Here is a 56182-nt window from a genome sequence, read left to right on the forward strand (position 1 = left end):
TCAAAGCATTCATAGTTAAACTCTTTGGGACATTTGCTTTCATTATGCAGTCTTTTTTCGATAATCTTGGAACACTGTAACTTGAATGCTAATCATTTTGTTGATGAGAGAAAGCTATTTAAACACATTAAAAATCCTTTTTTGAAGGATTGTAATAAATATAATGATAACATTTTTGGAATCTGAATAAAGGGTATACATGGATTTTTTTGTACTACTTTTGTAACTCTTTTGGAAGTTTCAAATTATCTCTAAATTTATAAAGTCTATTTGATGAAGCTTTAGGAATGTATCAAGAGAATGTAAAAGCTAGACATTATTTTTTCTTATATAGTTTTTTATGTTTAAAAGCTTTTATATGTTTTGTGTCAGAAGTGGTAAAATTTCTGAATCAGAGGTGACCTCTTACAATAAAACACTGAATTATTTTTCTATTTAGTGTTTTTATTGCTATGATGACTTGTCTGGAAATTAATGAAAGTTCTGTAGCATCAAGATCACCCATAAATTCCTCAGTTGGAATTTATAAGTCTGTGCAACAGGAAAAGAACTGATCTGCAAACCAGAAGACCAAGGTTCTATTTTTGGTTCTACCATTAACTAAGGAAATTTCTGTATCCAGGCTCTTAGCCTGTGAACCTGGCCCTTCATACAGTTATGTAAAGTTTAAAAATAAAATAAAATTTAAAAAAAAAAATAAATAAATTTTGGAAGAAAAAAAAATCTATATCAATGGAAGGTGAAGAATTTGGAAGTAAGTAGAAAGATATGAATAGTTAAAATTACATTTAAAAATACACATTAGAGGAAAACTGTTAGGATAAAATACAAAGAAATTTTCTAAACCATTGTAACTTTTCAAATGTTTATTATTTTTTTGTATCGTCATGTGTTTCTTTGTAGTGACAAGTAGTAAAATTCTTAAAACAAAAAAGTGTGCGTTTAAAGAACAGAAGAGTGGAGGCTGTAAAACATAAACCTATTTCAGCATCTGCCCATCAAAGTTGGAGATCAGGAAAGAAAATATGGGTATTTATGTTTAGGGAAATGGAAAGCAATTAGTATAAATCCTTGGAGTCTAGAGAAAGGATGAAATGAATGGGATGGGTATGAATGCAGCTGACAGCATCAAGACAAGGCTAAAGAACGGAGGTGACTACAGTAGATGCCCATTATCCTGGGGTATATGTTCCAAGATCCCCAGTGGGTGCCTGGAACTGCAAACAGTGTCAAACCTGAATCTGGTGGCTCAGAGTGTAAAGAATCTGCCTCCAACACAGAAGGCCCCGGTTTAATCCTTGGGTTGGGAAGATCCCCTGGAGAAGGAAATGACAATCCACTCTAGTGTTCTTGCCTGGGAAATCCTGTGGGCAGAGGGCTGGCAGGCTACAGTCCACGGGGTCACAAAGAGTTGGACACAACTGAGCGACTAACACTTTATATATGTCTTTTCCTATACATGCAAACCTATGATAAAGTTTAACTTATAAACTGGTCACAGTAAGAGATCAACAATAACTAATAATAAAATAGAACAATAATAACAATATGCTGTAACAAACATTATATGAATGTGGTCTCCCTCTCAATCTTAAAATACTTACTGCACCATTTAATGACTTTTCCATCCTAATTAAACACTTATCACACACTATGGTCATAGCTTTTGTAGTTTGAGGTGTGGCAACAAAACTAGTACAAATTTCTTTTTCTTTCTTCACAGATTCTTGGGTATCCAATTCATTATTAGTATTATAGATCACAGCAACCTCAATACAGAACTAATTTTTTTCTTAAGTTGAGAACTTTAACTTTATCACTTACAGGAAACACTTTATGGCTTCACTATGGCTTATCTGTATTGGCAACATCACTTCTCTTGAGCTTTGGGTCCTTACTGAGTAAGAGAAAGGTTTCTTGAACATAAACACTGTATTCCTGGGACAGTGATTCATGTACGTGGCCAGATGGAGCTCGAGATTTCATCACACTACTCAGAAAGGCTGGCTGTTTAAAACTTAGGAATGATCTGTTTCTGGAATTTTTCATTTAATAGTTTCAGACCAAGGGTGACCTGTGGGTGACTGAAACCACAGAACTGAAACCACTGAAAAATGAAACTGCAGATAAGGGTGGAACTACTGTAGTTCGCTCTCGGTAAAGAGAACGTTGAAAAAAACAACCTTGCTATAATGGAAGATACTGAGTTTTTGATGTTTATACGAAAGCAATGAGTGAAAATCCAACCATTATTTACACTATATCCTTTAACACTTGATATATTTAATATTTCAATGCAATTGTTGCTAACCTGGAAACAACTTCCATGTAATTAAGGTTACTTGGTTAATGTCCTCTGGATTTCTAGCCAGAAATGCCTAGTGACTCCGGAATTACTTTTCAGGTGAAATAACAGTATCTCACATTAGAGATTCCTTTACAACAAATTCAGAGCACTGGTAACTGGCATCTCCTGCCATGGGAACCCATTTAATATTTTCTGACAGCTCACTCCACATTCATTGTGATGCTTACAGTTTCTACTTGGAGAACTTATTTTCAATCATTTGATAGACAGGAATTGAAGGCCAGAGAAGGAAGAAAATAATAAATCCATTATGAAAAATACTACTGAAATACAGCTTTATTAATATCATTATTATTATTTGTTTTAGTGCATTATTTATTCTCTGGTTCTTACCAAAAGGACTTAAGGTGGCTTACAAGAAAAGTCATAAACATCTGGTAGGTAAAACATAAAAGGAAACAAACTAAAATCAGCAAAAGAAGAATGAGACTATATTATAAAATTTAACACAGTTTCTATAATAAATTTACCTATTTTTTCCCTTATCGTTAGGGAACCTAGAGATTAGCAGAATCAAAATAAGTTATATATACCTTATTATTTTCAATGGAAAAGCAAGTTTATTGCTACCTGAATTTAAATGAAAATTCTAACCAGCTTGCTTTTTATAACAGACAAATCAATCAATGTTGTTGTTTTAGAAAAACATGTAGTATTACATTTAAATTTGACTCTTTTTGTTTGTCTTACTATCCTTTTGTTTCCTTTTTTCTTTACAAAACTAAAGCTGATTTTTGTAGGGGCTAATGAGACAAGATTCAAGATCACAGCCTTCCAGTCATCTAATAATACAAGAATATCTGGATCCCAAAGGAATGTGTACACAAGGAAAATATTAAAATCAAAACAGACTACACATGAGATAGATCTAACCCTTAAATATTACTCAAGTGAGAGTTTTGGTGTTGAGTGGAAGTAAATTGGAGGTTATACTCTACAGAAAGGATATTGAGTTCTGATACTCTGTATTAAGCTGGGCTTGCTTGAATTTTTTTTCCGTTCTCCTTCCCTTTAGATATATACGGAAATACTTTTAACTGAGATTATGAGAAAGAAAATATGTTTTCTGAACTCTTTTAAAGATTTAACGAGGGAGGAAATGTTTGGGGAAGGATGGTGGTTCTGGCAGGCAATCCAGGCAGCCCAAGAATAAGATTGATGTCAGTAGTTACTCTAGTAATTATATTTCATTATAAACACAGGAAAATATGAAAGCAGACATGGCTTTAAAACTTGGTGAGGTTAAGTGGTAGAACCATTCAGAGCACATTTGATTTCAACACGCTGTGGAAGCTGTGGAAGAGAATTAGTCCTGAGAAATGGAGACTCAAACTTTGTCCAGCAAAGCTTGAGCTTTTCTCAGTTTTTCTTCAGAGTGAAGCATCTCTTGGGAAATGCATTCCTCAGAGCTGATTTAACATCCTGATTTCTCAGGCTGTAGATCAATGGGTTCAGCATGGGGGTTACATGATTATTCAATATCTGGATTATAGCACCAAGCAAGGCACTGGGATTGGGCTGTAGATAGATGATGATGACTGGCCCATAAGCACAGAGAATTGCAGTCATGTGTGCACTGCAGGTGGAGAATGCTCGCTGCCTGCCCTCTGCTGAGAGAATTTTTGATATGGCAATCCCAATGCGGGTGTAGGAAACAAGAATGAGAAAAAAGCAAATGAGAGACAAAAGACCAACATTTGTAAAACCTACCCTCTGGGCTAGAGATGTATCCCCACAGGCTAGAGGTAAGATGGCAGGTATGTCACAGAAGTAATAGCTCACCTTGTTAGAGCCACAGTAGGACAGCTGGAAGGTGAGGGATGTTAGGATAATGGCATGGATACAGCCGCCTATCCAGGTCCCTGTGGCCAAGATGGTGCAGACTCTGTGATTCATTATGACCATGTATCTCAGAGGAAAGCATATGGCAACAAAGCGGTCATAGGCCATCACCGTGTATAGGAAACACTCAGTACATCCCAGGAAGTGGTAGAAGAAGAGCTGGGTAGCACAACCCTGAAAAGAGATACCTTGACTCAGCCCTGAAAGGTATGACAACATCTTGGGAGCAGTTGTTGATGAGAAACCCAGGTCAAACACGGAGAGGTTCGCCAAGAAAAAGTACATGGGTGTATGAAGCCGAGAGGAAGAGATGATAGCCGAAAGGATGAGCACGTTTCCCAAGACAGTGCACAAATATAATGATGAGAACAGGGAAAAAAGCACAGTCTCTAGGCCCTCTGTCTCAGGGATTCCCAGCAGGATGTATTCAGTCACCACTGTGTGATTTCTCATGTTTATGGAAGGATCAAATCTTGGGCGTCTGTCAAAAGAAATCTGTGGTTAAAGTGAATATGTATGTAAATACGTATGTGAATATGTATGTGAATGTGTTTAAGACAATGAAATGAAGAAGGAGCGAATAATCTCACTGTAAACAGACTAGTGCTTCCCTTTAGAATTGCCTTGATTGGCCCGCTTCTTTCCATGCTGGGTCTCTCTTTGCAGTGCAGTTTCTACTTGCAGTCTCACCAAGAAATCCTTACATGACAACTCCTATCTTCCACGCTTCATATACACTGTTAAATTGTATAAATTTTGAATGCTGCTTTGTGATTCTAAAAGGACAAATTTAAAGATGCAAGAAAGTCCTATCCAAGTTTTCTATATTCACCTGAGACAATTAGGTTACTTTAAATGTCCAAAATCATTTATGATCATATAAGTCACATATGGGCTTCCCTGGAGGCTCAGATGTTAAAGAATCTGCCTGTAATGCAGGTTTGATCCCAGGTCAGGAAGATCCTCTGGAGAAGGGAATGGCTACCCATTCCCTGTATTCCTGCCTGGAGAATTTCATGGATGGAGGAGCCTGGTGGTCTACAGTCCATGGGGTCATAAAGAGTCAAACAGGACTGAACAACTAACACTTTCATTTTAGGGGCTTCCCAGGTGACACTAGTAAAGAACCCACCTGCCAGTGCAGGAGACAGAAGAGACCTGGTTTTGATTCCTGGGTTGGGAAGATCTGGAGGAGGACATGTGAACCCACTCCAGTATGCTTTCCTGGAGAATCCTATGGACAGAGGAGCCTGGTGGCTACCGTCCGGAGGGTCTCAAGAGTTGGACACGACTGAGGTGATCAGCATGCACGCATGCAAGCCACACATACAAAAGACAGACTCTTTCCCACATTATCTCCCTGGGTATGAGGGTCAACAATGAGAAACCAGCCAAAAGAGGGGTCTTTAACAGCCCTTAAATAACGGAAAATTACATTAACAGAACGCATATGCTCTGGATTTTAGCACACATCAGTAACCAATAGCCTCCATTTCAGTATCCAAAACCTGTAATAGTCTAACCAGATCCAGGCTAAAAAGCATTCTGCTTTTATGGCAGTAGAAGACACAGGGGTAGGTATAGTAGAGACTCCTTTCCAATTTCCATCTTTTGAACATTTCTCATATTTTTTTCAACTTGTTTTAACTTTCAGCACAGTAAGCTCTTTAAATCATACATTAACCCATGAATTCTACTGCCTAAGACCCTAGCTAGCTCTAGCTCTATCTTTATTATTTTATTTTGATGGTCATGACAGGAGAGTGAGAGCCAAAATTTTTTTAAATGAAGGAGAAATCTGGGCACTTACAAGGCAAACAGAACATAACTGACTGGTGCTATTGAATTGAATGTTACTTTGTTTTCCTTCCCTGGAAGAAGGAAGTAACCCTGTCCTGCGAAATTCCCATCAACTTGCAGTCTGTTGGTAGATCTTCAGAATTCTCTTTTTCAATCACTTTCAAATAGAATGTCAAAATCTGAGTGTGCTTTTCACTTTTATAGTAATTTCTCTCTGATCTAGGAACTGCAATAATTTCCCAAATACGGGAGATAGTAAGTAGCCTTGGTCTTCCTTTGGGTATTAATCCTCCAAGTCAGGGTCCTTATTAAGCAAGGGAGAAATTAACTGCTTGATATAATTAGACCTTACCAATGAAACCTAGAGAGAAAGAGAGAGGAGGAAACTGATTAAAGAGGGAATCTTTTATGGTTTCCTTATAAAATATACTTCAGTGAATAATCATTTAAAACTTCATTTGGCACATATATCACATTTATAGATATATTTACTGCTTTTTCATGTGTATGTGTTGTTTTAATCAATTATTTTACTATTTGTGGTAATAGGATTGATTTATTGCAAGCAACAGTAACTGGGTTAGCTCAGAAAATTAAAGAAAGTGTTGAAAAAACTAGGCTCATGGAAGGCTAGGAATTAGGGCAGCTCCTCAGCAGTAAGAACTTGTGGTGCATCCTCTGGGTCCTGCCAGCAGGTGATTCAGCCTCAGCTGCCCATTACTTCTGGGAGCCTCAGATTCAAATCTGATTTTCTTGGCTGAATCTCATGCCCACCTCTGTGGCCAGGGTACAGGGTACAGTGGAACAGAAATGGGCAGTCCTCCAAAGGTTAGGGAAAATAAAGGCCTAAGCTAGGAGAAAAGGGAGGAAGACACATGCTAAGAGGTGGAAAAGAATTTTGAGCTATAATTTGAAGTATGTGTTTTATTGTTCTTGGCACTTAGGTAGTTACGTTATTCTAAGTAAATCTAGAATTTCTACTTAAAAAGTAAACAATATTTTTATTGCACATCTAACTGATGCTAAAAGGATGTTAAAGTTAATGATTCTACCATGCTATTTATCTCCGATTATCTTTAATACTCTGAAGCATGGTGATTGACTTGAAAAAACTTTACAGACTGTCCAAATAAAAAAGATGGTAACAATGCCTTTGACTAGGAAGTAAACACCATTAAATTGACCTTGATAAGTAACGGTGTATTCAGGGTTAGGATTAAAGTCAAGAGAGGGCTTCCCTAGTGGCTCAGATGGTAAAGAAACTGCCTACAATGCAGGAGACCTGGATTCAATCCCTGGGTCGGGAAGATCTGGAGAAGGGCATGGCTACCCACTCCAGTACTCTTGCCTGGAGAATTCAATGGACAGAGGAGTGTCATGCAGACTAGAGTCATGGGGTTGCAAAGAGCCAGACTTGATTGAGTGACTTTCACTTCACTAGAGTGAGGAAGGCTAGGAAGGAAAAATAAATAAAAAATGGAAAAGGCGTTGAATAACTGGAGGGGAAAAAAATAAGTATAAAAAGGAGGGGTGCTTGGAGGGTTTAAACCAGGAATAAGAGATAATATGGGAACATTCTCATATATCAGAGATGATGAAAGGAAAAAAAGCTGAGGTAACATGTTTTGGTGTGTTTATATAAAAGGTCAAATATATATTTTAAGAATTTCAGCAAAATTGCTATATTGATTATAGCTTCATGATGATTTGAGATGGAATCCTCATCCTATCCACAAAAAAACCTGTAATTTACAGAAATTTACACAACATCCCTAAGACTTGTTTTGCCTCTGTAATGTGATCTAGCATTTTTGTAGATAAACTAGGTAATACTTGTGAAGAAATTGCATTACACGGTGTCTGGTAATGAGTTAGGACACAAATGATAACTCCAGGATGACCCTCTGAAGCCTACGTTATGCTGGATTTCTGACTCTTCTCTGCCTACACCAGACTGAAGTATTCAACAATTTAACAGTGATTTGAGTGGGTTCAAGAGTAGATGAAGTTATAAGAAAAAGGAGTGAACAGAAAACTAAAAAAATCCCAGGGTATGTGAGAATCAGATAAGGAGGCTTCTTTTTATTTATTTTTGAAAAGTTTTTATTTTATATTGGAGTATAGCTGATTAACAGTGTTGTGATAGTTTCAGGTGAACAGCAAAGGGACTCAGCCCTATATATACATGTTTTCATTCTCCCCCAAACTTTTGTCCCGTTCAGGCTACCATGTAACATTGAGCAGAGTTCCCTGTGCTATACAGTAGATTATCCATTTTAAATATAACAATGTGTACATGTCCTTCCCAAAGGAGCTTCATTTTTAAATGGTGGAAAAGCAATATAAAGCATAACATTTACCATCTTAACCATTTTAAGTATACAGTTCAGTAGTATTATATATATTCCTTCCACAGTGCAACCAAACTTCAGAACTTTTTCATCTTGCAAAAGGAAACTATATATATTAAACAACAATCTATCTTCCTCTTCCCCAGCCCCTGGGAATCACCTTCCTACCTTCTTATCTGTCATCTAACTACTCTAAACATCCAGTATAGCTGGAATCCTACAGTATCGGTCTTTTTGTAGCTGCTTATTTCACCTAACATAATCTCCTCAAGCTTCATCCATCTAGTAGCATCCAACTGTGTCATCCCACTTTTTAAAGTGGGAATAATATTCCATGTATGTATATACCACATTTTGACTATTCATTTATCGTTAATGCACATGAATAGCTTTCACCTCCTACCTGTCTATTGTGAGTAATGCTGCTTTGAACATGATATAAATATGAATATTTAGGACCCTTTTGGATCTATACTCAAAAGTATAATTGGTGAATCATAGGGGAATGTTATTTTTAAATTTATATTGAGGAGCCTCCACACTGTTTTCCATAGTGGCTGTACCATTTTATAGTTTCCACCAACAGCAGACAATGGTTCCAATTTCTCCGCTTGTCCATCCCCCACCCCTTTTTTCAGTAAAAGCCATTTTGATGGCTGTGAGTGACATCTTGTGAATCTGATGTACATTTACCTAGTGGGAGTGATATTAAACATCTTTTTATATGCTTGCTGTCTTCTTCACAGAATGTCTTTTAAGTCCTTTACACCCTTGTAAATCAAGTTACTTGTTTTTCTAAATTTATTTGTAATTGAAAGATAATTGCTTTACAGTATTGTGTTGGTTTCTGCCATACATCAACATGAATCAGCCATAGGTATACATATGTTCTTTCCGTCTTGAGCCTCCTTCCTACCTCCCTCCCCATCCTGTCCCTCTAGGTTGTCACAGAGCATCTTTCTGAGATCCCTGAATCATACAGCAAATTCTCACTGTCTATATATTCCACACATGGTAATGTATATGTTTCCATGCTATTCCCTCCATTCGTCCCACCACTCATTCCCCGCCTCTGTGTCAACGAGTCCGTTATCTATGTCTGCATCTCCATTGCTGCCCTGCAAATAGGTTCATCATATCAGCTTTCTAGATTCCATATACATGCATTAATATTAGATATGTGTTTCTCTCTTACTTCACTCTGTATAATAGGTTCTAGGTTCATCCGCCTCATTAGAACTGTCTCAAATGCATTCTTTTTATGGTTAAATAATATTCCGTTGTATATATGTAACACAGCTTCTTTATCCATTCATCTGTTGATGGACATAAAGACTGCTTCCATGTGCTATTGTAAATTGTGCTGCAATGAATATTTCAGAACTTGTGTCTTTTTTTCAATTATGGTTTTCACAGGGAATATGCCCAGTAGTGGAAATGTTGGATCATATGGTAATTTTATTCATAATTTTAAAGGAATCTCCATACTGCCCTATAGAGTGTCTGTATCAGTTTACATTGCCACCAACAGTACAAGAGGGTTCCCTTTACTCCACACTCTTTCAAGCCTTCACTGTTGTAGATCTTTTGATGATGGCCATTCTGACGGGTGTATGATATTTCATTGTAGTTTTGATTTGTATTTCTCAATGAAACTAAGCCATGCCCGTGGGGCAACCCAAGACGGGTGGGTCATGGTGGAGAGATTTGACAGAATGTGGTCCACTGGAGAAGGGAATGGCAAACCACTTCAGTATTCTTGCCTTGAGAACCCCACGAACAGTATGAATAGGCAAAACGATAGGATACTGAAAGAGGAACTCCCCAGGTCAGTAGGTGCCCAATATGCTACTGGAGATCAGTGGAGAAATAACTCCAGAAAGAATGAAGGGATGGAGCCAAAGCAAAAACAATACCCAGTTGTGGATGTGACTGGTGATAAGCAAGGTCCAATGCTGTAAAGAGCAATATTGCATAGGAACCTGGAATGTCAGGTCCATGAATCAAGGCAAATTGGAAGTGGTCAAACAAGAGATGGCAAGAGTGAATGTCGACATTCTAGGAATCAGCGAACTCAAATGGACTGGAATGGGTGAATTTAACTCAGATGACCATTATATCTACTACTTCGGGCAGGAATCCCTCAGAAGAAATGGAGTGGCCATCATAGTCAACAAAAGAGTCCAAAATGCAGTACTCGGATGCAATCTCAAAAACGACAGAATGATCTCTGTTCGTTTCCGAGGCAAACCATTCAATATCACAGTAATCCAAGTCTATGCCCCAACGAGTAACGCTGAAGAAGCTGAAGTTGAACGGTTCTATGAAGACCTACAAGACCTTTTAGAACTAACACCCAAAAAAGATGTCCTTTTCATTACAGGGGACTAGAATGCAAAAGTAGGAAGTCAAGAAACACCTGGAGTAACAGGCAAATTTGGCCTTGGAATACAGAATGAAGCAGGGCAAAGACTAATAGAGTTTTGCCAAGAAAATGCACTGGTCATAACAAATACCCTCTTCCAACAATACAAGAGAAGACTCTACACATGGACATCACCAGATGGTCAACACCAAAATCAGCTTGATTATATTCTTTGCAGCCAAAGAAGGAGAAGCTCTATACAGCCAGAAAAAACAAGACCAGGAGCTGATTGTGGCTCAGACCATGAACTCCTTATTGCCAAATTCAGACTGAAATTGAAGAAAGTAGGGAAAACTACTAGAACATTCAGGTATGACCTAAATCAAATCCCTTATGATTATACAGTGGAAGTGAGAATTAGATTTAAGGGCCTAGATCTGATAGATACAGTGCCTGATGAACTATGGAATGAGGTTCATGACATTGTACAGGAGACAGGGATCAAGACCACCCCCCTGGAAAAGAAATGCAAAGCAGCAAAATGGCTGTCTGGGGAGGACTTACAAATAGCTGTGAAAGAAGAGATGTGAAAATCAAAGGAGAAAAGGAAAGATATAAGCATCTGAATGCAGAGTTCCAAAGAATAGCAAGAAGAGATAAGAAAGCCTTCTTCAGCGATCAATGCAAAGAAATAGAGGAAAACAACAGAATGGGAAAGACTAGGGATCTCTTCAAGAAAATCAGAGATACCAAAGGAACATTTCATGCAAAGATGAGCTCGATAAAGGACAGAAATGGTATGGACGTAACAGAAGCAGAAGATATTAAGAAGAGATGGCAAGAATACACAGAAAAACTGTACAAAAAAGATCTTCAAGACCCAGATAATCACAATGGTGTGATCACTGACCTAGAGCCAGACATCCTGGAATGTGAAGTCTAGTGGGCCTTAGCAAGCATCACTACGAACAAAGCTAGTGGAGGTGATGGAATTCCAGTTGAACTATTCCAAATTCTGAAAGATGATGCTGTGAAAATGCTGCACTCAATATGCCAGCAAATTTGGAAAACTCAGCAGTGGCCATGGGACTGGAGAGGGTCAGTTTTCATTCCAATCCCAAAGAAAGGCAATGCCAAATAATACTCAAACTACCGCACAATTACACTCATCTCACATGCTAGTAAAGTAATGCTCAAAATTCTCCAAGCCAGGCTTCAGCAATATGTGAACCGTGAACTTCCTCATGTTCAGGCTGGTTTTAGAAAAGGCAGAGGAGCCAGAGATCAAATTGCCAACATCCGCTGGATCATGGAAAAAGCAAGAGAGTTCCAGAAAAATATCTATTTCTGCTTTATTGACTGTGCCAAAGCCTTTGACTGTGTGGATCACAATAAACTGGAAAATTCTGAAAGAGATGGGAATACCAGACCACCTGATCCGCCTCTTGAGAAATTTGTATGCAGGTCAGGAAGTAACAGTTAGAACTGGACATGGAACAACAGACTGGTTCCAAATAGGAAAAGGAGTTCGTCAAGGCTGTATATTTTCACCCTGTTTATTTAACTTACATGCAGAGTACATCATGAGAAACGCTGGACTGGAAGAAACACAAGCTGGAATCAAGATTGCTGGGAGAAATATCAATAACCTCAGATATGCAGATGACACCACCCTTATGGCAGAAAGTGAAGAGGAACTCAAAAGCCTCTTTGCCGGGGTCCAGCCCCGGTGGATCCAGGGAATTCGAAGGGGGGACGGCGTCGGCGAGGATCAGGAAACAATTGCTTAATTAAATGTTAATTAAGGGTATAAAGAGTAATAGAATGAGGATAGCTCAGTAAAATTCAGTGAAGAAAAGAGGCTGAAATAAGGATAGCTCAGTGAGGAAATTCAGTGGAGAAAAGAGGCTGAATAATTCAGCCAGAAGGTGAGAGAAAGAACGACATGGTGAGACCAAGTTTCGGTGAACAAGGCCCACACTTTATTTTCCAAAGTAGTTTTTATACCTTAAGTTATGCATAGAGGATAATGGGGGAAGGGGTAGAGTCAGGCAGCAAGCCAGGCTTTCTTCCTGCAAACTTATCATATGCAAAAGCTTAGGTGATTTGCATCATCTTCTGGCCCAGAGGCCTTTTTCTCTAAAGGTGATTATTCTAAAGTCAGGCGCCAGCCTCCAAAAAGCATTAGATAAAGTTGCATTCCTACAGAGCAAAGGTGTGGTGGGCTATAACAAGAAAAAGAATTAACTCAAGGGTCCCAGGTTACAAACATTAAAGCTACTACTTACACCGATTATATTAATCAATACACTGCCAGGGACACAGCAGATAAGGGATATGGAAACTTAGCAGCAAACATTGGCCCAAGAAGTGAAAATCCCTTCACCAATACAATTTCTAATCAATCTTTTAACTACTGAAAAGAATATGTGTTTAGACAGTTTAGAACATCTCCTGCCTCTCACAGTTGGGAGGCTCTGAACAATCACATGTGGCCGGAAAAACCTATTCAGGCAGGCTAGAGGATTTCCAAAGGAGTTTGTAGGTTAAACACTGTCACACCCAGGAATTATTAACTGGAACTGTAAGCTAACTCTTTTTTCAGAGAGAGGTAGTGGGGGACAGCCCCCCGTAAAGTCAGAGGTGTAGGTGAAAGCTCAAAGCAGAAAGTAGGCAGACTCTGGTTTTGGGGGTATATGCTCGAGAATTTCCAGGGGGACTTCTGAAGCTCGATCCCACCTTTGCGTATGCCGAGCCTCCTTCCTCATGACCTTTGTCATGGGCGGAGTTCCTCACACTGGCTACCGGCAGTGATAGAATTCCAGTTGAGCTATTCCAGATCCTGAAAGATGATGCTGTGGAAAGTGCTGCACTCAATATGCAATATACCGGCTCCCGGCACCTCTTGATGAAAGTGAAAGTGGAGAATGAAAAAGTTGGCTTAAAGCTCAACATTCAGAAAATGAAGATCATGGCATCTGGTCCCATCACTTCATGGCAAATAGATGGGGAAACAGTGGAAACAGTGTCAGACTTTATTTTTCTGGGCTCCAAAATCACTGCAGATGGTGACTGCAGCCATGAAATTAAAAGACGCTTACTCCTTGGAAGGAAGGTTATGACCAATCTGGATACCATATTCAAAAGCAGAGACATTACTTTGCCAACAAGGTTCGTCTAGTCAAGGCTATGGTTTTTCCAGTGGTCCTGTATGGATGTGAGAGTTGGACTATGAAGAAGGCTGAGCGCCGAAGAATTGATGCTTTTGAACTGTGGTGTTGGAGAAGACTCTTGAGAGTCCCTTGGACTGCAAGGAGATCCAACCAGTCCATTCTGAAGGAGATCAGCCCTGGGATTTCTTTGGAAGGAATGATGCTAAAGCTGAAACTCCAGTACTTTGGCCACCTCATGCGAAGTGTTGACTCATTGGAAAAGACTCTGATGCTGGGAGGGATTGGGGGCAGGAGGAGAAGGGGACGACAGAGGATGAGATGGCTGGATGGCATCACTGACTCGATGGACGTGAGTCTGGGTGAACTGCGGGAGTTGGTGATGGACAGGGAGGCCTGGCGTGCTGCCATTCATGGAGTCGCAGAGTCGGACATGACTGAGCTACTGATCTGATCTGATCTGAATAATGAGTGTTGTTGAGCCTCTTTTCATGTGTTTATTAGCCACCTGTATGTCTTCTTTGGAAAAATGTCTGTTGAGGTCTTCTGCCCACTTTTTGGAATCAAGTTCTTTGTTTTTGTTGTTGTGTTGTTGATGGAGTGAGATTTTAAGAACTGGTTTTTGCTTGTGTGTGTGATTATGTATGTTTAAATAAAATTTTTTGTTGTGTGCTAGGCTGCAGTCCATGGGGTCGCGAAGAGTCGGACATGACTGAGCAACTTCACTGTCACTTTTCACTTTCCTGCATTGGAGAAGGAAATGGCAACCCACTCCAGTGTTCTTGCCTGGAGAATCCCAGGGACGGGGGAGCCCGGTGGGGTGCCGTCTATGGGGTCGCACAGAGTCAGACATGACTGAAGCAACTTAGCAGCAGCAGCAGCAGCAGCATACTAAAGTATTAGAAAGGAAAGATTTAAAATGATTTAATTGTTTTGCCATGGCAGTCATCACAACACTGATCTGAGAATTGAGAAAAGTGGTTAGAGTTCATTCAGATTTGGTTTTATATTTCCTCAACTTTAAGAGGATATGTATTTAAATCAGTTTATGTGGTTGTTCTGTTTCCCAATTATTGAAATTATGTTTCTGTTTATAGTAAATAAATATTAAATTACATCAAATTTGAAAGGTTAAGTGGTACCCATTCATTCACTTAATAAACTCATGCATAGCACTTACTAGATCACTGAGCCATGTCCTGCGGATACAACAGTGAATAAGACAAATGTGAGGAAGCATTTTCCATGAACTGTTTATTCATTTAAAAGGGAGTGGAGTTTGGAGGAGAATGATACATGTATATGAATGGCAGAGTCCCTTTGCTGTTCACCTGAAATTATCACAACATAGTTGACTGGCTATACTCCAATAAAAAATAAAAAAATTAAAATAAAGCAAACAAAAAAGACGAAATAGATTATCTTATGTGCAAAGAAGAAGTAGAGAAACAGGTGTAGAATAGACCTATGGACACCAATTCGAAAATGGGGGGTGGTGGTGGGATGAATTGGGAAATTGGGACTGACATATAAATACTATTGATATTATGTATAAGATAGATAACTGATAGGAACCTACACTGTAGCACAGGGAACTCTACTCAGTGCCCTGAGGTGACCTAAATGGGAAGGAAATCCAAAAAAGAAGGGATATATGAGTGTGTATAAAGAACCTGCCTGCCAATGGAGGAGATACAGGAGACACGGGTTTGATCCTGGGTTAGGAAAATCCCCTGGAGTAGGAAATGGCAACCCCCTCCAGTATTCTTGCCTGGAGAATCCCATGGACAGAGGAGCCTTGTAGGTTTTAGTCCATGGGGTTGCAAAGAGTCGGACATGACTGATGCAGCTTAGTACATGTGTGGGTGTGGCTGATTAATTTTAAGGTACAGAAGAAATGAGCACAACATTGTAAAAAAGCTATACTACAATAATGTTTTTTAAAAAAGAAGAAATAGGAGAATGGTGTTAAAAGACAATAAATCTAAAATCCTTCACAAAACTCATAATTTAGTCTAGAGCACTAAATACTACATTATAGAATGCCTTTTTTAGTGAGCTTTTCGCCTCTTTCTTCCTTAAAGAATAGATTAATGAGTTCAGCATGGGTGAGACAATATTATTTAATATTTGCACCGTGGCACTGAGAAAAGGGTTGGGTGTGGGCTGTAGATAGATGATGATTACAGGTCCATAGGCACAGAGAATGGCAGTGAGGTGGGCACTGCAGGTAGAGAAAGCTTTCTGCCTGCCCTCTGCCGAACGGATCCTCAAAATGGCAATCCCAATGTGTGTGTAGGAGACACAAACACTCAACCAAAGCATTAAAGCCAGAAAGCCAACATTAGTGGAACCCACTCTCTGGGCCAGGGAGCTATCAGCACAAGCCAGGGGTAAGACAGCAGGAATGTCACAGAAGAAGTGGTCCACCTGACTGGGGCCACAGTAGGGTAGCTGAAAGGTAAAGGATGTCAGGATAGTGGCATGAAGACAACCCACCAACCAGGCTGCCAAGACCAAACCAACACAGACTCCAGGTCTCATGATGAGCATATATCTTAGTGGGTGACAGATGGCAACAAAACGATCATAAGCCATCACAGAATAGAGGCAGCCTTCCGTAGAACCCAGGAAATGATAGAAGAAGAGCTGAACAGCACATCCCTTATAAGATATGGCTCGGCTCTGGCCAGAGAGATAGAATAGCATCTTGGGACAGGTGACAGAGGGGAACAGCATGTCCAAAATCGATAGGAGTCCCAAGAAGAAGTACATGGGAGTGTGAAGGGTCGAGGAGGAGACAATTGCTAGAAGAATGAACAGATTTCCCAGCAGGCTGAAGAGGTAAATAAATGAGAAGATGCCAAGAGCACAGTCTCCAGTCCCTGTGTCTGAGGTATTCCCAGTAGGATGAACTCATTCAGCTCTGTGTGGTTCCTCATGTTCTTGGGAGGAAGGTCTAGGAGAGACAAAAGACAGGGAAGCATGAGATGCAGGCTATGACAGACACAATACCAATACATTCATCATCACTCTGAATCCAAAAAGAAATCAGTCCTCAATATTCACTGGAAGGACTGTTGCTGAAGCTGAAAAATTTTGGCCATCTGATCTGAAGAGTCAACTCATTGGAAAAGACCCTGATGCTGGGAAAGTTTGAAGGAAAAAGAAGAGGGTGGCAGAGAGTGAGATGGTTAGATATCATCAGTGACTCAATAGACTTAAACCTGAACAAATTTTGGGAGATAGTGGAGAGTAGAGGAGCCAGGCATGCTACAGTCTATGGGATGGCATAAGAGTCATACATGACTTAGTGACACTAACAACTATAACCTTTGTTTAACCATCAAGATGATGTTGAAGTTAATTAGAAATTCTACCAAGGACATTGAGGGGCTAGGAAGTACTTTCCTGGTGGCTCAGTGGTATTGAATTCACCTGCAATGCAGGAGAAGCGGGAGACTCGAGTTCTACCCCTGGGTCAGGAAGATTCCCTGGAGAAGGAAATGGCCACCCATTCCAGTATTCCTACTGGGAAAATCCCACACACGCTGAAGCCTAGGAAGCTATGGAGTAACAAAAGGGTCAGATAGGACTTAGTGACTAAACTACAATAACTTTATGGCAGTAGACAGCCCAGGAGTATGCATATTAGAGACTCCTTTCCAACTTTCATTTTTTGAACACATCTCATATCTTTTCCAAATTGCTTTAACTTTTCCAACACAATGAAGTCATTGAATCTTAGATCAATCCATGAATTCTACTGCCTAAAACTCTATCTAGCTCTAGCTCTGTTCTTACTTTATTTTATTTTGATGGGTGAGAGAGGATGAGAGTCAATATTTAAAAAATAAAGCACAAAATTTGGGAACTAACAAGGCAAAGAGGGAACATAACTGGCTGGTGCTATTTGAGTTGAATGTCACTTTTCTCTCCTACTGCAGGAAGAGGAAGCAGTCTTGTCCTGCTGAATTCCCATCCGCTTGCAGTCTGCTGGTAGACCTCCAGAATTCTTCTCTTTTCCCATCACTTTAAAACAGCATGTCAAAAATCTCAATGTGCTTTTCTTTCTTGCAATATAATTTCCTCTTTGACTCTAGGAAGGAACTGCAATAATTCCCAAACAAGCTTTAAGTAACCTTGGTCTTCCTTTGGGTGTTAATCCCCCAAGTCAGAGAGCCTATTAAGCAAGGAAGCAATTAACTGCTTGGTATAATTACACCTTAGCAACAAGACAGAAAGAGAAGGAAACTGATTAAAGATGAAATCTTTTATGATTATCTTTGCAAAATATACTTTAATGGAATAATAATATAATTTAAAAATTCATTTGGCACAGATATCACATATTTATAGGTACATTTATGTATTTACTGCTTTTTCATGTATATATGTTGTTTTAATTAATGAATTATGTGATTTTGGGGCTTCCCTGGTGGGTCATATGGTAAAGAATCCACCTTCAATACAGGAGGCCCCAGGTTTGATTCCTGGGTTGGGATTTCCTCTGGAGAATGGAATGGCAACCCACTCCAGTATTATTGCTTGGAAAATCCAATGGACAGATGATCCTGGTGCCTACAGTCCATGGGGTCACAAAGAGTTGAACACTACTGAGCAACTAACACATACATACAAACATATTATTTTGGTACTTGTGTCAATAGGATTGATTTATTGCAAGAAATAGTAATTGTGGTAGCTTAGAAAAGAAGGCAATGGCACCCCACTCCAGTACTCTTGCCTGGAGAATCCCATGGATGGAGGAGCCTGGTGGGCTGTAGTCCATGGGGTCGCTAAGAGTCGGACGCGACTGAGCGACTTCACTTTCACTTTTCACTTGCATGCATTGGAGAAGGAAATGGCAACCCACTCCAGTGGTCTTGCCTGGAGAATCCCAGGGATGGGGGAACCTCGTGGGCTGCCGTCTATGGGGTCACACAGAGTCAGACATGACTGAAGCGACTTAGCAGCAGTAGCAGCAGAAAACTAAATAAATTGATGAAAAAACTGGGCTCATGGAAGGTTAGGAACTAGGGTAGCTCCTCAGCAGTAAGAACTTGTGGTGCATCCTCAGGGCCCTGCCCATCAGGTGATTCAGACTCAACCACCCATTGCTTTCTGTGGGAAAAAGCGAAGGTATAAAAAAGGAGATTGCTTGCATGGTTCGAAGACAGGAATAAGAGATAATATGAGGTATTGAAAGGAAAAACAAAGTGAAGTAAGATGTTTTGGGGGTGTGTGTGTGTGTTTGTGTGTATGTGTATGTGCTGTGTGTATGTGTACTCAGTCATTCAGTACTGTCTGACTCTTTATGAGCACATGGACTGTAGCCCACCAGACTCCTCTGTCCATGGAATTTCCAAGGCAAGAATACTGGAATGAGTTGCCATTTCCTCTTCCAGTGGATCTTCCTGACCCAGAGCCAAAACCTGCATCTCCTGCACTGCAGGTGGAATCTTTACCACTGAGCTTTAGGGAAGCCTTGGTGTATGTATTTAAATGGCCAAATACTTACTTTCAAAATTTTTGCAAAATTGCTATCTTGAGGATAGCTGCAAGAGGATTTGAGATGGAATTCTAATTCTATTTACAAAACCCCATGAAATTCACAGAAATTTATCCAACATCCCTTAGCCCTGTTTCACCTTAAGTAAAGTGATCTCAGCATTTTTTTAGGTAAACTAGATAATACTTGTAAAGCAATCACATTTCACTCTGTCTGGTAAGGAGTAAGGACACTAATGATAACTCCAAGCATACCCCAGTGGAGCCTACATTAGACTAGATTTTTCTCTGCCCACACCAAACACCAAACTGAGGTATTCAGCAATTTAACAGTCATTTGAGTGGGTTCAAGAGTAGATGAAGTTATAAGAAAAAAGAGAGAACTAGAAAACTCAAAAATCCCAGGATATGTGAGAACCAGATAAGGAGGCTTATTTTTTTTTTTTATGTTTTTAACTTTTTATTTTACATTGGAGTATAGTTGATTAACACTGTTGTGATAGTTTCAGGTGAACAGCAAAAGGACTCAGCCATACATATACATGTATCCATTCTCCCCCAAATTCCCCTTTTGTCCAGGCTGTCACATAACATTGAGGAGACTTCCCTGTGCTATGCAGTAGATTATCCATTTAAAATACAGCAGTGTGTACATGTCTATTCCAAAGGAGCCTCATTTTTAAATAGTGGAAAAGCAGTACAAAGCATTAAATTTATCATCTTAACCATTTAGAGTATACAGTTCAGTAGTGCTATGTACATTCATGCTACAGCACAACCAAACTTCAGGACTTTTTCACCTTGCAGAAGGAAACAATATACATTAAACAACAATCTCTCTTCCCCTGGGTCTTCTCTGGTGGTTCAGACAGTAAAGAAGTCTCTGGCTGTAATGTGGGGGACCCAGGTTCAATCCCTGTGTCTGGAAGATCCTCTGGAGAAGGGAATGGCAACGCACTCTAGTATTCTTGCCTGGAGAATTCCATGGACAGAGGAGCCTGGTGGGCTACAGTCCCTGGTGTTGTAAAGAGCTGGACACTGGGAATGAGTAACAAACATATCTTCTTCTCTCCCAGCCCCTGGCAAACAACTTCCTACCTTCTTATCTGTCATCTAACTACTCTAAACACCCTGTTTAGCTGGAATTCTACAGTATTTGTCTTTTTGTGGCTGCTTATTTCACTTGTCATAATCTCCTTAAGCTTCATCCATCTAGTAGCATCCATTCAGAGTCAATTTCCTTCCTTTATTTTTTAAAATTAATTTATTTTTTATTTAAGGATAATTGCTTTACGGAATTTTGCTATTTTCTGTCAAACCCTCAGCATGAATCAGCCATAGGTATACATATATCCTCTCCCTTTTGAAGTTCCCTCCCATCTTCCTCCCCATCCCATCCCTCTAGGTTTATACAGAGCCCCTGTTTGAGTTTGAGTCATACACCAAATTCCAGTTGGCTATCTATTTTACAAACGATAATGTAAGTTTCCATGTTACTCTTTCCATACATCTCAACCTCTCCTCCCCTCTCCCCATATCTATAAATCTCTTCTCTATGTCTCTTTCTCCATTGTTGCCCTGTAAGTAAATTCTTCAGTACCATTTTTCTAGATTCCAAATATACGTGTTAGAACAGCATATTTATCTTTCTCTTTCTGACTCACTTCACTCTGTATAATAGGTTCTAGGTTCATCCACCTCATTAGAACTGATTCAAATGTGTTTCTTTTTATGGCTGAGTAATATTCCATTGTGTGTATATACCACAGCTTCTTTATCCATTCATCTGCCGATGGACATCTAGGTTGCTTCCACGTTCTAGCTATTGTAAATAGTGTTGCAATGAACAACGGAATACATGTGTCTCTTTCAATTTTGGTTTCCTCAGGGTATATGCCTAGGAGTGGGACTGCTGGGTCATATGGTGATTTTATTACTCGTTTTTAAAGGACTCTCCATACTGACTTCCATAGTGGCTGTATCAGTTTACATTCCCACCAACAGGGCAAGAGTGTTCCCTTTTCTCCACACCCTTTCCAGCATTTATTGCTTGTAGACATTTTGATGATGGTCATTCTGACTAGTGTTAGGTAATATCTCATTGTAGTTTTGACTTGCATTTCTCTAATAATGAGAGATGTTGAGCATCTTTTCATGTGTTTGTTAGTCATCTGTATGTGTTCTTTGGAGGAATATCTGTTTAGGTCTTTACCCATTCTTTGGTTGGGTTGCTTGTTTTTCTGGTATTGAGTTATATGAGCTGCTTGTATATTTTGGAAATTAATCCTTTGTCAGTTGTTTCATTTGCTATTATTTTCTCCCATTCTGAAGGTTTTCTTTTCACCTTGCTTATAGTTTCCTTTGCTGTGCAAATGCTTTTAAGTTTAATCAGGTCCCACTTGTTTATTTTTGTTTTTATTTCCATTACTCTAGGAGGTGTCATAGAGGATCCTACTTTGATTTTTGTAATTGAGTGTTCTGCCTTTGTTTTCCTCTAAAAGTTTTATAGTTTCTGGTCTTACATTTAGGTCTTTAATCCATTTTGAGTTTATCTTTGTGTATCATATTAGGAAGTGTTCTAATTTTATTCTTTTACATGTAGCTGTCCAGTTTTCCAAGAACCATTTACTGAAGAGGCTGTCTTTGCCACCTTGTATATTCTTGCCTCCTTTGTCAAAAATCAGGTACCCATTGGTGCATGGGTTTATTTCTGGGCTTTCTATCTTGTTCCATTGACCTATATTTCTGTTTTTGTGCCAATACCATCCTGTCTTGATGACTGTAGCTTTGTAGTATAATCTGATGTCCTGAAGGTTGATTCCTCCGGTTCCATTCTTCCTTCTCAAGACTGCTTTGGCTATTTGGGGTCTTTTGTGTTTCCATATGAATTTTGAAATTTTTGTTCTAGTTCTGTGAAAAATGCCATCGGTAATGATAGGGATTGTGTTGAATCTGTAGTTTGCATTTGGTAGTATAGTCATTTTCACAATATTGATTCTTCCTACTCAGGATCATGGAATATCTCTCCATCTGTTTATGTCATCTTTGATTTCTTTCATTAGTGTCTTATAATTTTCTGTATACAGTTCTTTCATCTCTTTAGGTAAGTTTATTCCTATATATTTAATACTTTTGTTTTTTTGCAATGGTGAGTGGGATTGATTTCTTAATTGCTCTTTCTGATTTTTCATTGTTAGTATATAGAAATGCGAGTGTTTCTGTATATTGATTTTGTATCCTGCAACTTTGCTAAATTCAGTGATTAGCTCTAGTAATTTTCTGATACTATCTTTAGGGTTTTCTATGTGTAGTATCATGTCAGCTGCAAACAGTGAGAGCTTTACTTCTTTTCTGGTCTGGATTCCTTTTATTTCTTTTTCTGATTGCTGTAGCTAGGACTTCCAGAACTATGTTGAATAATAGTGGTGAAGGTGGACACCTTTGTCTTGTTCTTGATCTTAGGGGGAGTGCTTTCAGTTTTTCACCATTGAGAACAAAGTTTGCTGTAGGTTTATCATATATGGCTTTTATTATGTTGAGATAGGTTCCTTCTATGCCCATTTTTTGAAGAGGTTTAATCATAAATAGGTGCTGAATTTTATCAAAGGCTTTTTCTGCATCTATTGAAATGATCATATGGTTTTTATGTTTCAATTTCTTAATATGGTGTATCACACTGATTGATTTCCATATATTGAAGAATCCTTGTATCCCTAGAATAAACCCAACTTGATCATGGTGAATGAGCTTTTTGATGTGTTGCTGAACTCTGTTTGCTAAAATTTTGTTGAGGATTTTTGCATCTATGGTCATCAGTGATATTGGCCTGTAGTTTTTTTTTGTGTGTGTGTTGTCTTTGGTTTTTGTATCAGGGTGATGGTGGCCTTGTAGAATGAAATTGGAAGTGATCCTTCTGCAATTTTTTGAAAGAGTTTTAGAAGGATAGGCATTAGCTCTTCTCCAAATGTTTGACAGAATTCTCCTGTGAAGCCATATGGTCCTGGGATTTTGTGTTTTTTTTTGGGGGAGAGTTTTGATCACAGCGTCAATTTCAGTGCTTGTAGTTGGATTGTTCATAACTTCTACTTCTCCCTGGTTCAGTTTTGGGAGATTGAACTTTTCTAAGAATCTGTCCATTTCTTCCAGGGTATCTATTTTATTGCCATGTAGTTGTTCATAATAGTCTCTTATAATCCTTTATATTTCTGCCTTGTCTGGTGTAACCTCTCCTTTTTCACTTCTAATTTTTTTGATTTCACTCTTCTCTTTTTTTTTTTTTCCTTGACGAGTCTGCTAAGGGCTTGTCAATTTTTTTACCTTCTCAAAGAACCAACTTTTAGTTTTATTAATCTTTACTATTTTTTTTTTAAATTTCTTTTTCATTTCTTTCTGCTTGGATCTTTATGATTTCTTTCCTTCTACTATTTTTTTTTCTTTTTCCAGTTGTTTTAGGTGTGAAGTTAGGTTGTCTATTCAGTGTTTTTCTTGTTTCTTGAGGTAGGACTGTATTGCTATAAACTTCCCTCTTAGAACTGCTTTTGCTGCATCCCATAGGTTTTGAGTTGTCGTGTTCTCATTGTCATTTGTTTTTAGAAATTTTTTGATTTCCCGTTTGATTTCTTCAGTAACCTGTTAGATATTTAGAAACATGTTGTTTAATCTCCATGTGTTTGTGTTTCTTACAGTTTTTTTTCCTTGTAATTGACATCTAGTCTCATAGCTTTGTGGCCAGAGAAGATGCTTGATATGATTTCAATTTTCTTAAATTTACTGAGGTTTGATTTATAACCCAAGATGTGGTTCTATTCTGGAGAATGTTCCATGTGCACTTGAGAAGAAGGTGTATTCTTCTGCATTTGGAAGATATGCCCTGAAGATATCAATGAGATCCATCTCATCTAATGTGTCATTTAAAACTTGTGCTTCCTTATTAATTTTCAGTTTTGATGATCTGTCCACTGGTGTGAGTGGGGTGTTAAAGTCTCCTACTATTATTGCGTTACTGTCAATTTCTCCTTTTATGTCTGTTAGTGTTTGTCTTATGTATTGAGATGTTCCTATGTTGGGTGCGTAGATATTTACAATTGTTATGTTTTCCTCTTGGATAGATCCCTTGATCATTATATAGCATCTGTTCTTATCTAGTGTAGCCTTCTTTATTTTAAGGTCTATTTTGTCTGATATGTGGATTGCTATTCCAGCTTTCTTTTGCTTCCCATTTGAATGGAATATATTTTTCCATCCTCTCACTTTCAGCCTATATGTGTCTTGAGGTCTGAAGTGGGTTTCTTGTAGACAGCAAATATATGGGTCTTCTTTTTGTATCCATTCAGCCAGTCTGTGTTTTTTGGTTGGAACATTTAATCCATTTACATTTAAAGTAATTATTGATATATATGTTCCTATTGCCATTTTCTAATTGTTTTGGGTTGATATTGTAGATCTTTTTTCTTCTGTTGTATTTCTTGACTATACAAGTCCATTTAACATTTGTTGTAAAGCTGGTTTGGAAGTACTGAATTCTCTTAACTTTTGCTTGTCTGAAAAATTTTTTATTTCCCCATTAATTTTGAATGAGTCCTTGCTGGGTACAGAAATCTTGGTTGTAGATTTTTCCTTTTCAGTATTTTAAATATATCCTGCCATTTCCTTCCAGCCTGCAGAGTTTCTGCTGAAAGTTCAGTGGTTAAGTGTATGGGGTTTCACTTGTATGTTACTTGTTGCTTCTCTCTTGCTGTTTTTAATTATCTTTCTTTGTGTTTAGTCTTTGTTAGTTTGATTAGTATGTGTCTTGGCATGTTTCTCCTTGGGTTTATCATGTATGGGACTCTTTGTGCCTCTTGGACTTGACTGGCTGTTTTCTTCTCCATGTTGGGGAAAATTTCAACCATAATCTCTTCAAAAATGTTCTCACACCCTTTCTTTTTCTGTTCTTATTCTGGGACCCCTATAATTCGAATATTGGTGTGTTTGACATGGTTCCAGAAGTCTCTGAGACTGTCCTGAGCTCTTTTCATTTTTTTTACTTTATTTTGCTCTTCAGAATTTATTTCCACCGTTTTATCTTACAGCTCACTGATTCATTCTTCTGCTTCAGATATTCTGTTATTGATTCTTTTTAGAGTATTTTTAGTTTCAGTAATTGTGTTATTTGTCTTTGTATACTTATTCTTTAATTCTTCTAGATCTTTGTTAATTGATTCTTGCATTTTCTCCATTTTGTTTTCAAGGTTTTTGATCATCTTTACTATCATTATTCTGAATTCTTTCCCAGGTAATTTTTCTATTTCCTCTTCATTTATTTGGACTTCTGTGTTTCTAGTTTGTTCTTTCGTTTGTGCAGTATTTCTCTGCCTTTTCATTAAAAAAAAAAAAAGTTATTGTGTTTGAGGTCTCCTTTTCCCAGGCTTTGAGGAAAGTTGAATTCTTTCCTTGAAGAAGGTTGAATTCTTTCTTCCTTTTGGTTTCTGCCCTCCTAAGGTTGGTCCAGTGGTTTGTGTGAGCTTCATATAGGGTGATATTTGTGCTGAGTTTTTGTTTGTTTGTTTGTTTTTCCTCTGATGGGCAAGGCTGAGTGAGGTGGTACTTCTGTTTGCTAATGAATGGGTTTGTATTTTTGTTTTGTTTGTTGTTTAGATGAGGTGTCCTGCACGGGGTACTACTGGTGGTTGGGTGATGTTGAGTCTTGTATTCAAGTGGTTTCCTTTGTGTGAGTTCTCACTATGTGATACTTCCTAGGGCTAGTTCTCTGGTGGTGTAGGGTCTTAGAGTCAGTGCTCCCACTCCAAAGGCTCAGGGTTTGATCTCTGGTCAGGAATGAAGATTTCACAAGTGGTTTGTTATGGCATTAAGGGAGACTAAAACAAATATCAAAAAATGAGAAACCAAAGATGAACCCAGGACCAATGATAGTTACAAAATCAGGCAAATAATAATTAAAATAATGGAATATACACATATACATATACACCCATGAGCAAAGTGACAACAGTCCCACAAAAATAAAGTACAGTAGATTGATCTACTGAACAAAGAAAATACAAAATTATATTTACCAGCTAAGAACAAAACTAACAAGCAGAAACTGGGAAACAAAACTAAAGAAAGGTGCCAGGTGGGGAATAAAGCAATGAAAAAAACCTAACAAACTTGTTGAAAGGAAAAGAAAGAAAGAAAAGAAAGAAAGAATAGATATGCAAAGTTAAATAGACGTAGATGAAGAAGGTTTATATACATTAAAGATTAACTGCCAGGAGAAAAGAACAGTAGGAAAGGCAAGCCAAGGAATAAATGTAGAAAAATTATATTAGGTTTAAAAAAAATTAAAATTAGAGAAAAGAGAAAAAAACAGAAGAAGAAAGAAAGAAGGAAAAAAAAGGAAAACTCCACACAACTGCAAAAGCCCAATGTAGAGGTAGAGTTTTATAACAATAGAAAGTGTGACTGAATATGCACATATACATATACACCCATAAACAAAGTCAAAACAGTCCAACAAAAATTAAGTACAATAGATTGAACCAGTGAACAAAGGAAACAAAAAATTTTATCTACCAGAACAAAACTAATTAAAATACAAACTGGAAAACATAACTAAAGCAAGGTGCCAATTGGGAAATAAAGCAATGAAGATAAAACTAACAAATATGTTGAGAGGAAAGGAGAGAAAGAAAAGAAAGAAAGAATAGATATGCAAAGTTAAACAGAGGTAGATAAAGAAGATTTACGTATGTTTAAGATTAACTGCAAGGGGTAAAGAATAGTAGGAAAAGCAAACAAATGAATAAATGTAGAAAAATAATAATAGGCTTAAAAATTAAAAATTAAAATTAAAAAAAGAGAAAAAAAATTCCATAGAACTGCAAAAGCCCAATATAGAGGCAGCGGTTTATGACAACAATAAAAAATGTGACTGAAGAAAAAGGAAAAAAAAAAAAGGTTCAAAAGCTTAATTGGATTTCTTAGTGCTAATAAAATCTACAACTACAATGGGAGGGGGGGAGAAAAAAGAAAAAATCCAAAAGAATCTACAGAACAAGCCAAAAAATAAGAATAATAAATATTTTTCTTGAGTTACTGCTGTCAGAGTCCTTTCCTGCGCTGGGAATCACAGTCTACCTTACCTCTCTAGGATGCCTCCAACACTGTACTGATCTCTGTACCTGCTGTGGGGGCTGCTCAGATTCTAACCTGGTCCTACTCCTCTATGTTTTTGCTTCCAATGTCCACAGCTATCAGAGTTAGTGCATTTTTCTTTTGTGGGAGCTCTCACTGACTTTGTGTATATTCCATAGACACAGAATCGACTAGTTGATCGTGTGAGTTTAATCTGCCACTTGTACAGCTGGTTGGAAGGTTTTGGGTCTTCTTCCTTAGTCACACTACCTTTGGGTTTCAACTGTGGTTTTATTTCCACCTCTGCATGTGGGTCGTCCACTGGGGTTTAGCTCCTGAGGCTGCCCTGAAGGGCTTGGCTTTGCCCCTGTGAGGGCCAGGTGTGGAGATGGTGCAGATGCTTGGATGCAGGGGTTCTTGCAGCACCAGGTACTCAGAGGGGTTGGTGGCTAGGGTAGTAGGAAATATGGTGCTGTAGAAGGATATGGCAACCGGTATTGGTCAATATACTCCAGTATTGTTGCCTGGAAAACCCCCTCTCTGACAGAGAAACCTGGCAGGCCACAGTCTACAGGGTGGCAAAGAGTTGAACATGACTGAAGCAACCCTGCGTGCATAAACACAAGACTTTTTTTTTGGCCTGTGGCAGCTCTGCACCAGTGAGAGTTGAGCATGAAGGTGGTGCAGCTGCTTGGCTTGTGGGGACCCTGGTCCAAGTGTGCAGGGACACAGACTGCCTCCATGGCAGGAATTATGGCCCTATCAGAGTCTTTCTTCAAGCCTCTTGTACCTGGTGATCAGAAGGCCTCTTTGGCCAGTCTTTCTCTGTAGCTCCACTTGTTCAGGCACTTAGAGGGCTCCCTTACCTGGGGTCCTTCTCTGCTGTTCTGCTCATCAGGCACATAGAGGCCCCCACCCCATCCCCCCGCCCCGACTGGGGTCCTACTCTGTAGATCGGTCCAACAGGCACTTAAAGGAGCACCCTGAGTGGGGTCCTACTCTTGTAGTTCAGTGCCTCAGACATTGGATGAGCTAGGCTGTCTATTGTTCAGCTGCTGATTCTGGCCTGTAGAGAGAGAGGCTATGGTATGGCTCCACCCCCTACGTGTGACTCAGCAGTATTGCCTTGCTTCCATGGCTGCTGCTTCCACGCTGCAGAATTGGACTCCTGATTCATTTCCCCCACCCACTGAGGGCAGGTCCAGTCCTACTAACACTCCTGTTTTCCCCCCAGTTTCTTTGTCCTACCGAGTTTTGCATGGTTCTGTATCTTCTTTTCCACTGTTCAAGTACTCCTGTCTGCTCTCAGCTGGTATTCTGCATGCACTTCTGTATCTGAAGGTATATTTCTGATGTATCTGTGGAGAGAGATGTACTCTATGTCCACCTACTCCCCCGCCATCTTGTTCTTAGCAATTTCCTTCTTTTTAAAGTGGGAACAATATTCCATGCATGTATATACCATGTTTTGACTATCCATTTAAAGTTAATGGACACAAATAACTTCCACTTTCTACCTATTGTGAATAATGCTGCTTTGAACATGCTATGAGTATTCAGGAAACTTTTTTTAAATTTTATTTTATTTTTAAACTTTACATAATTGTATTAGTTTTGCCAAATATCAAAATGAATCCATCACAGGTATACATGTGCTCTCCATCCTGAACCCTCCTCCCTCCTCCCTCACCATACCATCCCTCTGGGTCGTCCCAGTGCACTAGCCCCAAGCATCCAGTATCGTGCATTGAACCTGGACTGGCATCTCGTTTCATACATGATATTTTACATGTTTCAATGCCATTCTCCCAAATCTTCCCACCCTCTCCCTCTCCCACAGAGTCCATAAGACTGTTCCATACATCAGCGTCACTTTTGCTGTCTCGTACACAGGGTTATTGTTATCATCTTTCTAAATTCCATATACATGCGTTAGTATACTGTATTGGTGTTTTTCAGGAAACTTTTGAATGTGTACTCAGAAGGATAATTGCCAAATAATTAGGTAATGTTATTTTTAAATTTATTGAGAAATTTCCTTACTGCTTTCCATAGTGGCTGCACCATTTTACAGTTTCCACCAATAGTGCACAGTGGATCCAAAATTTCTCCACATTTCTTTTCCTTCTTTTTTTCCCCCCAAAAGCCATTCTAATGGGTGTTAGGTGACATCTCCTTGTGAATTTGATATGCATTTCCCTAATGGCAGTGATTGGAATTAAAACTGACCTTTTCCAGTCCTGTGGCCACTGCTGAGTTTTCAATGCCAAAGAATTTTCAAACTACCACACAATTGCACTCATCTCACACACTAGCAAAGTAATGCTCAAAATCCTCCAAGCTAGGCTTCAACAGTACATGAACAGTACATGAGAAATTCCAGATGTTCAAGCTGGTTTTGGGAAAAGCAGAGAAACCGGAAATCAAATTGCCAACACCCATTGGATCATAGAAAAAGCAAGAGAATTCAAGAAAAATATCTATTTCTGCTTCATTCACTATGCTAAAGCCTTTGACTGTGTGGATGACAAAAAGCTATGGAAAATTCTTAAAGAGATGGGAATATCAGACCATCTTACCTGCCTCCTGAGAAACCTGTATGCAGGTCAAGAAGCAGCAGTTAGAACCAGACATGGAATAGTGGACTAGTTCCAAATTGGGAAAGGGGTACATCAAGGCTGTATATTGTCACCTTGCTTATTTAACTTATATGCAGAGTACATCAAGATAGATGCCAGACTGGATGAAGCACAAGCTGGAATCAAGATTGCTGGGAGAAATATCAATAACTTCAGATATGCAGATGATACCAGGAACTAAAGAGCCTCTTGATGAAGGTGAAAGAGGAGAGTGTAAAAGCTGGCTTAAAATTCAATATTCAAAAAACTAAGATTATGGCATCTGGTCCCATAACTTCATAACTTCATAGCACATAGGAGAACATGGGAAACAATGGAAACAGACTTTATTTTTTTGGGCTCCAAAATCACTGCAGGTGGTGACTGCAGCCATGAAATTAAAAGACACTTTCTTTTTGGAAGAAAAGCTATGACAAACCTAGACAGTGCATTAAAAAGTAGAGACATTACTTTACTGACAAAGGTCCATCCAGTCAAAGCTATGGTTTTTCCAAGTCATGTCTGGATGTGAGACTTGGACCGTAAAGAAAGCTGAGCACCAAAGAATTGATGTTTTTGACCTGTGGTGTTGGAGAAGACTCTTGAGAGTCCCTTGGACTGCAAGGAGATCAAACTAGTCAATCCTAAAGGAAATCAGTCCTGAATAGTCATTGGAAGCGCTGACAGTCCAATACTTTGGCCATCTGATTTTTCATTGGAAAAGACCCTGATGCTGGGAAAGACTGAAGGCAGGAGGAGAAGGGGATGACAGAGAATGAGATGGTTCAAACTTTGAGCAATCTGTGGGAACTGGTGATGAACAGAGAAGCCTGGAGTGCTGTAGTCTATGGGGTCGCAGTGTTGGACATTACTGAGTGACTGAACTGACTGAATAGCAGTGATATTATGCATCTTTTTGTATGTTTCTTGTTTTCTTTGCAGAATGTCTTTAAGTCCTTTACCCCTCTTTTAATCAAATTGTTTTTCAAAATGTATTTGTTTTTAATTGAAGGATAATTAAGTGTTGTATTGGCTTCCTGTCAAACATCAACTTGAATTAGCCGTAGGTATATATATGTCCCCTCCCTCTTGAATGTACCCCCTCACCGCACCCCTCTAGGTTGTCACAGAGTCCCAGTTTGAGCTCCCTGTGTCATATAACAGATTCTTACTGGCTATTTTACATATGGTAGTATATTCTTTCTATGCTACTCTCTGTGTTTTCCCCATCCTCTCCCATGTGCATAAGTCTGTTCTCTATGTCTGCATCTCCATTGCTGCCCTGCAAATAGGTTCATCAGTATCATCTTTCTAGATTCCATATATATATATATATATATATATATATGCTAATATATGGTTTTGTTTTTCTCTTCCTGACTTATTTCACTCTGTATAACATGCTCTAGTTTCACCCACCTGATAAGAACTGTCTCAAATGCATTTTTATGGCTGAGTAATATTCCATTGTGTATGAGTACCACAGCTTCTTTATCCATTCATTTCTTGATGGACATAAAAATTGGCCTCCATGTCCTAGCTACTGTAAATAGTGCTGCAATGGTATTGGGAACATGTACCTTTCTCAGTTGTGGTTTCCTCAGGGAAATGACCAGTAGTGAGATTGTGGAGTCGTATGGTAGTTTTATTCCTTGTTTTTTAGGAATCTCCATACTGTTGTACATAGTGTCTATATCAATTTACATTCCCACCAACAGGGTAGGAAGGTTCCCTTTTCTCCACACCCTTTCCAACATTTATTGTTTGTAGATTTTTTGATGATGGCCATTCTAACCAGTGTTAGGTGATATCTCATTGTAGTTTTATGTGCATTTCCCTAATAATGAGCAATGTTGAGTATCTTTTCATATGTTTATTAGCCACCTATATGTCTCCTCTGGAGAAATATCTGTTGAGATATTCTGCCCACTTTTTTGAATCAAGTTCTTTGTTTTTGTTATTATTGTGTTGTTGATAGAGTAAGATTTTAAGAACTCATGTTTGCATATATTTGTGACACATATTTTTAAGTAAAATTTTATGTTGTGTGCTATATACTGAGGTTTTAGATACAGGAAAGATTTAAACTGATTTAATTGTTTTGTAATGCCAATCATCACAATACTGATTTGAGTCGAGAAAAGTGGTTAGAGTTCATTCAGGATCAGTTTTCATATATTCTCAACTTTAATGAGAATGTATATTTAAATTAGTGTAGGTGGTTGTTCTGTATCCCAATTATTTCTATCATGTTTCAGTTTTCATTAAATAAATATGCGATTACATCATAATTTAAAGCAGTAAGTGGTACGCATTCATTCTTTTAATAAACTCATGCACAGTGCTTACTTTGTCACTGGTCCATGTCCTGTGGATACAACAGTGAATAAGACAAATGTGAGGAAGCATTTTCTATCTCTTTATTCATTTAAAAGGAAAAGGGAGTTTGGAGGAGAACGATACATGTATATGTATAGCTGAATCCCTTTGTTGTTCACCTGAAACTCACAACATTGTTAATTGGCTATACTCCAACACAAAATAAAAATTAAAAAACAAAACAAAGAAACAAAAAAGAAATAGACAACCTTATTTGCAAAGCAGAAATAGAGACACAGATACAGAGAACAGAAATATGGATACCAAGCCAGAAAGGCTGTGGTGGGATGAATTGGGAGATTGGGACTGACATATATACACTACTGATACTATGTATAAGATAGATAAAAAATAAGAACCTACTGTGTAGCACAGGGAACTCTAAATGCTCTGCGGTGACCTAAATGGGAAAGAAATCCAAAAGAGAAGGAATACGTGTGTGGGTATGACTGATCCACTTTACTGCATAGAAGAAATGAACACAACATTATAAAGCACATATTCCAGTAAAATTTAAAAAAAAATCAGAAGAATTAGGAGAATGATGTTAAAAGACAATAAATCTAAAATCCTTCACAAAACTCATAATTTAGTCCAGAGCAGTAAATACTACATTATAGAATACCCTTGTTAATGAGCTTTTCACCTCCTTGTTCCTTAAGGAATAGATTAATGAGTTCAGCATGGGTGAGACAATATTATTTAATATTTGCACCATGGCACTGAGAAAAGGGTTGGGTGTGGGCTGTAGATAGATGATGATTACAGGTCCATAGGCACAGAGAATGGCAGTGAGGTGGGCACTGCAGGTAGAGAAAGCTTTCTGCCTGCCCTCTGCCGAACGGATCCTCAAAATGGCAATCCCAATGTGTGCGTAGGAGACACAAACACTCAACCAAAGCGTTAAAGCCAGAAAGCCAACATTAGTGGAACCCACTCTCTGGGCCAGGAGCTATCAGCACAAGCCAGGGGTAAGACAGCAGGAATGTCACAGAAGAAGTGGTCCACTCGATTGGGGCCACAGTAGGGTAGCTGAAAGGTAAAGGATGTCAGGATGGTGGCCTGAAGACAACCTACTAACCAAGCTGCCATGACCAAACCAACACAGACTCCAGGTCTCATGATGATCATATATCTCAGTGGGTGACAGATGGCAACAAAACGATCATAAGCCATCACAGAATAGAGGCAGCCTTCTGTAGAACCCAGGAAATGATAAAAGAAGAGCTGAACAGCACATCCCTTATAAGATATGGCTCGGCTCTGGCCAGAGAGATAGAATAGCATCTTGGGACAGGTGACAGAGGGGAACAGCATGTCCAAAATCGATAGGAGTCCCAAGAAGAAGTACATGGGAGTGTGAAGGGTCGAGGAGGAGACAATTGCTAGAAGAATGAGCAGATTTCCCAGCAGGGTGAAGAAGTAAATAAATAAGAAGATGCCAAGGAGCACAGTCTCCAGTCCCTGTGTCTGAGGTATTCCCAGTAGGATGAACTCATTCAGCTCTGTGTGGTTCCTCATATTCTTGGGAGGAAGGTCTAGGGGAGGCCAAGGACAGGAAAGCTCGAATGTGGAGGCTGATTGTCGACAGACACAATACCAATGCATTCATCCATCATCACTCAATCCTAATGGGAATCAACAGTGAATATTGGAAAGACTGTTTCTGAAGCTGAATCTCCAAAACCTTGGCCACCTGATCTGAAGAGGTGACTCCTTGGAAAAGACCCTGATGCTGGGAAAGATTGAAGGAAAAAGAAGAGGGCGGTAGAGGAAGAGATAGTTAGAAAGCATCACCGACTCAATGGGCAAATGAACATGAATTTGAGCAAACTCTGGGAGATAGTGAAGGACAGAGGAACCAGGCATGCTATAGTCCATGGTGTGGCAAAAAGTCCAACATGCTTAGGGACTTAACAGCAGCAAAATTTGCTTAAACATAAAGATGATATTAAAATTGAGAGGTAGAAATTCTTCCAAGAACATTGAAGGCATAGTACATACTTTCTTGGTGGTTCAGCCATGTAGAATCTGCCTGCAATTGCAGGAGAACCAAGAGATTAGGGTTGGATGCTTGGGTAGGGAAGATCCCCAGGAGAAGGAAATGGCAATCCACTCCAGTATTCTTGCTGGGAAAATCCTACACACAGAGGAAGCTAGTGGGTTATAGTCTATCAGGTGGCAAAGGAGTCATATATGACTTAGCCACTAAACTACAACTTTATGGCAATAGACGGCCCAGGGGTAGACGTAGTAGAGGTTCCTTTCCGATTTCTATCTTTTGAACACTTCTCATATCTTTTCAACACTTCTCATATCTTTTCCAACTTGCTTTAACTTTTCCAACACTGAGGTCTTCAAATCATAGATCTATCCATGAATTCTACGGCCTAAAATCCTATCTAGTTCTAGCTCTATTTTTACTTTATTTTGGTGGTAATGATATGTGAGAGAGGGTGAGAGTCAGTACTTTTTTAAAAAAAAAAACAAAATTTGGGCACTTACAAGGCAAAGAGGGAACATAACTGGCTGATGCTATTGAATTTAAAATTGCTTTTCTCTCCTTCTGCAGGAGAAGGAAGCAGCCCTGTCCTGCTAAATTCCCATCAGCTTGCAGTCTGCTGGTAGATAGCCAGAATTCTCTTTTCCGATGGCTTTCAAATAGAATGCCAAAAATCTCAATGTGCTTTTCTCTCTTGCAATAATTCCCTCTTTGACTCTAGGAACTGTAAAAATTCCCAAACAAGCTTTAAGTAACTTTGGTCTTCCTTTGGGTATTAATCCCCCTAGTCAGAGATCCTATTAAGCAAGGAAGCAATTAACTGCTTGTTATAATTATATCTTAGTAACTAGACAGAAAGAGAGTGAAGGAAACTGATTAAAGATGAAATCTTTTATGATTTCCTTTGTAAAATATCCCTCAGTGGAATAATATAATAATTTAAAAATTCATTTGGCATATATATCATGTATTTACAGGTACATTTATGTATTTATTGCTTTTTCATGTTGCTCTGAGTGAGTGAAGTCGCTCAGTCGTGCCTGACTCTTTGAAACCCCATGGACTGTAGCCTATCAGGCTCCTCCATCCATGGGATTTTCCAGGCAAGAGTGCTGGAGTGGATTGCCATTTCCTTCTCCAGGGGATCTTCCTGACCCAGGAATCGAACCCAGGTCTCCTGCACTGCAGGCAGATGCTTTACCGTCTGAGCCACCAGGGATGCTCAAGTGTTGCTTTAATTAATTAATTATTTTATTATTTGAGGCAAAAAGATTGATCTATTCAAGAAATAGTAACTGGGTTAGCTCAGAAAATTAATGCAATTGATGAAAAACTAAACTCATGGAAGGCTAGAAACTAGGGCAGCTCCTCAGCAGTAAGAACTTGTGGTGCATCCTTAGGGCCCTGCCAGCAGGTGATTCAACTTCAGCTGCCCATTGCTTCTGAGAGCCTCAGATCCAGATTCAAATCTGCTGAATCCCATGTCCACCTCTGTGACCATGGTACATGGTACAGTGGATTAGAGACAGGCAGTCCTCCAAAGGGCAGGGGAAATAAAGGCCCGTTGCTAGGAGTAAGGGCTTCCTTGATAGCTCAGTTGGTAAAGAATCCACCTGCAGTGCAGGAGACCCCAGATCAATTCCTGGGTCAGGAAGATCTGCTGGAGAAGGGATAGGGTACCCACTCCAGTATTCTTGGGCTTCCCTTGTGGCTCAGCTGGTAAAGAATCCACCTTCAATGCTGGAGACCTGGGTTTGATCCCTGGGGTGGGAGATCCCGTGGAGAAAGGAAAGGCTACTCACTCCAGTATTCTGGCCTGGAGAATTCCAAGGACTGTATAGTCCATGGGGTCTCAAAGAGTCAGACACAACTGAGCGACTTTCACTAAAGGGGTAAGAAACAAACTGAGGTCAAAAAGAACGTTTAGCTGTAACTTGAAATATGTGTCTTATAGTACTCAGCATCTGTTCAAGTTTCTTGGATAAATGCCTGGGGTACTCAATAAATATTTGGGGTGACATATTTCAAATTCCTCATTGAACACATTTATTAACTTGCTTATTTGTATATACACTGATCAATTTATCTCACAAATACTGGATACCAATTATATCATTAATTGTTTTCCAGGAGAGCCAGAAATGTTGTTGAGGCTGTGTGGTTAAACATAGTCCCTCTGTTCAAGAAAGTTAGAGTCTATCTGAAAGGAAAAGAGTGTATAGACAGTCTTATTTAAACCTTATAATTCTCTGATGACATCTTCTACAGATGAGGAAAGTTGGGGTCCAAGAACTTAATTTATCATGGAGTTTACTCCAAAATCATGGAGTTTACTCTGAAAGGAACTAGGATTTGGTCTCTTCTTTAGGACTTTTGCCCCTAGTTTCTGGTCATAAAGTTTCAATATTTAAGGAGCATCTAGGTAGTTAGATTATTTCAAGTATATCTGGATTTCAATATAAAAAGTAAGCTTAATATTTTTGTTCATATAAAAGAATGTCCAAGTTAATAATTCTGCCATCTTATTTATCCTTAATTACTTTAAAAGTTTTAGAGAGTGATTAATGACTTGAAAAAAACTGTAGAGGCTGTATAAATTTAAAAAATGGTAACTATGCTTTTGACTAGGAAGTAAACACCATGACATTGACCTTGGTCTATAAGAGTGTTTTCAGAGGAGATATAAGTCATGGACTATCTTAGATACCAACCCAGATGTTTCAGAATCAAGTTTGCATGTGCTAAATCAACATCACAGTCAAACTGAAAACACAAATATTCTGCATTCAGAGATGATACTTTTTGCAGAATAAATAGTTATCAGATCTCAAGAGGGCAGAGTTCAATAAATAAGTTTTCTTTTAAAAATTTTCTCCAGAAAGTACAAAAATCTTCCAGAATTATCACAAGCAACAAAGGATGAATGGTAAGTTGTAGTTTACCTGCATTTTTCATCAAAGTTTCAATTTGCTTTTTATACTAATAAATTGTTACTTTAAAGTCACTAAGCTTTCTAATTGTATTTCATGAATCAATATCACTAATACATTAATTCTGGGCCTTGAAGCTGAACCTGTAAAGGCAGCTTTCAGTCATCCTTTTTTTTAAAATTTCTGGACTGCCCCACAAGGGATACCTGGGGCGGAACAGCCTGGACTGTGCCTTCCCAGGGTCCAGTCATCCTTTTTTAAGCAGCTTCTTAAAATATATTTGACAGTTAAAAATTGTCCATATGTTAGGTGTATGACTTGATGTCATACATGTATGCGATGTAAAATGATCACTTTAATCAGATAATTAACATTACCATCACCTCACAGAGTAACCACTTTCTTTCCTTTTTCACATTTCTTTTCTTTCCTTTTTGTTCTCTTTTTTTGTGTCTGGTGAGAACACTTAAGACAGTGTCTTAGGGAACTTCAACTATTCAATACAGTATGGTTAACTATAGTTGACATGCTGCCCATCATCTCTATGGAATTTCTTCATTTTCAGTAAACAAAGCCTTATGCCCAAGTTGTTGGTGTTAAATGTAGATTCCGTGCATGTCTTGAATACATTAAATATTTACATTTAATAAAATAGAACTCTTAGTATTAGTTTTTTATTTACATCTTACCCAGCAAAGCCAAGTATTCAGGATTTTAATTTTCTTTAATTGATGAGAAGCACATCAAAAAGCAATTATACAAAGAAGCATCTCAGCCTTTAGGAAATTTAATTTATTAAAAACTAACATTTGTACAAAATGGCTTGCAAGGCATGCATCACTGTGTTTGATAGGAAAGGTAGTGCAGAAAACTAAATGGTAGAATGATATACTTGACCTGGATTCTCAGTATGGGGCAGAGAGAGTCTGAGGAATTAAGAAACATTAGTAGGAGAAGGAAGCCATTCTCCCTTGCTCTAGTTATTTCAGCTTTCCCTCCTGTGTTGGGGGTGGGGGTGAGGAGACAATAATTCGGGCGGATCCTGGACTGTCCTGCATGTGTGCTAAGTCACTTCAGTTGTGTCCGACTTTGCGACCCTGTGGACTGGAGCCATCCAGGCTTATCTGTCCATGAGATTCTCCAGGCAAAAATACTGGAGTGGGTTGCCATGTCCTCCTCCAGGGGATCTTCCCAACCCAGGGATTGAGGTCGTGGCTCTTAAGTCTCCTGCATTGGCAAATGGATTCTTTACCACTAGCATTACCTGGGAAGCCTGACTATCACCAAATCAGCTGGTAAAGAGGAAGAGTCTCCCCAGGCTCAGTTTTCCACCTGACTTACCAAGGAGTCCTGTGGTGGGAGATACTGAGATCTTACTGATCTTTTAGTCCTCAGTTTGCTGGTGAATCCTGCTTTTGTTCCTTATGATTTAGACCCCAGGAGTTGAGTAGAAGTCCAGGTACCAATTCCATATCAGCACTTATTCTAGTAGACCATGAGCACAATCCTAATAAAGAAAAGTCCAGAGTGCAGCAACACTCGAGGTAGGTGATGATGAATTTATTGCTGCTTGACTTGTGGTTTTTCTCCAGGAAAGCTTAACAGAACAGGTGGAGGAGTGGAGTAGGCACATGGATGCACCAAAGGCTTGGCAGGAAGACATGATGGAGAGAAGGATTTGAGTGATTTAAAACTAATTATAATAATAGTCAAAAGAATCTAAACTAGATAGGAAGCTAAGTAAAGACAAGAAAAGGCTGACGGAGGAGAAAGTGATGTGAACAAATTAGCAGTTTCAGTGAGGTCATTTATTCATTTATCCCAAATTTATTCACAGCTGCTGTGATGTACAAAATTGCTATGCTCTGATGAGGAGAAAATAGTCGTGGTCTCAACTCTCATAGAGATTGCAGTCTAGACCCAGAAAGGCATTAATAAAATAATCATACATGCAAGTTATAATTATTTAATGCAGTAAATGCTAGAAAGAAGAGTTCAATGTATCAAAAGTTATAATGGGAGAGTGTTTGTATTCAAAGAAATTATGTTTCTCTTTCATGTGTATGAATATTTGTTGTTCAGTCGCTCAGTCATGTCTGACTCTTTGTGACCCCATGGACTGCATCATTCCAGGTTTCCCTGTCCTTCACTATCTCCTGGAGTTTGCTCAAACTCATGTTCGTTGAGTTGATGATACCATCCAACCATCTCATTCTCTGTCCCCCACCTTCTCCTCCTGCTCTCAATTTCCCAGCATCAGGGTCTTTTCCAATGAGAAGTATCCACATTAATATCTATTATTATTTTTATTTGAAGAACTAGGTAGTGTTCCTTGAAGGTCCAGGGGAACTTCTCTGAGAAACTGTTATCTGAGTTGAGATCCAAATTCGATACACGATACTGGATGCTTGGGGCTAGTGCACTGGGACGACCAAGAGGGATGGTATGGGGAGGGAGGAGGGAGGAGGGTTCAGGATGGGGAACACATGTATACCTGTGGCGGATTCATTTTGATATTTGGCAAAACTAATACAATTATGTAAAGTTTAAAAATAAAATAAAATTTAAAAAAAATAAAACAAAATGCAAGCTCTTCTGCAAAAAAAACACAAAAAACAAAAAAACAAAGAGAGATTAAGAGTGTAGGGAAGGGAAGGGAGAAAGCATTCTAGGCAGAGGCAACAGCAAGTGCACAGGATCTGAAAGAGAGCACAGCGCAGTTGATAAACTTGAGAAAGGGAGGAAAAGAACTGTGAGATAAAACTGGGGAGGCCCTAAAACACGTGATTACTAAGGCCCATTTAGTCACTGTCAAGATTTTGATCTCCATATCAGGAGGTCTAAGAAAAATTAAGAGGGTTTTCAGTAGCAATGTGCTTGAGTATTTAGGGGAGAGAGGACATATGAAGAGACAATTCTGACTATCATGTGGAGAGTGGCTGGAGGAGCTAGAATACATTAAGGGAGCCAAATAAGGAAGATGCTTGAACTATAGAACTTTGAGATCATTGGTCAGGAAAAAGGGAGAAAAGATAGTAACAAGGTCAGAGAAATGCTATTGGGAATATATGTGGATTAATGTCCTGCTTTAGCCTAATCTGATAACATCAGGCCAGAACTTCATTTTTGCATTTAAGGTTCTGTACCTGAATGTACATTAAGAACTGGACTTAGATTCTAATAATCAGGTAAAGTGAAGTGAAAGTGAAAGTGTTAATAGCTCAGTCATGTCTGACTCTTTGTGACCCCATGGACTGTAACCCACCAGGCTTCTCTGTCCATGGAATTCTCCAGGCAAGAATACTGGAGTGGGTTGCCATTCCCTTCTCCAGCAGATCCTCCTGACCCAAGGATTAAACCTGGGTCTCCCGCATTGCAGGCTGATTCTTTGCCATCTGAGCCACCAAGGATCCATAATCAGGTAAAGCTCCCTTGCGAGTTTCTCCTGGGAACACCCAGAAGATTGGAACCAACAAAGGAGAGTAACAATATGAGGACGAGAATAATAGAACCTCAGGTTTTGAGATTAGAACATTGAAAATTAGTTTTGGCATGATGTATAAACAACACCAGTTCAGTTCAATTGCTCAGTCGTGTCTGACTCTTTGCAACCCCATGGACTGCAGTACGCCAGGCCTCCCTGTCCTTCACCAACTCCCAGAGCTTGCTCATACTCATGTCCATCGAGTTGGTAATGCCATCCAACCATCTCATCCTCTGTCGTCCCCTTCTTTTCATGGCTTCAATCTTTCCCAGCATCAGGGTCTTTTCCAATGAGTCAGTTGTTCCCATCAGGTGACCAAAGTATTGGAGTTTCAGCTTCAGCATCAGTCCTTCCTATGAATATTCAGGGATGGTTTCCTTTAGGATTGACTGGTTTGATCTCCTTGAAGTTCAAGGGACTCTTAAGAGTCTTCTCGAACACCAAAGTTCAAAAGCATCAGTTCTTTGGTGCTCTGCTTTCTTTATAGTCAGCATAACAACATGATGCATGTTGATACAACATGATGCATAACAACATAACACAACATAACACATCCCATAAACAACGTAACACATACTAATTTGCAACTGGTATCCCCAGTTAGTTTCAGTAGATCTCTAGCCTTCCCCTTTCTATTGTTTCCCTCTACTTCCTTGCATTGTTCATTGAAGAATGACTTATTATCTCTCCTTGTTATTCTCTGGAACTCTGGATTCAAAAGGGTGTACGTTTCCCTTTCTCTTTTGTCTTTCACTTCTCTCCTTTTCTCAGCTATTTGTAAGGCCTACTCAGACAACCGTTTTGCTCCTTGCATTTCCTTTTCTTGGGAATGGTTTTGATCACTGACTCAAATACAATGTTAGGTACCTCTGTCCATAATTCTTCAGGCACTCTGTCTATCAGATCTAATCCCTTGAATCTAAGGTATTAGAAACTGAGGTATTTAACAACTAAACATGATTGGAGAGGTTCAACAGTAGATGGAATTATAAAAAAAAGAGAGAAGTTAGCAAACTCACAAATCACAGGATACGCTGGAAGTAGATATGAAGCCTTATTTTTAAATAGGGATAAAATGCCTATGGTGGACTCATGTTGATGTGTGGCAGAACCAATGCAGTATTGTAAAGTAAAAAAATAAAAAATAAAAAAAAATAGGGATAAAGCATACGAAAGGGCTTCCCGTGTGGTACAGTGGTAAAGCATCTGCCTGCCAATGCAGGAGGCACAGGTTCAATCCCTGGATTGGGAAGATCCCTTGGAGTAGGAAATGGCAACACACTCCAGTATATTTGCCTGGGAAATTCGACGGACCCAGGAGCCGGGAGGGCCCCAGTCCATGGGATTGCAAAGTATTGATCAGGACTGAGCATGCACACACGCACACACACACACACTCACACACAAACACACAAAGATTACAAAGCATAAAATTTACTATCTTCACCATTTGAAGTATATAGTGCAGTAGTATTAAGTATATTCACGCTGTTGTGCAACTAATTTCAGAACTTTTTCATCTTGTAAAAGGAAGCTCTATATTCATTAAACTACCTATCTTCCCCTCCCCAGTCCCTGAAACCACCTTCCCACCTTCTTTTTTTTTTTTATCATTTAACTACTCCAAAAACCTCAGATAGCTGGAATCCTGCAGTATTTGTCTTTTTGTGGTGGCTTATTTCAATTAACTTAATCTTCTCAAGGTTCATCCATCAAGTAGATTCCAACTATGTCAATTTCTTTCCTTTTCAAAGTGGGAGTAATATTCTATGTATGTATATACCACATTTTGACTATCCTCCTATTGTTAATGGACAAAAATAGTTTTCATCTCCTACGTATTGTGAATAATGCTGCTATGAACATGCTATAAACACGAACACTCAGGATGCTTTTGGGTGTATATTAGAAGTAGAATTGCTGAATCATAGGGTAATGTTAATTTTAAATTAATTGAGGAATCTCCATACTATTTTCCATAGTGAATGTCCCATTTTACAGTTTTCACAAACAGTGTACAATGGTTCCAATTTCACCATATTTTTTTTTTCCCTTTTTCCTTTTGTTTCATTGAATGCCATTTTAGTGGATGGTAGGTGACATTTCCTTGGCAACTTGACTTGCATTTCCTAATGGAAATGATATTAAGCGTCTTTTCATCTGCTTATTGTCTGCTTTGCAGAATGTCTATTTCAGATCTTTACCCTCCTTTTAATCAAGTTGTTTCTGTTGTTGATGATGGAGTCATATTTTAATAATTGGTGTTTGCATGTCTGTGTGTGCACATATAAGTAAAATTTTATGTTTTGTGCTATACTAAAGTTTTAGATACATGAAATATTTAACTGGTTTATTTATTTTATTTTTGCAATTGCAGTCATCATAATACCAATACAATATTGTAAGGTAATTAACCTCCAATTAAAATAAATAAATTTATATTAAAAAAAAAGAGTCAAGAAAAGTGGATGGAGTTCATTCAGAATTGGTTTTCTTATACCTTCAACTTTAAAGAGAATATATTTTTAAAATTAGCGTAGTTGTTTTGTATCCCAATTACTTTGCTCATGTTTCTGATTTCACTCGACCCTGATGACTCAAGCAGTAAAGAATCCCTCTGCAATGCCAGAAACACAGGAGATGAGGGTGTGATCCCTGAGTCTGGAAGACCCTTTGCAAAGGAAATGGCAATCCACTCTAGTATTCTTGCCTGAGAAATCCCATGGATTGAGCAGTCTGGCGAACTACAGTCCACAAGGTTGCAGAGTCGGACAGGACTGAGCACATATGCATATATTCTGTTTTCGTGTAAATAAATAAACAATTGCATCATAATTTGAAAGGCGAGGTGGTATCGATTCATTCATTCATTCAACAAACTCACTCAATACTTATTAGGTCACTGGGCCTTGTCCTGTGGGCATAACAGTGAATAAGACAAATGTTATGGAATTTTCCATTGTAAAGACATCTACTGAACAAGTTTAAGTATTAGTGTGATAAGTATCTGTCCATAATCAGTCTCCAGACTTTACCAGATCTCACAGCATATGGGTTCTTCTAGCTGTGTCCAGTATTAAGGGAACAGAGAACTAATACTACTTAAATCCAGCATATTGTCTAGGTTACATTCCCATAGCACAATAATAAAATTCAAGGTGATCTTAGATTTTGAAAGTCAGGTTAACAGGGCCATAGAACTATGATATTTATCTATGCTTAGGTGAACTTCCTTTTGTTCTTTTGTCTCAGGCCTTTTGTAACGGCCAGAGAAGGCAATGGCACCCCACTCCAGTACTCTTGCCTGGAAAATCCCATGGATGGAGGAGCCTGGTAGGCTGCAGTCCATAGGGTCACTAAGAGTCGGACACGACTGATCGACTTCACTTTCACTTTTCGCTTTCATGCACTGGAGAAGGAAATGGCAACCCACTCCAGTGTTCTTGCCTGGAGAATCCCAGGGACAGGGGAGCCTGGTGGGCTACCATCTATGGGGTCACACAGAGTTGGACACGGCTGAAGCAACTTAGCAGCAGCAGCAGCAGCAGCAGAAAGCCACACCCCACTCCAGTACTCTTGCCTGGAAAAGCCCATGGAAGGAGGAGCCTGGTGGGCTACAGTCCATGGGGTCACTAAGAGTCGGACAGGACTGAGCGACTTCACTTTCACTTTTGTAATGGCAGCAATTTATTTTATTTGAAATTTTCACTTTTTTTGTTTTAATGGTTTCAAATAGCTTGGAAACTTTTGAGAGTAAAAGTGGAATACAGAAACTACAAATCACTAAAATGTCATAAAAACTAAGAGCAGATGTGTCTCTGAGATCTCCAGTAAATATTACCCACTCTTTCTCCATGGATTCTGGAGAAAACTGAGAAATAATTATCAACTGAAATATTGTTGGAGACTAAGTTGGAAGCTGTAACTTGGTGGGAGAACCAGTTAAGCATGGTAATTGAACTCAGTGATCAGGACATCTTCTCTTCAAACAAACCTGGGCAGGAGGGCTTCCCTAATTCTTTTATATTAGAGAGTAACCTGGGGTGTTGTCAGTATGATAGAGTAGGAAACAGGGACAGTAGGAGGTGAGGTCTGGGACTAGACCTGGCTTTACGATAACTAAGCATGTGTTATGAATGGCAAGATACTTATTGCTATAACTCAGTGCCACCATGTACAGAGGGGTACGATGGGTTGTGGCACAGAATTAGTGGAGATAATAATAAAGTCAATATGTAAACATGACCTGTATCAGTGCATGCTTTACCAGTTATTTACTGAACACTGTCTAAGTATCATGAACTCTGGAGAGAGGTAATGAGGATGAGTAAATTGCCAAGTAGGTCCTTTAGGGCAGTCATGGGATAAGAGCTATGTAATTAACAAGATCCGAGCTTCATGCCTGGTTTTCCACTTAATGTGCAATCTTGGGTTCATCTGAAGTCTATAATCTTCAAAGTTCTGTTTACAAAATGAAAACTACTCTATGGGGGTGATCATGATGTGAAAAATACATGAGATGATATCTGTGCATCATTCATCACAGAGCCTGGAAAACAGATCATGTTCTGTCAATGGTAATAAAAACTATTAGCAACATGGAGGAAGTGAAATGTTTATAACCAGAAAAGGGGAAAAAATTACATCCTAAATGGAGAAAAAAAAATGGAATGAAGAGTGGTTTGGCACAGAGATGGCTGTTAAAGATCCTTCTTGGATTGTCACAGTTTCTCACTATGAGCAGCCAGGCAACACTGGCTGCCCATTCTAAGGACAAGAAATCTGTCTCCAGCTCCTTGGTATGCCTCTTGACTTCTATCCTAGGATTAAGGTACTGAAGATAGTATTAGTTATAGAGTTACTGTTGGGGATCTATGGTTTACACACAATGATAGAAAGTCTTATTAGGTAAACAAAATCTAATGCTTTAGAGGAAGCATTTTCTATTATCTATTTATTCATTTAAAAGGAAGGGAAGTTTAGAAGAGAATGATACATGTATATGCATGGCTGAGTCCCTTTGCTGTTCGCCTGAAACTGTCACACCATTTCTAACTGGCTATTGGCTGGATGACATCACCGACTCGATGGACATGAGTGTGAGTGAACTCCAGGAGTTGGTGATGGACAGGGAGGCCTGGCGTGCTGCAATTCATGGGGTTGTAGAGTTGGACACGACTGAGTGAGTGAACTGAACTGAACTGATGCTCCAGTTAGTAATACAAAATAAAAGGTAAACAAATAAAAACAAAAAAGAAGAAATAGACAACCTTATTTGCAAAACAGAAATAGAGACACAGAGAATAGAAGAGAATAGAAGTATGGCTATTGGGTAGAGAATAGAAGTATGGATATTGAGCCTGAAAGCGGGGGTATGAATTAGGAGATTGGGACTGACATATATACCCTATTGATACTATATATGATAGATAACTAATGATAATCTCCTGGGTAGCACAGGGAACTCTACTCAATGCTCTGTTGTGACATAAATGGGAAGGAAATAAAAAGAAGGGAAATATGGGATATATGGTTAGGTATGGCTGATTCACTTTACGGTGCAGAAGAAACTAACACATTGTAAAGAAACTATATTCCAATACAAATTGATTTAAAAAGAAAAAAATAGAGAATGATGTTAAAAGACAAGAAGTTTCTAAAATCTTTTACAAAATTCACAATTTATTTCAGAGCAGTAAATACCACATTGTAGAAAACCATTTTTAGGGATCTTTTCACTTCCTTGTTCCTTAAGGAATAGATTAAAGAGTTCAGCATGGGTGAGACAGTATTATTTAATATTTGCACTGTGGCACCTAGCAAGGGATTGGGTGTGGGCTGCAGATAGACAATGATTACAGGTCCAAAGGCACAGAGAATGGCAGTGAGGTGGGCACTGCAGGTAGAGAAAGCTTTCTGCCTGCCCTCTGCCGAACGGATCCTCAAAATGGCAATCCCAATGCGTGTGTAGGAGACACAAACACACAACCAAAACATTAAAACCAGAAAGCCAACATTAGTGGAACTCACTCTCCGGGCCAGGGAGCTATCAGCACAAGCCAGGGTTAAGACAGCAGGAATGTCACAGAAGAAGTGGTCCACCCGATTGGGGCCACAGTAGGGTAGCTGAAAGACAAAGGCTATCAAGACGGTGGCATGAAGATAACTTAGCAACCAGGCTGCCAAGACCAAACCAACACAGACTCCAGGTCTCATGATGAGCATATATCTCAGTGGGTGACAGATGGCAACAAAACGATCATAAGCCATCACAGAATAGAGGCAGCCTTCCATAGAACCCAGGAAATGATAAAAGAAGAGCTGAACAGCACATCCCTTATAAGATATGGCGTGGTTCTGGCCAGAGAGATAGAATAGCATCTTGGGACAGGTGACAGAGGGAACAGCATGTCCAAAATCGAGAGGAGTCCCAAGAAGAAGTACATGGGAGTGTGAAGAGTTGAGGAGGAGACAATTGCTAGAAGAATGAGCAAATTGCCCAGCAGGGTCAAGGGGTAAATGAACAAGAAGATGACAAGGAGCACAGTCTCCAGTCCCTGTGTCTGAGGCATTCCCAGTAGGATGAACTCATTCAGCTCTGTGTGGTTCCTCATGTTCCTGGGAGGAAGGTCTAGGGGAGACAAAAGACAGGGAAGCATGAATGTGGAGGCTGACTGTGACAGACGCAATGCTGATACATTCATCACCATTCACTCCTAAAGGAAATCAACCCTGAATATTCATTGGGAGGACTGTTGCTAATCTGAAGGTCCAATTCTTTGGCACCTGAATGAAGAGCTGACTCCTTGGAAAAGACCCTGATGCTGGGAAAGATTGAAGGCAAAAGGATAAGGGGGTGGGCAAAGTATGAGATGGTTAGATAGCATGACCAACTCAATAGGCTTGGATTTGAGCAAACTCTGGGAGTTAGTAAAAGACAGAGGAGCCAAGAATGCTGCAGTCCATGGGACAGCAAAAGAGTCTGACACGACTTAGCAACTAAACAACAACAACCACCACCTCTGTTTAAATATAAAGATGATGTTGAAAATAAGAATAAGAAATCCTGCCAAGAATATTGAGGGTCTAGTAAGTGCTTCCCCAGTGACTCAGTGGTGTAGAATCTGCCTGCAATGCAGGAGAAGTGAGTTCGATCCCTGGATTGAGAAGATCCCCTGAAGAAGGAAATGACAACCCACTCTTGTATTCTTGCCTGGGAATCCCAAGGACAGAGGAGCCTAGAGGGCTACAGTCCATGGGGTCGAAAAGAGTCAGACATGACAGAGCAGCTAAGCAAAAACTTTATGACAGCAGACAGCCCAGAGGTAGGCATAGTAGAGGCTCCTTTCCAATTTTCATCTTTTAAATATTTCTCATATCTTTTTCAACTTGTTTTAACTTTTTCAACACAGTGAGGTCTTCAAATCATAGATCAACACTTCAATTCTAAGACCCTAACTAGCTCTAGCTTTATTTTTATTTTTACTTTACTTTTATGTTGGTGATTGCACTGAGAAGGAGAGGGTGAGAGTCAAATTATTGCTTTTTTAAATTAAGGATAAAATTTGGGCACTTACGAGGCAACATAACTGGTGCTATTGAGTTGATTGTTGCTTTTCTCTCCTTCTGCAGGAGAAGGAAGAAGTCCTGTCCTGCTGAATTCCCATCAGCTTTTGCATTCTGCTGGTAGACCTCCCAGAGTGCTCTTTTCTGATTACTTTCAAATAGAATGTCAAAAATCTCAGTGTGTTTTTTTCTCTTATAGTAATTTCTTCTCTGACTATAGGAACTGCAATGATTCCCAAACAAGCTTTAGTAACCTTGATCTTCCTTTGGGTACTAATCCCACAAGTCAGGGACCTTATTAAACAAGGGAAATTAATATAATTAGCCCTCAGCAATGGACAGAAAGAGAAAGAGAGAGGAGGAAACTGATTAAACAGGAAATCTTTTTATGATAATTTTTGTAAAATATGCTTCAGTGGAATGATATTCAGTTCAGTTCAGTTCAGTCGCTCAGTCATGTCCGACTCTTTGCGACCCCATTTGGCACATATATCACATATTTATAGGTACATTTATATATTTACTGTTTTTTCATGTGTATGTGTTGTTTTAATCAAATAATTATTTTACTCTTTGTGTTAATAAGATTGATTTATTACAAGGACTAGTAACTGGGTCAGCTCAGAAAATTAATGAAATTGATGAAAAACTAGGCTTATGGAAGGCTAGGAACTAGGGCAGCTCCTCAGCGGTAAGAACTTGTGGCACATCCTCAGGGCCCTGCCATCAGGTGATTCAGCCTCAGCTGCCCATTGCTTCTGGGAGCCTCAGTTCCAGATTAAAATCTGATTTCCTTGGCTGAATCACCTGCCCGGCTCTGTAGCCAGGGTACAGGATGCAATGGGATAGAGACTGAAAGTTCTCAAAAGTATAGGGGAGATAAAAGGCCTGTTGTTAGGAGAGAAGTGGTAGGAAACATGCTGATAAGTCAAAAGAACTTTTAGCTATAACTTGAAGTGTGTGTCTTTTAGTACTTGATATCTGTTCAAATGTCTAAATGCCTAGAATACTCAATAAGTATTTGGGGGGATAGATTTCAAAGTCATTATTGAAAACATTCATTAACTTGCTTATTTATGTATACATGGATCCATTTATTTGCACAAATACTGAGTCCCAATCATATCAGGCAGGGCATTAATTATTTTCCAAGAGTCAGAAAGTTTAAGGAGGGCAGAGTGGTTAATTATAGCCCCTCTGCTCAAAACACTTAAGAGTTTATCTGAAAGGAAAAGAGTACTAGACAGTCTTATTTAAACCTTTTAAAACTCTCATGAAGTTTTCTACAGATAAGGAAAGTTAGGATCTAAGAACTTTATTTGCCCCAAATCATGGAGTTTACTCCAAAGGAACTGGAATTTGTTCTCTTTAGAACTTTTGGCCCTAAAGTTTCTGATCATCAGATTTCAGGGTTTAAAGACCACTGAGGTAGTTACATTATTCCAAGTACGTCTAGAATTTCTATTTAAAAAGTAAACATTATTTTTGTTGCACACTAACTAATGCTAAAAAGATGTAAAAGTTGATAATTCTAGGACTTCCCTGGTCAAGTGAAGTGAAGTGAAGTTGCTCAGTCATGTCCGACTCTTTGTGACCCTGTGGAGTGTAGCCTACCAGGCCTCTCCATCCATGGGATTCTCCAGGCAAGAATACTGGAGTGGGTTGCCATTCCCTTCTCCAGGGGAACTTCCCGCTCCAGGGATTGAACCCAGGTCTCCCCCATTGCAGGCAGATGCTTTACCCTCTGAGCCACCAGGGAAGCCCCTAAAAAAGATGTAAAAGTTGATAATTCTAAGGCTTCCCTGCTAGCTCAGTGGTAAAGACTCTGCCTGCCAATGCAGGAGACACAAGGTTGGATCCCTGGTCCAATGATTCCACGTGGTGTGAGGCAACCAAGCCTGTGCACCACAGCTACTGAGTCAGTGCTCTTGAGCCCCGGGGTCACAACCACTGAGCCTGTGCACCACAGCTACTCAAGCCCACATTCCCTAGAGCTCATGCTCTGCAACAAGAGAAGCCACCATCTTGAGAAGCCTGACCACTGCAATTAGAGAGTAGCCCCTGCTAACCACGATGAGAGAAAAGCTAGAGCAGCCATGAAGACCCAGCTCAGCCAAATAAATCTATCAGTTGCTCAGTCGTGTTCTACTTTTTGTGACACCATGAACCTGCAGCATGCCAGGCCTCTCTGTCCATCACTAACTCCCGGAGTTTACCCAAACTCATGTCCATTGAGTCGGTGATGCCATCCAACCCTCTCATCCTCTGCCGTCCCCTTCCTGTCCTCAATCTATAAATACCCCAAATTATTTAAAAAAATGTTGTAAAAATGTTAATAATTCTACCATCCTATTTATCTTTGATTATCTTTAATACTTTGGAGCATGATGACCTACTTGAAAAACCTGTACAGGCTGTATAAATAAAAAAAGATAAACATGTTTTTGACTAGGAAATAAACACCACTGAATTAACCTTGGTCTATAAAAGTGTGTTTAGAGTTAGGACTAGGAAGGATAAATAAATAAAAAGTAGAAAAGACACGGAGTAACTTATAGAAGTTTAATTGTTTACTTGTAAGTTTACTTGTAGAAGAAAAAGAAGGGATAAAAACAGGAGGGGTGTTTGCAGGGTTTGAAGGTAGGAATAAGAAATAATATGAGAATACTCTCATACATCTGGAGAAGAGAATGGCAACCCACTCCAGTATTCTTGCCTGGAGAATTCCATGGACAGACGAGACTAGCATGCTACAGTCCATGGGATTGAAGAGTCAGAAACGACTGAGTGACTAACACTCATATGTCAGAGATATTGAAAGGAAAAAAAGCTGAGGTAAGATGTTTTGGTGTGTGTATGTAGAAGGTCATATGTTTATTTTCAAAATTTTGGCAAAACTGCTATATTGAGTAGAGCTGCATGAAGATTTGAGATGGAATCCTAATTCTATGCACAAGCTGTAATTTACAGAAATCTACCCAATGTCCCTAAGCCTTGTTTCACCTTCTGTAAAGTGATCTCAGCATTTTTTTGTAGATAAACGAGATATAACATGTAAAGCAATTGAATTACACCTGTCTGGTAAGGAGTAAGGACACAAATGATAACTCCAGGCAGATCCCCTGAAGCCTACCTAAGGTTGCATTTCTCAGACTCTTCTCTATCCCTGGTGGCTCAAATGGCAAAGTGTCTGTCTGCAATGCAGGAGACCCAGGTTTGATCCCTGGAGATGCCCTGGAGAAAGAAATGGCAGCCCACTCCAGTATTCTTGCCTGGCATGGGGTCGCAAAGAGTAGGACATGACTGAGCCACTACACTTCACTTCACTTCTCTGCCCACAGCAAACTGAGGTATTCAACAATTTAACAGTAATTTGAGTGGGTTCAAGAGTAGATGAAGTTATAAGAAAAAGAAGAGAACTAGCAAACTAAAAAATTGCAGGATATGTGAGAGCCAGATAAGGAGGCTTCTTTTATTATTATTATTTTACTTTACAATATTGTATTGGTTTTGGCATACATCAACATGCATCCGGCACGGGTGTACACGTGTTCCCCATCCTGAACCCCCCTCCCACCTCCCTCCCCATTCCATCCCTCTGGGTCATCCCAGTGCATCAGCCCCAAGCTTCCTGTATCCTGCATCAAACCTGAACTGGCGATTCATTTCTTATATGATATTATACATATTTTAATGCCATTCTCCCAAATCATCCACCACCACCCCCATGTGTATATGTATGGCTGAATTCCTTCACTGTTCACCTAAAACTATCACAACATTGTTAATCAGCTATAATCCAATATAAAATAAATAAATAAAAAGAAGACTTCTACTCTATTTTAAATAGAGCAGTGTGTACATGTCCATAACAAATGAGCCTCATTTTAAATAGTGGAAAAGCAATCAGATCAGATCAGTCGCTCAGTTGTGTCTGACTCTTTGTGACCCCGTGAATCGCAGCACGCCAGGCCTCCCTGTCCATCACCAACTCCAGGAGTTCACTCAGACTCACGTCCATCGAGTCAGTGATGCCATCCAGCCACCTCATCCTCTGTCGTCCCCTTCTCCTCCTGCCCCCAATCCCTCCCAGCATCAGAGTCTTTTCCAGTAAGTCAACTCTTCGCATGAGGTGGCCAAAGTACTGGAGTTTCAGCTTTAGCATCATTCCTTCCAAAGACATTCCAGGGCTGATCTCCTTTAGAATGGACTGGTTGGATCTCCTTGCAGTCCAAGGGACTCTCAAGAGTCTTCTCCAACACCACAGTTCAAAAGCATCAATTCTTCGGCACTTAGCCTTCTTCACAGTCCAACTCTCACATCCGTACATGACCACTGGAAAAACCACAGCCTTGACTAGACGAACCTTTGTTGGCAAAGTAATGTCTCTGCTTTTGAATATGCTATCTAGGTAGGTCATAACTTTCCTTCCAAGGAGTAAGTGTCTTTTAATTTCATGGCTGCAGTCACCATCTGCAGTGATTTTGGCATGATGTACTCTGCATATAAGTTAAATAAGCAGGGTGACAATATACAGCCTTGATGTACTCCTTTTACTATTTGGAACCAGTCTGTTGTTCCATGTCCAGTTCTAACTGTTGCTTCCTGACCTGCATACAAATTTCTCAAGAGGCAGATCAGGTGGTCTGGTATTCCCATCTCTTTCAGAATTTTCCACAGTTTATTGTGATCCACACAGTCAAAGGCTTTGGCATAGTCAATAAAGCAGAAATAGATGTTTTTCTGGATCTCTATTGCTTTTTCCATGATCCAGCAGATGTTGGCAATTTGATCTGTGGTTCCTCTGCCTTTCTAAAACCAGCTTGAACATCAGGAAGTTCATGGTTCACATATTGCTGATGCCTGGCTTGGAGAATTTTAAGCATTACTTTACTAACCTGTGAGATGAGTGCAATTGTGTGGTAGTTTGAGCATTCTTTGGCATTGCCTTTCTTTGGGATTGGAATGAAAACAAACCTTTTCCAGTCCTGAGGCCACTGCTGAGTTTTCCAAATATGCTGGCATATTGAGTGCAGCACTTTCACAGCATCTTTCAGGATTTGGAATAGCTCAACTGGAATTCCATCACCTCCACTAGCTTTGTTTGTAGTGATGCTTTCTAAGACCCACTTGACTTCACATTCCAGGATGTCTGGCCCTAGGCCAGTGATCACACCATCGTGATTATCTGGATCATGAAAGTCTTATTTGTACAGTTCTTCTGTGTATTCTTGCCATCTCTTCTTAATATCTTCTGCTTCTGTTAGGTCCATACCATTTCTATTCTTTATCGAGCCCATCTTTGCATGAAATGTTCCTTTGGTATCTCTAATTTTCTTGAAGAGATCTCTAGTCTTTCCCATTCTGTTGTTTTCCTCTATTTCTTTGCATTGATTGCTGAAGAAGGCTTTCTTATCTCTTCTTGCTATTCTTTGGAACTCTGCATTCAGATGTTTATATCTTTCCTTTTCTCCTTTGCTTTTCGCTTCTCTTTTTTTCACAGCTATTTGTAAGGTCTCCCCAGACAACCATTTTGCTTTTTTGCACTTCTTTACAATGGGGATGGTCTTGATCCCTGTCTCCTGTACAATGTCGCAAACCTCATTCCATAGCTCATCAGGCACTCTATCTATCAGATATAGTCCCTTAAATCTATTTGTCACTTACACTGTATAATCATAAGGGATTTGATTTAGGTCATACCTGAATGGTCTAGTGGTTTTCCCTACTTTCTTCAATTTCAGTCTGAATTTGGCAATAATTCATGGTCTGAGCCACAGTCAGCTCCTGGTCTTGTTTTTGCTGACTGTATAGAGCTTCTCCATCTTTGGCTGCAAAGAATATAATCAATCTGATTTCGGTGTTGACCATATGGTGATGTCCATATATAGAGTCTTCTCTTGTGTTGTTGGAAGAGGGTGTTTGTTATGACCAGTGAATTTTCTTGGCAAAACTCTATTAGTCTTTGCCCTACTTCATTCTGTATTCCAAGGCCAAATTTGCCTGTTACTTCAGGTGTTTCTTGACTTCCTACTTTGCATTCCAGTCCCCTATAATGAAAAGGACATCTTTTTTGGGTGTTAGTTCTAAAAGGTCTTGTAGGTCTTCATAGAACCGTTCAACTTCAGCTTCTTCAGCATTACCGGTTGGGGCATAGACTTGGATTACTGTGATATTGATTGGTTTGCCTTGGAAACGAACAGGGATCATTCTGTCGGTTTTGAGATTGCATCCGAGCACTGCATTTTGGACTCTTTTGTTGACCATCATGGCCACTACATTTCTTCTGAGGGATTCCTGCCCGAAGTAGTAGATATAATGGTCATCTGAGTTAAATTCACCCATTCCAAAAAGCTTAAATTTACCATCTTAACCATTTTAAGTATACAATTCAATAGTGTTAAGTATATTCATGCAATTGTGCAACCAAACTTTGCAACTTTTTCATATAGCAAAAGGAAACTCTATATTCATTAAACAGCTACCTATTTTCCCCTTCCTCAGCCCCTGGCAACCACAATTCTACCTTCTTTTTCTATCATTTCACTACTCTAAAAACTTCATATAATTTGATTAGTGCATTATTTGTCTTTTGTGGCTTCTTAAATCACTTAACACAATCTCAAGTTTCACCCACCTAGAAGCATCCATCTGTGTCAATTCCTTTCCCTTTTAAAGTGTGAGTAATGCTCCATGTATGTATACATCACATTTTGACTATCCATTCATCATCAATGGACACTTAAATAACTTTCACCTGCTACTTATTTTGAATAATGCTGCTGTTAACATTCTATAAATATGAATATTCAGGATCCTTTGAGGTGTATACTCAGAAGTAGAATTGCTGAATCATACAGTAATTTTATTTTTAAATTTTTTGAAGAATCTCTGTACTGTTTTTTCCATTGTGGCTATACCATTTTAGAATTCCCACCAACAATGCACAATGGTTCCAGTTCCTCCACATTTTTTTTCTTTTTTCCTTTGGTTGTGAGGTGATATCTCATGGTGAATTTGATTTGAATTTCCCTAATGATTAGTGATATTGGCCATCTTTTTATATGCTTGTTGTATTTTCTTTGTAGAATGTTCATATGAGCCCTTTACCCTCTTTTTAATCAAGTTATTTCTTGTTTTTGTTGTTTATGGAGTAAGATTTTAAGAATTGGTGTATGCATGTGGGTGTGTGCACATGTGTTTTAAGTAAAATTTTATGGTATATTCTATACTAAAGTTTTAAATACAGCAAAGATTTAAACTGCTTTAAATTTTTTTTTTGCAATACCTGTCATTGCAACACAGATTTAGGAGCTGAGAAATATTGTTGGAGTTCATTCAGATTCAACTTTCATATATCTTCAACTTTAATGAGAATATATATTTAAATTGTGTATATGGTTGCTCTCTATCCCAATTATTTCATTCATGTTTCTATTTTCATGTAAATAAATATACAATTACATTATAATTTGAAAGGGTAAGTTGTCTATATATTGAAAAGCAAAGACATTACTTTGCTGACAAAGGTCCATTTATTCAAAGCTATGGTTTTTCCAGTAGTCCTGTATGGATGTGAGAGTTGGACCAGAAAGAAGGCTGAACGCTGAAGAATTGATGCTTTTGACCTGCGGTATTGGAGAAGACTCTTGAGAGTCCTTTGGACTTCAAGAAGATCCAA

General features: G+C 39.1%; 1 protein-coding gene and 3 pseudogenes across 1 annotated transcript; all 4 read right to left on the reverse strand.

The window, feature by feature from the left end:
- Positions 1-3727: 3727 nt before the first annotated feature.
- Positions 3728-4663, reverse strand: OR10D4 (olfactory receptor family 10 subfamily D member 4). The gene has a single exon (NM_001390669.1). It carries the CDS (start codon positions 4661-4663, stop codon positions 3728-3730), a length of 936 nt encoding a protein of 311 aa, NP_001377598.1.
- On the reverse strand, positions 15907-16838 carry OR10N11P (olfactory receptor family 10 subfamily N member 11, pseudogene; annotated as a pseudogene).
- On the reverse strand, positions 33109-34040 carry OR10N1P (olfactory receptor family 10 subfamily N member 1, pseudogene; annotated as a pseudogene).
- OR10N10P (olfactory receptor family 10 subfamily N member 10, pseudogene) lies at positions 46618-47549 on the reverse strand (annotated as a pseudogene).

Source organism: Bos taurus, chromosome 29 (assembly GCF_002263795.3).
Source record: "Bos taurus isolate L1 Dominette 01449 registration number 42190680 breed Hereford chromosome 29, ARS-UCD2.0, whole genome shotgun sequence".
NCBI lineage: Eukaryota > Metazoa > Chordata > Mammalia > Artiodactyla > Bovidae > Bos > Bos taurus.

What these genes read in the sequence shown, in the direction of transcription:
- OR10D4 (NM_001390669.1), bottom strand. Translation starts at nt 4,663, where the DNA reads ATGAGAAATCACACAGTGGTGACTGAATACATCCTGCTGGGAATCCCT.